The sequence below is a fragment of the Gossypium raimondii genome, chromosome 13, assembly GCF_025698545.1.
Source record: "Gossypium raimondii isolate GPD5lz chromosome 13, ASM2569854v1, whole genome shotgun sequence".
Taxonomy (NCBI): domain Eukaryota; kingdom Viridiplantae; phylum Streptophyta; class Magnoliopsida; order Malvales; family Malvaceae; genus Gossypium; species Gossypium raimondii.
The window spans coordinates 13,350,487-13,422,575 of NC_068577.1; the positions used below are offsets into that span (position 1 = coordinate 13,350,487).

Sequence of the window (72,089 nt, forward strand, 5' to 3'; positions counted from 1 at the left end):
CAAATCCACCAACATGATCAGCCGATCCGTTCCACAAAAAGTCAGATCATTTTATGAGCGATGGATGAATAGAGATCGAGATATCGGTCCCTTAGGAGAAGACAATAGCAAGTTTGTCTATCTTGTAGATTATTCTATAGGAAAGACAAAACCGCAGCCTCCTAGGATCCAGGATCAACCTTATGTACCTCCACCATTGCCACCAAAGAAAGACCTAGATAAAAAATGGCTAGCTAAGCTTTGAAGCAGCTATGTTACAAAAGAATAATAGATGGGTCTAGAAGCACAACCAATTACAGTCGTGTACTCAAGAGGAAGATAAAATTATTTCCCCCGTACAAAAAATTCCAGAAGTCCAAATGTATGAGGCAACTTCCTCTTATGAACATGAATTTCCACTATTAGAAGAATTCTCAAGGAAAGAATATCTTCATGCCCCAAAGATTCCTTCGAAATTGTAAGCAGATGCAGAAGGCCGACAAGTTAAAATTACAGTAGCGGAAGCCACTTTGAATTGGCAGACAGAAAATACATTGGCCCAAAATTCTGCATTGAAAAAGATAGACCAGAAAGTTAGTCAGATTGACACCAATGTCTCAAAATAGAAAAGTCAACTGATGCAAACTCCAAGATGATTAAGAATCTCATTAAGCTTTTCCCAAAAATGCTTAAAGAGGTTGCAACTGAACCAGCTGCTCCAGGAAAAGACTTTTTCTCTCATATTACCCAAAGAGAAAAAGAAATCCAAAAACTCAATGAACATATCAAAGCCCTGGAAGCGGGAAAAATACCATCTCCTCAACCACTGAAAAATGGTATTGAATTATTTCCCTCAGTAAGGCAACTAGATAAGCCAAGCTCATCTGGAAACGTAAAGATAGATTTTCCTCCACCGGAAGAAAAGAAGAAACCAAGCACTTATGATTTGTTTTTACAAATCAAAGCCCAAAAGGAGGAAGAAAAGAAACAAAAAGAAAAATCTCTGGGGAAAAGACCAGTAGAAAAACAGGAAGATGAACAGGAGAGTCCTCCTCCGTCTCCACCTAGACAGGTATCAAAATCCTTGATGATCCAGAAGGAAACATATCCTACTAATAATCCCTTAACAAATTTTTTGAGGGATTATAGTCGAGAAGTACTTCCAAAAATACCTGTTCTAAGTGAAACTAGAGTATCTCCAGAATCCCCAGTTGAAGTATCAGAATCTTCAGAATCCATTTCAGAATATTCAGAGACATCAACAAGCTATTCAGAAGCAGACTCAAAAGCCCCAAAAATAATGGCCACAACGCATCTAGATGTTAAAATTGATGAAATGTCAGAAGAAGAAACCCCTGAAGTTGGAGAACCTTCAAATGTAAGATCTGCATCCCATGTTTCGCAGGGAAAATGATCTTTACTATTGATGACATTCCAACAAAAAAATGGCCAGAAAGACTACAGGAATTCCATACATGGCTTGAAACCAGAAAATTGACAGAAGAAAGACATTATAACGTCCTAGTTGAATTTGTTTCACGATTCACAGGGATGCTAAAAGACTGGTGGAACTCCATTGATCAAGCAAACCAGATACAATTTTTAGTGTTAACAGATTTATCTCAAGCAATTAAGATTATCCATAATCACTTTATTAGAAATCCTGATGATCTGTTAACTCTAAAGACAAGAGAATTCTTTAAGAGAAGATGTTTCTCCTACAAGAAAAAAGATTTGTCTAAACATTTTTATGCAATGACAAAGGTTTTTTGTGCCTTTGGATTGGATCCCAGTTTGAAGCAAGCAGTTGTGGCATCTATTCCAGATCCACTCTAGGTAGCAATAAATCAGAATCTCTACAGGCAAAACAAAAATATTCTTAACTTGACCATGGGAGAAATCCAACAAGAAACGTATATTGCCTTAGAAAATCTGTGCAATAGAAGAAAGGTCTTCAAAGATTATCTCTATGGTGACAGAAGATTAAACAAAGCCTGTAATGACTCACATCTCAAGATCAAGTGTGGACATGACAAGTCATGTTATTGTCCTACTAAGAAAAAGAAGCATTTCAGAAAAATGAGAAATTTTTCTCCAAAAATTCCAAGAAAAAGATACATATGGAGATGTCTCAAGAAAAGAAAAAGTTTTCCAAAGGAATGAAATCCACTCGATGCTACATCTGTAATCAAAAGGTTCATTTTGCGAAATCATGTCTAAACAATAAGAAAGGCACCAAGATGATCCAGCAGATACAATAGAAGTCAGGAATCAGAATCACTGAAGAAGATGATATTGAATCCTTATTTTCTATTGATGATGAGCCCAATGATCAGTCAGTTTGTGCAATCCAAAGCATAGAATACAGTGATTCAGAATTTTCATCAAGTGAGATACTCTTGGTACAATCTCAGATGCCCTTCCATTCTCTTCTATCAAACTCTCAAATTCTTTCAACTTCAGAAGTTTTGGTGCCACATATTCCTGTTTCTATTTACTTGGACAAATACAGTAAGCCTATTACTTTAATTGCATTCATTGATACCGGTGCATCAGAAACCATAATGAATCTAGATGTCTTACCATCAGAATAGTGGGAACCTCACACCAGACATTTTAGTTCAGCAGCAAATAAGGTCTTTGCAACACACTTGAGGAGTAAACCCATCAAAATCCAATTCTTTCCAACATGCTCTGTTACTACTACAGTTTTGGGATCAAAACGTCCTGGAAAAGATCTTATTGTTGGCTTTGATCTCTATTCCAGAGCCAAGCAATTAAGAATCCTACCAGATGGATTAAGGTACAAACAAATGTTCAGACCTTTTGTACCTATTCCAAAGATATTTTCAATATATTCTGAAAAGATCTAGGAGATCGTAGAAGAATTGAAAGAAAAATCATGTGCAGAATCTCATTCTGAGTTCCTTCAAAAATGTAAAAATCCTTTGTGGAAAAACTCTGAAATTCTTCATCAGACTTCCTTTTAAGAAGAATGAAGATATCAATCCAACCAAAGCTAGTCATATGGGGATGAATCCTGAACACTTGAAGCTAGCTGAAAAAGAGTGCCAACAACTACAGGATGAAGGATTGATTGAAACTTCAAATTCACAGTGGGCTTGTGAAGCATTCTATGTCAACAAAAGATCAGAATAGGCCAAAGGGAAATTAAGACTGGTAATCAATTATCAGCCTCTCAATCACTTCCTACAAGATGATAAATTTCATTTGCCCAACAAAAATTCATTATTTTCAAGCCTTGCAAAAGCCCGAGTTTTCTCCAAGTTTGATCTAAAAGTGGGATTTTGGCAATTGGGAATAGATCCAGAAGACAGTTCCAAGACGGGATTTTGTATCCCAAATAAACACTTTCAATGGACAATAACGCCCTTTAGGTTAAAAACTGCTCCATCACTATTTCAGAAGGCCATGATAAAAAATTTTCAGCCTATGATGGATTAAGCTTTGATCTACATAGATGACATTCTCCTATACAGTCCAGATCAAGAAAGTCATGCAACCCTCCTTGAAAAATTCAAGCAAATTATTCTTCAATATGGGATTATATTTTCTGAAAGAAAAATGCAAGTTAACAGAGCACAAATAAAGTTCCTGGGTATGATTATCAAGGAAGGAAGGTATCAGCCTCATCCGAGTATTACAGAAGAGTTAAAGAAATTTCCACCCAAAAATCTTTCTCAGAAACAAGTCCAGCAGTTCTTGGGAATTGTAAATTATCTTAGAGACTTTGTTCCAAAAATCTCAAAATTTACAAATCCCTTAAGAAAGATGCTAAAAAGAATCCTCCTCCCTGGAAAGCCAAACAGACTTTAGCAATCAAAAGACTCAAAGAGAAGCTAGCTCATCTACCACTTTTGTAAATTCCTTCAAAAGGAAAAAGGATCTTACAGACAGACGCCAGTGACAAATATTGGGAAGCTATCTTATTTGAAGAAGCAGATGGTAAAAGATAACTATATGGATACAAAAGTGGGAGATTTACAGAGGCTGAAATCCATTATCACTCCACTTTTAAAGAAATCCTTGCAGTCAAAAGAGGTATCTCCAAATTTGAATTCCATCTACTTGGATATCATTTCCTTGTTGAAATGGATATGTCTTCCTTCCCCAAGATGCTGAAATTCAAACAAAAAGAAGTACCTCATCCCCAACTCCTTAGATAGGCTGAATGATTTTCTAAATTTTCCTTTAATGTCATTCATATAAAGGGAAAAACCAATGTTCTTACTAATATTCTCACCAGACCCCCTGAAAGATTCCCTGAAAACCTCATGATTCAACCTTCATCCTCCTCTAAGGGAAAAGGCAAAAAGAAAATCTTTCAAAATCCACCCTCACCATTTTAAATACCTTGCCAGCCAAATTCTCATCCTGATCAACCTCTAGAATTATTGAGCCTAATATTAGAAAAAAGATTTCACAAAGAAGCTATGAACATGATGCTTTCCTACCAGTTAAGCATTTTCTGAGATTTTAGAGGACTATTCTTAAAACATTTAGGACTTCACCCTGAATATCCATTTATTCATCCTCTAAAGTTCCAATTTGGTGAATTTCATGAAGAATTGAAATGGATGTTCTGGTAATTGACTCATATATTCCACATAGGAATTGAATTCTTCATCCCAGATCTCCAACATTTTCTGACTATGGCTATTCAAAATGAAATCAGTCCTGAAATGAAAAACCTGGCAACTTTTTTGAAATGGTTCTACCCTTTAGAACAATGGGCTGATATGATCACGTTTGAATTCCTAAAAAACACCAGAGTCCAATGGATCTTGATCATCTTCTATAAACCCCAATACTTTATGCAAAAAGGTCCAGCCACACAACTAGGAGCTTCCCCTAGTGCATGGATTCATAAGACTTATTTTTTAGAAGTAAGCCTGAATCGTTATGATTATAACGATCCGCAAAAGTATTTGTGTCAAATTAACAGGATTATTCCCTCAGAGATATGGCCATCAGGGAAAAATTTGGCACCATGGGATATAGAAAAGATCCACTGACGCCTTATCAGCAACAGTTGAAGGAAGCCTTAAGAGAATATCACTCCATCATACCAGATCCAAAGGAGTGGTCACAAGAGTATCCAATGTTTTGCAGTCAGATCATGGAAGACACACCAGCATGGAAAGATGTGCATGAAGACAAACCTCCTGATGACTTAGAAAAAAGAATTGAACAGCTGAAACTAAAGTGCTACAGAGCAAGAGAAGAAAAGAAAAGAAAAGCAGAAGAATTAAACATCACCTCTGACATAAGCACAGATTATGACACTGATTGAATGAGTCACCATCCCTTTAAGAATTATTGTGCTATCTAATGATAAGAGTGAGTCATTGTACTAAAAGGAAAAAGCAGATTCCTTTGTAGCGACCTAAAAAATTTGTGCACAGGTGCTAGTCGAAGTAATTATTATAAATTTGAAAATAGAATCTCGATTTTATTTTGAAAAAGGAGTCGCTATCGATCTTTTTTCTAGGTGTGATCGGACACCTAATAAATTCTCTTTTTAAAAGAAAAATTATTTTTAAACTTTTCTTAAAATGAGATAATTTTAGGTCTACGTGAAAATCCAGAGAAAATTAGAGTTCGGGAGTCGGTTACGCGCGAGGAAGGTATTAGCACCCTCGCAACGTCCAAAATTGGTATCTCGTTAAGCACGCGTTGTCTTAATTTTTAGAAATACAAGTTCAATTTAATATTTAATCATGATCCAATTGAAACACAAGAATTTTTATTTTGAAAACACGAGAATTTTGAAACACAATAACCTTTTTTCGAAAATACAAATTTTTTAAAAAAAAACGAGAATTTTAGAAGCACAAAAATTTTTTGAAACACTGAAATTTATGAAACACTGGCAATTTTTGAAAACGCAAAAATTTTTGAAAGACGGGAATTTTTTGCAAACACGGAAATTTATGAAACACGGGAATTTTTTTTGAAAACACGAAAATTTTCGAAACACGAAAATTTTTGAAAACACGATAATTTTTGAAAACACGAAAATTGTTGAAAACACGAAAAAATTTTGAAATACCGGATTTTTTGAAAACAAGAAGATTTTTGAAACACGAATTTTTTTATTTTATTTTAAAAAAAAGATATATCGTATTTAACACGAACCGGTGATATTCACTCAACACAGCGATGAAATCATCAAATTAGTGTCAAATCGACTCAACTTAATATTTAATCGTGATTCTATTAAAACACGAGAAATTTTTATTTTTTTTAAACACAAAAATTTTGATAAATTTTCGATTTTTAAAAGGGCGTATCGTGTTTAACGCAAACTGGTGATATTCACCCAACATAGCATTGAAATCAATGATTTAATGTTAAATTGATTCGTTGTCTTATTTATTAAAATTATTTAAAATAAAATAAAATAAAATAAAAATTGAATTAAATTAAATTAAATTAAAAATATAAGTACAAAAATATAAAAATGCATAAAAGTACCAATAATATTAAAACGGAATAGCATAAAAATACGAGCATTAAATTAAAAGTGAAATAAACGAAATTACAGAAAAGATCCAAAACACGAGCTTGGTCGAACGGGTTACGCAAATTGAACCCTTTTTTTTCTTCTTTTTTTTCTCTTTTTTTTCTTTTTCTTTTTGTTTTCTTTTTTTTTTTTTTCTTCTTTTCTTTTTTTTTCTTTCTCTTTGGGCCGACTGTTAGGCTCGCACACCCTCTTGGTCATCATTGGTCGCTTTGCACCTCTTGGTCTCATTGGTCGCCTGCACACTAGGGCCTGGCTATTCTTTGGGTCATTGGTTTTAATTGCTTCTTTCTTTTCTTTTTTCACGCTTCTTTCTCTTTTTTTGCTTTTTTTGAAATTTCTTTGGGTGCATTGCCTCGGGTTAGTCGGTTGGGTCGGGTCGGATCTGGGTCGGCTCAACCCGGCTGTTAAAATTTTTTTCTATTTTTTCTTTCTTTTTCTTTTTCTTTTTTCTTTCCCCCTTTCTTCTTCCTCCTTCTTCTTCTTTTTTCTTTCTTTTATTTTCCTTCTCCGTTCAGCCCTCCTCTTCCTCTGCTCTCGTCGATGGTGACCTGCCGCCCAGCAAGAACTGACGGTGGCGTGGTCTCCCCTTTTTTCTTTTTTCTTTGCTCTTTTTTTTTCTCTTTTTTTTCTTTTGCTTGCGATTTTTTTTGCTTCTTTGCTTCTTGGTTTGTTTTGCTAGGTGCTGGAACAGCGGTGACGGTGATCTCATGGTGGTGGGCACGGTGGCATGCGGTGCAGCTGCTATTTTTTTGTGTTTTTTTGCTCAAAAATTTGTTTTTTTTCTTTTTTTGCTTTGTTTTTTTTGTTTTTTTCTCTTGTTTCTCTTTGCTGCTAATTTTGGGGTTGAAAACCCCTTATATGTTGTTGAATTTTCTTCCTTCTTGCAGGTTGCAGGTGGCTAGGGAGGGCCTAGGTCGGCCGCCGCCGTTGCAGGTGCACAACTTGCACTAGCGATTGCCAGAAGGACCAAATTGCAAATGCAGTAAAAATTCTAGGGCCAAAGTGTAATTTTGGGAAATTTTAGGGTCAAATGTAATTCTAGAAAGTTCAAGGGTTAAAATGTAATTTCAAGAAAGTTTAGAGGTTGAAATGTAATTTCAAAAAAGTTAGGGGTCAAAATGTAATTTTTTTTAAAAACACGAAATTTGTCCCGGACAAAATTCAGTGATTACAGCTGCCCCTCTTTGATCATCGCTGTGAAACAGGGATAGAGCAAAGACTTAAAACCACTGAATTTTGTTCGTCTGTCCAAAATTTTCTTTTTATTTGAAAAATAGAAATCGAGAAAAGCTCGGCATGCGATCCTTTTTTTTAACTGAAATTGAAAAATACCTCGGCGTGTGACCTGAGGTTCAACTCACCTCTCACAATATGAGTTGATTTTTAAAAAATAGAAAATTTTTATTTAAAAAAATACCTCAACATGTGACCCGAGGCTCAACTCACATCTCACAATATGAGTTGATTTTTGAAAAACTGAAATTTAAAAGAAATACCTCGGCATGTGTCCGAGGCTCAACTCACTTCTCGCAATATGAGTTGATTTTTTGAAAAACAGAAATTGAAAAATACCTCAGGATGTGACCCGAGGCTCAACTCACCTCTCGCATTATGAGTTGATTTTTTTGAAAACAGAAACTGAAAAATACCTCAGGATGTGACCCGAGGCTCAACTCACCTCTCGCAATATGAGTTGATTTTTGAAAAACAGAAACTGAAAAATACCTCAGGATGTGACCCGAGGCTCAACTCACCTCTCGCAATATGAGTTGATTTTTGGAAAAATAGAAACTGAAAAATACCTCAAGATGTGATCCGAGGCTTAACTCACCTCTTGCAATATAAGTTGATTTTTAAAAAACAGAAATTTAAAAAATACCTCGGCATGTGACCCGAGGCTCAACTCACCTCTCACAATCTGAGTTGATTTCTTTGAAAAAAGAGAAATTGGAAAATACCTCGATGTGACTCGAAGCTCAACTCACCTCTCGCAATATGAGCTAATTTTTGAAAAACATAAATTGAAAAATGATTCTTGAAAGAAACAGGGTTTCAACAACATCGGGTGAAACTAAAAGCCTTCTTTTTCATTGATTTTGTGCAGCTTTCTCCCAAAATTCCTTGCTCTGCTGGGATACCTGTATATGTCATGTTTTATGTTATCATGATATACACGTGTTTATCCTAAATGCTTTTATGCCTACATGATCATGTCATGCACCCTGGGTTGTTTGTCACATGCCCCCTTTTCGTAAGGGACTGCATTCAATACCTCAATCATTGACTTTTCTCTCTATTTTTGTACTTCTCTCAAGTTTGTTGAGTGACCCACATTTTCGTATACTACATTCTTGCCCCCTTGTTGAACTTTGTTCTTGCTTCAGGGTCTTTGTATTTATCAAATTCTCATCCAGGTAATGCTCAACATTCCCTTTGTTTAGAGTATGTCATTTTACTATTTATCATTTAAACGAACCAAACATGAGAAGCTTGACAATGGCACAATAGGCATGAAAGAAATACCTCACATTCATATTCTTTTAAAAAACAACAAACAAAGAAAATTAACAAAAAGTAATTCAAATAAAGAAAGCATCATAAAGAAAGGAAAGCAATTCAATGGCCACAAATACTCTAGATATCTAAAGCATGAACTTCTCCACGTTTCTTCGTCAAGGATCTTTTCGAGCATGGCTTCCTGTGTAGAAGATTTTGAGCTTCTGAGAATGCTTCAAATATTGTAATCTCGCCATTCGACTCCCAGTTCAAGTCGTCTTGCTCTTTAAGTCTGAATTTGCTTCATTAGGACGCCCTTTCGGGTTTTCATCCTAATTTTTTTGTTTATCGAGACGCCCTTTTCGAGTTTTCATCTTGATTTTTTTCTTTTTTTTTGTTGTTTTTTTAGGCATAATATTTCTTCACAACATCTGAGTTCACTGAATTAGGTAATTCTTTCCCATCCATTTCAGTGAGAATCAGAGCCTCTCCCGAGAATGCCTTTTACAACATATGGCCCTTCCCAATTTAGTGATCATTTTCCTCGAAAGTCTTTTTGTATCGGAAGGATCTTTCTTAGTACGAGTTCCCTTTCGTGAAATTCTCTTGGCCATACCTTTTTATCATGGGCTGTGATTATTCTCTTCTGGTACATCTGTCCGTGACAAATTGCCTTCAAGTGTTTTCTTTTAATAAGGTTTAGCTGATCATATCTAGCTCGAACCCATTCTGATTCTTCTAGATTTGACTCCATCAAGACTTACAGGGATGGGATCTCTACTTCGATAGGCAAAACGGCTTCCATCCTGTAGATCAGGGAGAAAGGAGTTGCTCCCGTAGATGTCCGCACAGAGGTGCGGTATGCATACAAAGCGAATGGTAGCTTCTTGTGCCAATCTTTATATGTCTCAGTCATCTTCTCGATAATTCTCTTAATGTTTTTGTTGGCCGCTTCAACAACTCCGTTCATTTTCGAGAGGTAAGGTGAGGAATTTTGATGCTTTATCTGAAATTCCTCACACACTTCTTTCATCATTTTGTTGTTCAGATTCAAAGCATTATTTGAAATGATTCTTTCAGGCAGACCATATCGACATATGATCTCTTTTTTTAGGAACCTGCAGACTGCGGTCTTCGTCACATTAGCAAACGAAGTGGCTTCTACCCATTTTGTAAAGTAATCAATAACCACAGAAACAAATCGATGTCCATTGGAAGCCTTCGGGGAAATTAGCCCTATAACATCCATGCCTCACATAGAAAAAGGCCACGGAGAAGTCATGACATGAAGGGGTAAATGCGCTGCATGAATCTTATCACCGTAAATTTGACACTTGTGACACTTTCGCCATAGCTAATGCAATCATTTTCCATCGTTAGCCAATAATAACCGAGTCTCATAATTTGCCTAGCCATAGTGAAACCATTGGCATGCGTTTTACAAATTCCTTCATGGATCTCTTCAAGTATCTTTCTGGCTTCAATAGCGTCCATGCATCTCAGGAGCATTTGATTCATTCCTCTTTTGTATAGGATATCCCCGTCAATGACAAACCCAACAACTATTCTCCTGATTGTTCTCTTGTTATTCTCGATTACTTGCTTAGGATACCTTTGATTCTTAATATATTCCAAGATGTCATGAAACCACGGTCGTCCATCTGACTCCTTCTCAATGCTAAAACAGTGTGCAAGGACCTCATATATGCTCATTTGGAGAGGTATTATTTCAGTTTCTCTATTTGCTTTGAATATTGAAGCCAATGTGGTCAGAGCGTTAACCAACTGGTTTTATTCTCGTGGAAAGTAGTTAAAAGTCACTTCTTTGAATTCTTTGACCAATTTCGCCACGAGATCGCGATACTTGACTAATTTCGAATCTCTCATTTCCCAATCTCCGCGAATTTGATATCACTAATGCTAAGTCCCTATACACCTCTAAGATTTCTATTTTCCATTCAATAGCTGCACGAAGTCCCATGATGCAAGCTTCATATTCTGCTATATTATTGGTACAGAAGAAATTCAATCTGGCAGTGAGCGGGTAATGGTTTCCTTCCTGTGACAATAAAACTGCTCCTATCCCGTGCCCCAACGTGTTTGATGCACCATCGAAACTCATCTTCCATGATTGGTCTTTTGATGATTCACCTTCAGAAATGCACATCAAGTCTTTATCTGGGAAATCGAATCTCAACGACTCATATTCTTCCATTGCTCGACTTGCCAAGAAGTCAGCTATCGCTCTTCCCTTTATCGACTTTTGGCTCACATACACAATGTCATATTCAGACAATAGGATCTGCCATGTGCCATTCTCTCGGAGAGTGCGGGTGATTCCATCAAGTACTTTAATGGATCTAGCTTTGAAATTAACCATGTTGTATGATACAACATGTATTGTCTGAGCCTTCGAACTACCCAGACCAATGCATAACAGAATTTTTCAACTGACGGGTACTTTGCATCATATTCTGTGAACTTTTTGCTGAGGTAGTAAATCGATTTTTCTCTTTTCCTTGACTCATCATGCTGCCCCAGTACGCAACTCATTGAGTTTTCGAACACGGTCAGATACAATATTAAGGGTTTTACAGGGATCGACGGTACCAGCACCGGAGGATTAGACAGATACTGCTTTATCTTGTAGAAGGCCATTTGGCACTCCTTATTTCATTCTCCCGGATTATACTTTCGAAGGAGTCAAAAAATTAGATCATAATGGTTGGTAAGTTGAGCAATGAATCGAGCAATGTAATTCAACCTTCCTAAAAATCCTCTGACTTCTTTTTGCGTACGCGGAGGTGGCAGTTCTTGTGTGGCCTTTATCTTATCTGTATCAACCTCAATACCCTATCGCTGACAATAAAACCTAGTAGTTTTCCCGATGTAGCCCCAAACGTACATTTGGCTGGGTTAAGCTTCAACTGGAACTTTCTTAATCTTTTGAACAGCTTCTTGAGGTTCCCAACATCCTCTTCTTCTCCCCGGGATTTGGCAATCATATCATTGACATAAACTTCTATTTCTTTGTGCATCATGTCATGGAACAACATCACCATGGCTCTCTAATACGTTGCCCCAGCATTCTTCAATCTGAATGGCATCACTTTGTAACAGAACGTTCCCCACATTGTCACGAATGTGGTTTTCTCCATATCTTCGGGGGCCATCTTTATCTGATTGTAACATGAGAAACCATCCATGAAAGAAAAATGAATGTTTTGTCGTGTTATCTACCAATGTATCAATGTGTGCCAAAGGAAAATTATCTTTAGGGCTTGCTCGATTAAGATCACGATAATCAACGCACATTCGTACCTTTCTGTCTTTTTTCGGTACCGGGACTATATTAGCTACCCATTCTGGATATTTAGAGACTTGTAGGAAGCCAGCATCAATTTGTTTTTTGACTTCTTCTTTTATCTTTAACAGTATTTCAGGTCTCATCCTTCTTAACTTTTGCTGAACGGGTTTGCATTTTGGTTTCAACGGGAGCTTGTGGACCACCACATCCTCATCCAACCCTAGCATGTCCTAATAAGACCAGACAAATACATCTTTGTACTCACGGAGCAAGACGATCAAATTCTGTTTGGTGTTTTCTGAAATAGAAGTCCCAATCTTCACTTCTTGTTTCATTTCTTCATTTCCCAAGTTCATTGTCTCAACAGGTTCTTGATGGGGTAGAATCCGTTTCTCTTCTTGTTCTACCATTCTCAATAAGTTAGGAGACGGGACACAATCTTCAGTACTTTCTTCGGCTTCGAATTCTCCTAAACAAATATCTTTCTCGAAATCGATTTCAGGACTTGTAACGGGATTGTTCATGCCATGAATATCTGAGCACCTGAAAGATGAACGGGAAAGAAAACTATAGAGGAACATCAAAGTATTGGAATCAACACACACAATGTTATGAAATGTTATGAAATACACTGAGAGAAAGGATATGAAGCGATGGGGTAATTATGAAATTGATGGAAATGAAAAGACCATGACAAAATGCATCTTCATTAATGTTCATTGAAATGATAAAGAGCAAACATAAGCTCTTAAAAAAGGAATCCCATTACTTAGGAACACACAAAATAATGGAGAATTAACATTGGGCATTACTCTTGAGAGGACTTAGAAACTACAAGGAGGTCCACAGTAGTCTAATTATTCAAAACATATCCTAGAGGACAAAGGCGTATCATCTCGATTGCATCACCCTCGTTGTCAACAACATTTATGCTGATGTTCTGAAATCCCTTTTCATTCAAAGCGCTTCGTGGATTGTCTTGCCCCTCGTCTTCATTTGTTACCGCATTCACATTCCCATCAGCATGGATAGGAAGAGGATTTCCAGCCACATTACTAACGCTATCAAATCGCAGAATGCCAGCATCGATGAGATCTTGAACCCTCCTTTTAAAGGCAATGCAGTTTTCTGTAGAATGCCCCTGATTTCCAGCGTGATACATGCAATTAGCATTAGGATCATACCATTTTGGGTATGGGGGCTTCAAGGGTGCCGTATAATGTGGGGATATTAATTGCTTCTCCAACAGTTTCGGGTATAACTCTCCGTATGACACGAGAATTTGGGTGAACTGAGGTTTTTGAGAATTGGGTCTTGTTGGTCTTTGCTCATTTTTGGGTTGGTTTTGTATAGGCATGGTGTTTAGTGGGAACATGGTGAACGGTTTTTGGTTATTCATGGCGTAGAAAGGGTAAGAAGGAGGTGCTTAACAGTAAGGACCTTCGAGAGGAAAGTAGAAGTTTGAAGGTGGACGATAACGAGGTCGTGGTTGGGCTGAGCATGGATTGGAGGTACAGTGGCTCTCAGTTCCAACCATATGGGTTTCTGCCTCCTTTTTCTTTACGGGTGCTGCCTTATTTGAACTCTCGGGGCCTTCCATTCTCCCACTCTTGATGGCATCTTCTATAAACTCCCCGGATATTACAATGTCTACAAAGTCCTTCGTGGCACTTCCTACCAACTTATCGTAAAATGACGCTTTCAGATTGTTGATAAAGAGGACTGTTATCTCCGTCTTAGTTAACGAGGGTTCCACCTGAGCCGAGATATCCCTCCATCTTTGTGCATATTGCCTAAAAGTCTCTGTCGGCTTCTTTTCCATCATTTGTAAAGTTAGTCGATCAGGCACCATATCCGATACATGCTTGTATTGCTCACAAAATGCTGATGCTAAATCCTTCCATGATCAGATTCTCTCTCTACTGAGCTGATTATAACATCGAAGAGCCGAGCCAACCAGACTATCTTGAAAGCAGTGTACTAACAATTTATCATCGTTCACATAACTAGTCATCTTTCAGCAAAACATGATAAGATGCGCCTTTGGACATCTTGTTCCATCATACATCTCAAAATCTAGCGCCTTGAATTTTCGGGGTAGAACCAGATCTGGTACCAAACTGAGCTCTTTGGCACTTAAAACAGAGAAAACTTCAGCACCTTCTAATGCTTTGATCCTCTCTTTCAGGATTTTGTACTTATCTTGAGTATTATTGTCATCAATTTTCAGCCTTGCTATTTCTACAGGATCATCTAGGTCTGGAACAATTGGATATGAGGGATTAGCCCCAGGGTTCGATACAAACATTACTTGCCCTAAGTGAGTAGGTTGTACAGGATGTTGCCCCAATACTATAGATTCCCCTTGGGGATATCCTCTTTGTGTTATATGAGCATGAGGTGGAGTGAATCCTGGAGGATAGAGTGGATCCTTATTAGCTCTTGACTGGGGCTCTATGGTATTGGGGCTCTGCATAGATCCTTTTCTTTTTACCAAGGCTGACATCATCTCCATCATTTTGGCCATTTGATCCCTTTGCTCGAGTGATTCTTCTCGAGATCTCACCATCATATCTCTCCCCTCTTGTTGTGACTTGGCTAATTGCTCCTGTAACTCTCGTTGGATCCTTTCCATCCTTTCAATTCTTTCATTGAGTTCAGCATCCATATCTCTAGTTCTTAGACGTGACCTGGTACCGGACTTGTGTCGCAACTGTGGATTATACTATTTTAGCCTCAGTGAATGGTAAGGGTGATATGTACATGCAATGAATGAATGAATTAATGACCAATGGATGCTAGTCATGCGTAAATATGCAAAAAAATGGTGTTGATTTTAAGATAGCCCCATATTTTGGTGTTTCATTTATCAAAAGAGTCCATTACAAAATATTTTGCCAATGAAGATGCCCCTAGTGCCTGAGTCTCATTGTTTCCAGATCCTAGTCAAATCTTCGGGGTTATTCTAACGAGCATTCGAAGTCATCTTCCCGGAAAGATTAGAGATATATCTTTCCTTTAAAATGTCCCTTTTGTTTTCTGGGTCCTTAAAGACCAGTTTCTGACTATGACATTTTTTCTCGGTTACTTGCGTAATTGACTCCTCCATCAGAAACCCGTTTTTGGCAACCAATCTCTAATCAACACATTCCTAATAAAATGCCTATGATGCATGATGAGAAATAAAATGAAGACAAATAAACTTAGTTAGCAATCATGACAAATATAAACAAAGAAAAACTATGGAAAATCTAACAAACCGACCTATATTTTTTTTACCCCATCATGCTTTACAAAATAAACTTACCCCACATGCTCATCAGATAATCTACCCTATCCAATTTATTAAACATACCCGATTCCCTTGCAAAAATGTAAATGTAAAATAAAAGGCAAGAGGCGTTTCTCCCATGTACTTATTTTGGTGACTATCCAACGGACAGAGGTTCGGCATGGCTCTAATTGGGTGGCTCGTATGGTTCACTATATGTGGTTTTGGTTCTAGAAAGGTACTCGAATTGTCCATACTGTCACCTACTAAGGTAAGTACGGAGCCTCGATTATCTCCCGTCATGGGCTCGCGAGCTCAATTCGAGGGATTACATTTACTTATGCCTATGCGGAGGGACAAGTTAACTCACGAAAGCATAAGTCATATGTAACCCGAAAGTATTTCACTAGCCTGTGCGGAGGGACGAGTTAACTCACGAAGGCGTAATGTTTACTTCCACTTAAACGGGCGGAGCCTGGGTGGAGAGCTCATGTTATGCAAGGATGCAAGTGCACAGTGTGTGGGAAGAAACTCACAAACCTTTTTTTTATTTTTACTAAAAAACAAATTAAAAAATCGTAAAACTTAGAGCTAAAAAAAACAGAAAAATAAAACAAGTTAGAAAAATATTAATTTAAAACCGAATGTAAATGCATGACTTTTCAAAAATAAATTTCAGAGATCACGATTAAAAATTAATTTGAACAAAGAATTTTTAAAAATTTTGACAACACGCGTTTAACATCAGACTCGACTCTCAAAAAGTCCCCAGTGGAGTCGCCAGCTGTAGCGACCTAAAAAATTTGTGCACAGGCGCTAGTCGAAGTAATTATTGCAAATTTAAAAATAGAATCTCGATTTTATTTTGAAAAAGGAGTCGCCACCGATCTTTTTTCTAGGTGTGATCGGACGCCTAATAAATTCTCTTTTTAAAAGAAAATTTTATTTTTAAACTTTTCTAAAAAAGAGATAATTTTAGTTCTACGTGAAAATCCAGAGAAAATTAGAGTTCGGGAGTCGGTTACGCGCGAGGAAGGTATTAGCAACCTCGCAACGCCCAAAATTGGTATCTTGTTAAGCGCACGTTGTCTTAATTTTCAAAAATACAAGTTCAATTTAATATTTAATCGTGATCCAATTGAAACACGAGAATTTTTATTTTGAAAACACGAGAATTTTGAAACACTAACCTTTTTTTTGAAAATACAAATTTTTTTTAAAACACGAGAATTTTAGAAACACGAAAATTTTTTGAAACACGGAAATTTATGAAACACGGGCAATTTTTGAAAACACAAAAATTTTTGAAAGACGGGAATTTTTTGCAAACACGGAAATTTATGAAACACGAGAATTTTTTTTGAAAACACGAAAATTTTCGAAACACGAAAATTTTTGAAAACACGAAAATTTGTGAAACACGAGAATTTTTGAAAACACGAAAATTGTTGAAAACACGAAAAAATTTTGAAACATCGGAGTTTTTGAAAACACGAAGATTTTTGAAACACGAATTTTTTATTTAAAAAAAAGATGTATCGTATTTAACACGAACCGGTGATATTCACTCAACATAGCGATGAAATCATCGAATTAGTGTCAAATCGACTCAACTTAATATTTAATTGTGATTCTATTAAAACACGAGAATTTTTTTTTTAAACACAAAAATTTTAATAAATTTTTTATTTTTAAAAGGGCGTATCGTGTTTAACGCAAACCGGTGATATTCACCCAACATAGCGATGAAATCAACGATTTAATGTTAAATTGATTCGTTGCTTTATTTATTAAAATTATTTAAAATAAAATAAAATTATATTAAATTAAAATTGAATTATATTAAAAATATAAATACAAAAATATAAAAATGCATAAAAGTACCAATAATATTAAAATGGAATAGCATAAAAATACGAGCATTAAATTAAAAGTGAAATAAACGAAATTACCGAAAAGATCCAAAACAAGAGCTTGGTCGAACGGGTTACGTAAATTGAACCCTTTTTTTTCCTTTTTTTCTTTTTTCTTTTTGTTTTCTTTTTTCTTCTTTTTTCCTCTCTTTTTTTTTTCTCTGCTGGGCCGGCCTGTTGGGCCAGCACACCTGCTGGCTGCTGCTGGGCTGCCTGAGCACTGGGCCTGGCAGTTGCTGGGCTGCTGGGTTTTGGGCTGCTTCTTTATTTTCTTTTGCTTTTTTTGGGCTGCTGGGCTATTGCGGGTCGGGTCGGATCCGGGTCGTGTCAACCCGGCTGTTAAATTTTTTTCTTTTTCTTTTTTCTTTCCCCCTTTCTTCTTCCTTCTTCTTTTTCTTTTTTTCTTTATTTCTTCTTCCCCTTTTTCTTCCTTCTCCATTCAGCCCTCCCCTTCCTCTGCTCTCGTCGACGGTGACCTGCTGCCCAGCGACGGCCAGCGGTGGCGTGGTCTCCCCTTTCCCCCTTTTTCTTTTTCTCTTCTTTCCTCTTTTTCTTTCTCTTTTTTTTTCTTTTGCTTGCAATTTTTTTTTGCTTCTTTGCTTCTTGGTTTGTTTTGCTAGGTGTTGGGACGGCGGTGACGGTGATGTCGTGGTGGTGGGCACAATGGCGCGCGGTGGAGCTGCTGTTTTTTGTGTTTTTTCGCTCAAAATTTTGTTTTTTTTCTTCTTTTTTTTGCTTTGCTTTTTTTGTTTTTTTTTCTCTTGTTTCTTTTCGCTGCTAATTTTGGGGTTGAAAACCCCTTATATATTGTTGAATTTTCTTCCTTTTTGCAGGTTACAGGTGGCTAGGGAGGGCCTAGGTCGGCCGCCACCGTTGCAGGTGCGCAACTTGCGCTGGCGACAGCCAGAAGGACCAGATTGCAAATACAGTAAAAATTCTGGGGCCAAAGTGTAATTTTGGGAAATTTTAGGGTCAAAATATAATTCTAGAAAAGTTCAATAGTTAAAATATAATTTCAAAAAAGTTTAGGGATTAAAATATAATTTCATAAAAATTAGGAGTCAAAATACAATTTTTTTAAAAAAATACGAAATTTATCCCGGAAAAATTCAATGATTACATCCTTCTTATCTGTTCTGACATTATGTAAATTATTGTAGTTTACTTTTGAAAAAACTGTGATAAGTCATTGTACTAAAAAGAAAAAGCCGTTTCCTTCTTTATCTCTTCTGTGCTTATGTAAATTATTATACTTTGCCTTTCTTAAAATAAATAATAAATATTATCTTGACTTGGAAATTCTCAACTTTGCTTTTTTCCATTTCTCAACTTTGCTTTTTTCCATGCCTTTGAGAAATTTGTCTTCTTGCTGACAATAATTGTTATGAGCATTGCACAACTCTCTCTATTTTCCCAAAATCTGTCTACTTCCATAAAGATTTTCCCTTTCAAAAATGAAGGTGTGGATTGCTGTGTTGATTGTATCATGGGCTTATTGGATATCCATAGTTGAACCATCGTGTTGCATTGCTGTAACAGAAAATGAGCACAAGCTCAAGATTTACACAGTGAGATTCACCACTGAAAGAGCCACCAGGAACTCTTATCTGATGTTTATGAAGGATCTGTACAATGCATTGACAGAGCGTGCAGATAGAAGCGGAGACATGCCGATATTGCCTCCCCGATCTGCACAGCCTACTGATCCTCGGCAATATGTTCTGGTAGAGCTCTCAAATGGTTACCAAACTGTCACATTAGCCTTGCATGTCAGTAATGTGTATATCTTGGGTTATCGTGCAAGTGCGGGCTCCTATTTCTTTAGCGATGTCCCAGACGATGTACGTAATGCTTTGTTCCCAGGCAGTACTGGCCTACCCTTTACAGGCAGATATGGGGCACTTGAGGGTGCTGCGGGAGTAGATGACAGAAGGGAAATCCCTCTGGGAATGGATGAACTACGCCAACATATTGATAACCTGAATTACATCAACCCTAATAATAACCATGCCCCTATCGCAAGAGCCCTCATAGTTTGCATCCAGATGGTTTCCGAAGCTGCGCGAATGAGAAACATCCAGCAACAAATACTTGCAGTTGCAGAGCCTCACGCGGATGGAACTTATGGAACGTTTAATCCAGATGGCTTAATGATGGAGTACGAAACCAGCTGGGAGGACATTTCCTCGGCCATTCAATCTGCAACAGATGGAATCTTCGCAAGGGCAGTTCGTTTAGTATATGATGCTCAAGAATTGGTTTTAAGCACCCTGAGGCAAGTTATTTTCATCATTGCATTAATGCCAATGGAATGTAACCCAAGAGCTAATTTGCAGCTTTTGCGCATGCCAACCTCAACTTCTTCTTTGAGATCCAGTGGCTTGGTAGATAACAGTGACACTTGTGAAAGAGTGTTAGCACCAACCTCACATATTACTGGACAAAATGGTTTCTGCGTTGATGTATACCAGGGGAGCTACCACGATGGAAACAAAGTAATCTTATGGGAATGTGGACAGAACCAAGCCAATCAATTGTGGACATTGACATCAAATGATAACACAATTCGATCTGGCGGAAAATGCTTAACCACTTATGGATACAGCTTCAAAAATTATGTGATGATCTATGATTGTGAGACGGCTGTTCCTGATGCCACCAAATGGGAAATCCGCAGTGATGAAACCATAAGAAATCCCAGATCTGGGCTAGTTTTGACGGGAAGTAGAGATAGTTCAGGTATGATTAATTTGGTTGTGGATCATAAGTATGATGGTTCTAGGCAAACTTTCTATGCCAGCAACAATACAAAGCCAGCAGTGACCACCATTGTCGGTTACAAAGACATGTGCTTGCTAGCAAGTGGAAGTCGGGTGTGGCTGGAAGACTGCGTGAGCAACGATGCTGAACAACAATGGGCGATATATCCAGATGGGACCATCAGGCCTCAAAAGAATAGAAACGGGTGCCTCAAGTATGCAAATGATTATAGTGGGTTGGTCAACGTGGCTACGTGTGATGGATTTGTTGAGGAACGATGGGTATTTCGAAGCGATGGAACCATTTTGCATAAGATGACTGAGATGGTAATGGATGTGCTTGATCCTACTGCAACCCTTCTTGAGGTCTCGGCCAATCATTACAACAATCAACAATTTAGCCAGATTTGGTTTCAGGTGCAACCATGAAAACAAAAAAGAGCATATGCTGGTCTCTTTCCATGTATTGAATGAATAAATGCTGGGATGATCATGTACCCAACACCGTTTGCTAATAGACACTTTTTATCTTCTTCAAATAACTAGTCTATTCTAATCTAACATATCATTTCAAGCAATTAGTACTATGCGGATGCATCCCGATTACAAGAACATTAAAGTTTGCTAATCCTGACCAGATAAACGGTCTAGTTTATTGCAACAAGATTTGTCAGTTACATCAACCTTGAGGGTGCCAATCATTGTAACATCAAAGGTAGCAAGGCAATAAGCACGCAATAAATAAAAATAAAAAAATCAATAGGATTGTTTTTCCTATGGCTATTTAGCTAATAGCCTTTATCATTAATGCCAATCTCAAGAAGGGTCCTCAATGCTTGTTTTTTGATTACTTTGCCATAAAACCCTCTTCCCAACTTCATTGCTCTCTCAAATTCCACAACACCACCACTCTTCTTCAGTCCTTCTACAACAACCTTCAACAGTCTCTCATCACTTCCCATGACTTCTACCACACTATCCACAACAGTCTCCATTGCTGGAATCCGCCTGCCCCACCGTTTCATTGACCTGTCTGAACCATATACCTCAGCATACGCAGCCCAAAATGAGGCCCTTAAGTAGCCCTTCCCTTTTCCCCTCACTGCCCATCTCTTCATACCTTCCTCCAACCTATAAACTGCACCCCCTACATCTACCCCTTTCTCAAGGCCTATCTCAATCTCCCTCAACTCTTGCTTGGAACAAACAGCTTCCTCGAACTTGCATCGGCTACATCTGCAGTTAAATCCCCATGACAAAGACATTTCCACACGCTTTTCCAATGGAGAAAGTGCATCAAAATACATGAAAGTGATCTCTTCACCAGCCTTGACATCCCTAGAAGCATGAACAATAACATAGTCCCCTACATGCAAACGTCTTGCATTTGGATTGCATGAATGATTGATGAAGGAAACTAGTATCCATAACCCAACACCGTAAAAATCACTGTTTTTCCCCAGCACTTTAGCTGAAACTGCCTCTTCCACAAGAGAATTGACATCCAATATGCTTAATATCTTATCCATATCAAGCTTCTGATCATTTGAACATCCATTTTCTTCAATCTCAGGTCTGAAGATACTCATATCAGGAACTTCAAGCCCCGCTTCATTTTCACCTGTGGATAGCATATCAATCAGAAGCTGTGTTCTTTGGCATCTAGTGACAGCTTCCTTCACTTTATCTATAAAATTCTTCCACATAACAAGCTGTGCATTTTCAGCTGAATCTTGACCACCCAGTATACCCCTTTCAATTGCAATTGCCTTAGTGACTAAAACCAAAGTCCCAGTATCAATATTCTTTGTTGCAAACAAGCCACGCCCACTAATCTCAGACCTGTTAACCTTCACTGGACCGATATATTCAGCAAGTTCTAGAGGTTTTCCTCGGAACCCATTAAGGACCCAATCAGAAAGATCGAAACTTCCGGTCCTAGATTGAAACTCAAGCTTTTTACATTTCTCTAAATACCCATTAACAATATCGAGATTCCCATTACCCTGAGGATCAAAGAGGGCGGCTTTGAAGCAGTCCAAAGCATTGAAATATCTGTTCAAACAAAGCAAGATCTTACCTTTGCAAATCAATGTCTTGAAATGGGTAGCTTCAATTTGAAGTGCTTGGTCGCAGTCATTAAGAGCTTGGGTGAAATGTTGGAGCTTTGACCTTGCCTCAGCTCGGTTGGAGAAGGCAACACAGAGGGATTTGTGGAGCTTGGAGAGATGATCAGGGTCAGAATGTTGATGGGTGTTTGAAATTTGGGATTGGCAAAGGTCGATCAACTCTGAGTAAAGTTGAATGGAATCTCGCCATTCTTCTCTGAGGAGAAGCTCAGTGGCTTTTGATCTGAGCTGCTGCATTTGCTCTTCAGCGCCGGACATGGCTATATCCCCTTTTGATTGTTTGTGTGTATTGTTTTTTTTTGCTTCTGCTTGCTGGTTTTAAATTTTGAGGAGAGTAATGAATTATGTAACGGTCATATCATTTTGGGCTTTTTTTTTCCTTTATTCTCTTATCTAATTTTGAGCTTTTCTATAATGGATCTTCTTCTTTGACAACATCAACGGCTATATCAGTCCTGTTTATTTCAGTGAAATTTTTGGTCAACGGCTATATGAGTTAATTGACATGGGTTAGTAAACGTAATTAGGTTCAATTAATTTAAAATTTTCTAAATAAATCTTATTTAAATGATTTTGAGTAAAAGTTATTAAATTAAATTTGGATTCAAATCATTCAAATTTTTAGTTAAATCTTTCAAGTCACCATACAAACTTGGAAGGTCAGTGTATAAAGTTGACACAGTATATAAGTCTTATGGTTTAATTGATTGGTTATTGAAAGTTCTTTTTATTATCTTAGTTTATGACAGTAAACTTGCATTAAAAAATGAAAAGTTAATGTGCAATAACAACATTCAAATCTTAAAAGATTTGCATTATACGGGGACTTATTTACATTATAACAAAATTTTCTTCAATTTGGGAGTCAACAGAACTAGTAATAACATGAGCCTCAGCCTCAAATATTCCTCAAAACGCAATAGTTTGTATCCCTCAGCCAGGGTTCCAATCTTGAGAGTTCGACCATGAAAGCCTGGTAGCTGTAGTACCATCCAGACAGTATCATCAACATAGAGATATGTCCAATCTTGAGCAGAATCCCAAGTTACATCCAGCTTTACTTGCATAAATCTTGTCAGAACTCGGAAGTAAGGTGATTCTAGAGAAGGACCAGCTTTAACAGAATCATACTGGCTAATTAAGCGAAAAGGTGTCAACCATTGGTGGCAAATATGAAACAACGATCCTATGGAAATTTTCATGCTCACCTGTCAGGCCAACAGCAAAGTTAGACGGCCTAATTTTAGAATACATCAAGTTTAACAAGATACAAATCCAAAAAGCATCTCATAAGTATTGAATACATTTCCGAAAGGGGATTGCACCCTTCAATTTCTAAGATTATCCTTACCGGTGCTACCTGTTAAATGCTTTATAATTGACGGCCGATTACTATATCAGCGGATTATTACTTCTTCAAAAAGTACATTCCATCTCGGAGCTCTAATTTTTCTTCAGAAACTAGACCTGATAAGAAGCTTTGAAGCTGTTGGAGTGATTTATCATATGGAGGGTCGGCTACACAAAACATCTGAAAGCAACATGTTGTCTTACGTTAGCAGTTATGTGACTTGTATTCAATATAAAGTGTGGGGCATCTCAAAACATCCTACCTTTAGAGTATTATGAATTCGATCTAATGCCATGCTGCCAAAATTTGTAAGCATACCCAAGATGAATTTCTACAATGACCTAAATTCTGGTTAGAGAGCATCAGCAAGGAAAATGGCATATGGAAAACTATTCACATGCATCACATACCTCATATACAGTCATTTCTTTACGTAGTTGATCCTCAACAGAAGCCACAGATCTCTCTGCCTCCTCGTCACCAGCTAGAAGCTCCTCGCAGTTTCCAGTATTACCACTGTTTTTGCCAGCTTCAATCATGCCGTCCACTAGGGTAAATACATGGTCACTAGGATCTGTTCCTAGTGATTCAGTAAGAACACCCTGGATACAAGATTTAGTGAGGATAATAACTTTGTTAATGGACTTCATTTTCCAATCATTCCCGTATTGATTACCAAACAATGCCAAATTTCTACCTACTAGAAACTTTTAGCTCCTACTTGCGAGGGAAAATACCAAGAAATTTGTATCAACAACAAATCAAAACAATGCAGAATATGTACTTCGAACTTGAGAACTAATAACTAAAACGCTAGTAACTGAGAAGGAAGATTTCATCAACTTCCCAATAACGTTCCAAACCACAACTACAGAGGGAAATTTACCGTATTACTTATATCTTGAGAGGCAAATACATTTTTGCATTACAATAGAATAACACATTGAAGATCAAGGGGCTGCCTCAAGCTATTACGTGGCAAAAGGAAATTTCATTATTTTGAACCGGGACTATTTTTTTTATATGGAAGAACATGAATTAGTTAAACATACCTTACTTATCCAAAAGCTTATCCTCCTGTTGAGCACATCAACAGGGATCCCAGTAGCAGCAGCAAGATTCTTAGAGGTCCAACTGAAAGTGGAAAACAAACATACCATTTTCACATGAACAATAAGATGCAAAGTGTTTGTGATTGTTGAAAGTACCTCGTTTGGTCTTGAAATTGCATTATAATTGCTGCATGCACAGGAGCAACTGTAAATTGCATTGCCTTATCCTCGAATTGCAACTCCAACTACAATAGTTTCATTAATTAAAAGCATAAATGTTAGTTATGTCATATTGGTAATGCAATAAGAATAATTGATACTAAAAAGGGCATTCATTGGCATTCACAAATTACACTTTGAAAGACCTAACCTTGACTGTTCCAAGATTTTTCTTCCAAATTAGCTTTCGAGGAGTCTTGATTTGATGAAACCTTCTTGCATAATCAGAGAGCAGCTGATCAACAGATTCAGGAATGACAAGTGCCTCATCCTGAAAATTTCCAGAACATTTGTGAAAAAGTGACCACGATAATGAGAAACACTAGATTACTTCAAAAAAAGAGAAAGGATTTTGATCAGTAACATAAGCACGGGCAACAAGGAAACTACAAGTTTGTTGGACATCAACATATTCTATATCTGCTGTGCCTTCTTTGGACAAACACTGTCCTGAACAAGTTTCTCTTGCATATTTTATACAAAATCATTTATTTCCCCTTTCAGGTAGATTGTCAATTTATGAACTCTTCATAGACGTGGTCCATATGAAAATCAAAAGTGAAATGAAAAAGAAAAGAGAGAAAAATATGAAACTAAAGGTGGCATGATAAATTACATGTTAAGAAAATATATTGAAGTTATTCAACTCTCTCAATTTCTTTTGGTATAATTGATTCCCTCAGCTCTGTTTGATTGGTGGCTCTTCTTTACACATTTTGCTTTTCTCGATAGAAAGTGAAAATAAAATAAATTTGAATTGAATTTGAATATATGGGACCAATAGAAAAAAGTAAAAGCATCAATCAAATGGATCCCTAACTATCATGTATTAGCCCTTCCTTTGATCAAATAATTTCTTTGCCAAAAAGGCACTTTGGCTTTGGTAAATAATAAACTTAAAGCCGAAAGGAGAAAGAGGAATGGGAAAAAAGAATATCTAAAATGCTATTTTGAGATGTTTTGAACCTCTTCCTATCATTAACAACAACGGAAAAAGGTAAATTTTAATAATTTAACATAGAAAAGAAACAGTATCAGTGAAACGCATGCCTGGATTGGAGGCCAGAAATTTGAAGATATGATTGTAGCATCAAGATTATCCAAAGAAATCCCAGTCTCTGCAGCCACTGGATCTTGGAGTTCCAACAAATGTTAAACAGATTAGGTTAGAAGAAGGTAGAATTAGATCCAGCTATCCATATATAAAAGTTATACAAAACCAGGGAATACCTATTTGAGATGTTTTACTAATGGTTGCTTTAATGTTGGTATTTGTCCTCTTGGAATCAATCAAATCATTAAGCATGATTTCACACTTCTGCATGCTACTCTCTCCAAAATGTATCTGGAAAAAACAAGAATATACAAACAAGCAAGTTTCAGAAGAGATACTTAAGGGAGAAAAAAAGAACAGAATGAGTCTAATAACAAAATAGAGGCAACATACCTTGAGGAGTTCTAAAGTCCGTATCTCTGAGTCAATGTCATAATCTGACTTGTTCAGAAGTTTTTCAGCAAGCATAACACGATATTCATTAACAAGTTGGTCCTTTGAACCAATTATGCCGACAATCATTCCAAGTATGTCAACCTTCCTTCTATTTCGGCTACCTTTTAAAGGGTCAGCCTCAACAGGGTCGGGCTCCCAGCTGAGCAAGAAATAACTCACAGAGATGCAGGTCAATATGACAATTTTGATTGTGTAGTTTATATACATGTAAACTACCATTGTCAATAACAGCTATAGCAGTATACATACCGTTGTGCATCAATCCAAGCCTGTTTGTCATCCGTATTAAAATCATCATCAATTGCAACATTTTCTTGATTTTCTTCATCTCTATTTAATTCCTCAAGAAGGCTATCCCCACTGTTTCCAGATCCATTTGGATTACCACTACTGCCATCTGTAAGCATGGTCACAATGCACTTTATGGTGTCTTTTCTTCCCCTCAAGTAGTCCCTTATTGGTTCACCAACAGCTTCAAGAAAAACACCAGCTGGATCTATGGTCCTGAGTGCTTTGATTGTTGAAACATATTGATGCAATATGTCATTGGTTGAGGCACCCGCAGTAAGTAAGCGGAATCTTAGTGCAGAAATAAAGGATTCAACCAGCTTAGAATGCTGTCCAGTATATTCAAGACACTGTTTTAAGTCTTCAATTGCAGGAGAACTGTAGTAGTCAGAAAGAATTTAAACGATGAGGAATTTCCATGAATAGTTTCTATCGCACCACCAACTTCCATTCAAGCAATGAACACATGCACACACAAACAAAAATAAAAAAGCAGTACTACAGAATATAATTAAGTCCCATCTGTCTTCTTTTGCCCAAACTCAGAGAGAGGAGAAAGGCCGAGGGATGATAACTTTCTTGGAAAGAGAATTCTTCAAACTCACAGAGGTTCACCTAAAAAGAAGAGAGAGAGAGAGAGAGCTGCAGGAATAATGAAATTTTTGAATGGGAAAAGAGTTACCTCTCAGGGTAGTCCACAATAATCTCAAATAGTTTGGCTATCCTTAAATCTTGCAATGTTTCATAAGCAAAATACTCTAGCCGCAATTTCCATCGAATGAGTCCTTCTGACGGAGTATTTGTTCCAGAATAGCATGAAGATGGTTGTGAAGCCAGAGGTGATTTGATACCTGATGAATGTTGGTCAAAACTAATAGAATCACCAAGATAAGCAAGCAATGCGTTCAAGAATTGCAGAGGAACGACCTGTACAATATTCTCCAAATGTAAGGAACAAGCTCTCAAGTAACTTAACCATAGGGAAAAAAAAACAGCAAGTTAATAAAACCTGAAATAACATGAAACCTGGAAAGAGATACTTTAATATTTTACCAAAATTAATGGCAAGATTGGCAAGACATCCATGAATTGATTTCTTAAAGTTGCTTTCAATGAAAAGGAAAAATGTGAAGGATTTACAAACACCAAAACCAACCTGTATCCAACCCTTAATGGAAGCCAAAACAGAACTCCGGTAATCATCACCAGCCAGATTATGTACTTTAGCCTGTATGCAAACAAGGAAAGAATGTTGCTAAAATAAGGTAAATTTATTAAGCCTAAAACATGATAAGCAATGTAAGCCAGAGGTAATATTTTCTAAAGGAGAATCATTAAAGAAAACAAAAAGCACAAAGTCCAATACAAAATTGAATAAAAAAGATCAGATAACTATGTTGAGTTCAATTACATAAGGTGTGCATACATATTTTATGATAAATAACAAGCCCACCTTCAGAAGCATGAAAATAGCAGAAGCATAGGCATCTTCAGTCATTGATGTGAAACCAAGATTTCTAAGATCACGAACAACCTTCCCAATGTTCCTCACCAACTTACTGTTCTCTGAAAACTTGTCTTGGGAATAGCACTCATCAATATCCATTTCACCAGTTCTATACTTGTTCTTTTCATCCAAATCCATCTCATCTCTATCTCGATGCTCATTTTCCTCATTTAATTCTCCATCCATTATGGTACTTAACTCCTCAAGCCTTCCCTTAAAATAAAAGTGAAGCACCTCTAACAACATCAATGAAATTATCAGCTAATAATCAAATAATAAAACCCCAGTTATGCACAACGAAAGAACTGACCTTTTTTTCAATAAAAAGCTAGTAATTTCATACCGGGAAAATGTCGAGGTAGGTTGGCCATAAGTATGGAGGAAACAATTAATTGATACTTTGAGAAAAGATAGACTTTTCCCACATCAAAGTCGGGCTTTCCATCAGTCAAATTATCCATATAGGACTGTAGTGCATGAACTAACATTAACAAGCATTTCTCTTGATTTTCTTTTTCTAAACAAATCTCCTCCAAAGCATTACAAAGCACTCTTTGAATCTCATCCTCATCAATCTTCTCTAAATCTTCTTCAATTTTGCTATAATCCTCAAAATAGCGCCAAAATCTCGACGCCCCATTTTTCTCAAAGGCTTCCTATAATTTAGAAAAAAAAATGAAATCAAGAAAATTTAATTTCGAAAGAGACTGCAATGGCTTAACCGATTATTACCTCTAGTAATCTAAGGAAGTAGTCCCGAGAGAGAATATGGAGGCCGTGTTTGCAGAGAGTGTGAACATGAGAAACGAAGTCATGTTCGAGGGAGAGATCGCCGGAGCTTTTGAGGAGAGAATTAGCGGCGGTGCAGAAACCGTCGTAGCTTTGGAGGATTTCTTGGACGGAGTCGTTGTCGAGACTGGTCAAAATCCCTAGATTGCACACTGGAGAAGAAGTTAATGACTCCATTGACAAGAAAATAACACAAATCCTCTCCTTGCTTTGAAAAACCCTAACTTAGGTCTCACTACTTCAGCTTAGAATTGAACTGTGGAATTTTTTAGTTCCATTTTTTCGATTTCTTCTTTACCGCCACTGCCATGAATCGCTTTTGCTCAATTTCCACCTAAACGACGCATGACATGTGTCGTTTCACTTATTTCAAAAGCCATTTTTTGGTCTATTTTAAATTTTAGTCCCTCTATGACGTTATTTTTTTTCTAACAACTTTCTTATAGTCAACTTGTGAAAGCGGAACATGGTTAGTACCTGGATTCCTAAAATTTTTGAAATTTTTAATTATTCCCTCATGATTTTTAGAAATTTTCATTAGACCTCTTAAAGTTTTAAAATTTTAGATTAGGCCTCTTTAAAAATTTTAGAACTTCTATTAAGCCCTCAAATTTTTAAATTTTAATTAGATTTTTCAAAAATTTAAAAATTCTAATTAAGCCTTTAATTTGTTAAAATTTTAATTAAAACCTAAATTTTTTTGAAAATTAATTTAAATTCTCTCAAAACTTAATGGTAAAATCTGTCACTGTTCAAATAACATTCAATTTTGGGGCATTTTTTCAGCGGCAATAATTAATTTAGACATACTAAAAGATTATAGAAGTAGACGTGAGATTAGGTCAACTTAAAATTAAGGATGAAATCTAAATTTTATTATGATAAGAGGGACTAAAACCAGAATAACATTTTTCAACTTATTTATTTCAAAGCTAGCTTAGGGTGAGTTTGGATGGGCGATGCGTTTACTTGCGGTTAGTGTAAAAACAGCTGCAACGGGGAGATTAGATATTGTAACTGAGACAAAAAGTAAGCTAAAAGCACCACACTGTACCCTATCGCTCATTCAAACCCACCATTAGCTTAGTTGTCTCTCAAAGTCTCAAAGATCAAATGAAGGCAAATGTCCATGGACATAAAGAAACCAGAACCCGAACCGGAATTAAGATCTTGTTGACGTCACTATCGGCTATGGTGGCGGAAACTTCCACCTTTCCCATAGACTTAACCAAGACAAGGCTCCAGCTTCACGGCGAGTCTCAACCTCTCTCCTCCTCCACGCGCCGTCCCACCAATTCGTTCCGTGTCGCCGCCGGTATCGTCCGTGACCAAGGCGTTTCAGGGCTGTATAAAGGTCTCTCCCCGGCTATTAGTAGGCATCTGTTCTACACTCCCATTCGGATCGTCGGTTACGAGAATTTAAGGAATTTGGTGAGCGCCGATGGCTCTCTTTCTCTGTCTTCTAAAGCGCTTGTAGGTGGCATTTCCGGCGCTATTGCTCAGGTTTGCCTTCAAATACTGAATCAAAATCATGGAGATTAATTTGCTTTCTTGAAATTGCCAAAAAAATGAATTGGGATTATTACTTTTTCTTAAATACGTAAAAGGTTCCAGTAGCTCTGTTATGCTGAAATTTTAGATTTAATCCCACTACTTATAATAAATCGATGACATGAAAATTTTTTCTGATATTTGATCTCACCGTTATGGTGACTTAAAAATTCAGTCCATTATATTCAACCAGTAAAAAAATTATATTTCAGCCTAATGTTTTAGGTTGCTTTTTGAGAACAATTTATTTCATAGCAATTAACAGTGTTAGCCATCCAGCTATTGCTTATGCACTTACATTTTTGACAAGATTGATTATTATAAGTATTGATTTGGAATGTAATAGTATTAGTAGTACAGTTTGTGGCAAGTCCAGCTGATCTTGTTAAGGTGAGGATGCAAGCGGATGGCCGTTTGATAAACAAGGGTCTTCAACCACGATACAAAGGACTCTTTGATGCTTTTAACAAAATTGTAGCCATGGAAGGTCTTGGAGGTCTTTGGAAAGGGGTTTTGCCAAATGTTCAGAGGGCGTTCTTAGTGAACATGGGTGAACTAGCCTGTTATGATCATGCAAAACGTTTTGTTATAAATAATCAGATATCTGATGATAACATCTATGCACACACATTGGCATCGATCATGTCAGGTCTCTCTGCTACAATGCTGAGTTGTCCGGCTGATGTTGTGAAGACAAGAATGATGAATCAAGCGGCTAGTAAGGAAGGGAATGTTATGTACAAGAGCTCATATGATTGTTTGGTGAAGACGGTGAAAATCGAAGGTTTAACAGCATTGTGGAAAGGTTTCTTTCCTACATGGGCAAGGCTTGGTCCTTGGCAATTCTTTTTCTGGGTATCTTACGAGAAGTTCCGACAAATTTCGGGGCTTTCTTCCTTCTGACTAATGGACCTGATCAGGCTTCAGATGCCAACATACTTACGGGATAGTTTCAGATGTTATTACCGGTTTCTTGTTCCAAGGGGCAATAACTTGAATACCAGCATTGGGCAGAAGATGTTCTGCTTTGATGGTCTGCTTCCTATGTAGTGTTTTTTTATGGCATTTTTCCCATATAAGGTTAACCTTGTTGTGATTTGCAGTCCCTTGGCGGTAAATGCGAGATCGGTTGTGCTTCTTGTGCATGTTGTGGCCTGTTCAAGTTTGTAAGTACGGTATGTAGGACGAATAAAAAATGGTATTTTCGATGAATTGATTCAAAACTTTACATGAAACTATAAGATCATATAAGAAAAAAACTAATTTTACATCTGTATAAGCTAATCAATCCTCTTAAGTATAATGTTTATGCTGAGAAGTATGAAATGCAGGTCTATTATTTTATGTATAACATATATATACATGATGGTATGAGTTAGTTTTATATTAATTTTTTTATTCAATTCTACTGCCAAACTCTACACCAGTAGAGCAATAAGACGATAAGAATTAGATCTTAGGCTAAATGGGCCTAACCTTTTCAAGGTTGCTTGAATAAGGATTAACACGTTCCAAAACCTTCAAATAAGGATCTAATGTTCTCAATTTTGTTGAAATAAGGGTTTATCACATGGATTACCCAAATTTGAAAAAAAAAAACAAATTATACGTAAGCCAAATTTAGCATACACAGATATAGATACTTAAAAGCTAATATAAAATCCCATATTTATTCATCAGCCCTAAAAGAATTTTCTAAGTTTCATAGTTAAACCCTAAAGAGAATTTGAAAGTAAAAAAGATACTAAAAGATTTCCTTACCGTTATCCTAACTCAAAATTGTAGAATAATTTTGAAAATTTTGAAACTTGAAAACTTAAGATGAGCAAACAAAATCAAATGCAAAAATCAAAATCAAAAGATTTAGAAACCTCCATGTAGATGATATCGATGTGGTTTTCTTTTAAACCAACAAAAATTTCCACAATAGATAATAATGGCAATTTATAAAGCAAAAGGAAACAATTTGTCCATGAAATATCATGGGTTATTCAATTCAACAAAGCTAATATTATGGTCTTCAATTACAAATCCCCCCCCCCCGAACAAAAAAAAAAAAAAGAGACTGCGAGGGACTTGATAGTAGAATTTACATGAGACAGTTCTGGTGCTTAACTTTATGATGAAATTCTTCCCTCATTCTCCTGATCTCCACTTTTCTCCCCAATCTCTCTTTCTTCTTGTCTTGTTGGTGGGCGATCCAACTGTGGCCTTTATCCATGGCTTACCAAAACACAAAGGCGTGAATGCCATTGTGAAGCAAGTGCTCAATTTCACCAATTTTGCTCCTCTTACTTTAAGGTTCCAGAGATTGGGCTAAGGGACAAATTGTAGTAAAAATCACTAATGAATGCTTCCAGATGCAAAGGCAACTGGATAATCTAAGACTATTTTTGAGAAATTTGGATTCTGGACAATTTTTGGGTAGATTAAGGTTTCTTCCAAACTTGGGTTTTAGACTCAAATAAAATACAATTTCCTTTTTTAATTAAAAATAGTTTTATTTATCTTATACAAATTCCATCTAGTTTAAATCAATACATTTCATCATTAAAAAATACAAGTTTTTTCAACACCACAAATGTATCTGGGTATACATTACAAATGCCCAATTAAGGGTGAGTTTGGATGGGCGGTGCGTTTACCTGCGGTTACGGTTAGTGTAAAAATAGCGGTGGCGGTGAGATTGGATACTGTAGCGTGAGACAAAAAGTAAGCTAAACGCACCGCACCGCACTCAATCGCCCATCCAAACCCACCCTAAGATTCGAAAATATTAAGCCATTATTTGAATGTTTTGAAACGATTAACCCTTATTTAAGTAACTCTCAAAAGATTAGGCATTTATATAAGCATTTAGCTTAATAAGTCTCGATCAACAATAATTTCTTGAAAAATTTTAGGTGAGATTTATTAATTATAATTTATGTTTAAAAATATTAAATTAATTATAGAAGGAATCCAATTACATCGATATATAACTTACGCTATTTTACACTTTTTATACTTTTTGCACAATTAATATTTTAACAATCTAATGAAATATTTCATGCTCAATTCATATAGATCATGCATGTCAAGTTTGACATAAATTAAAAATTTTAACTATTCATTTTATGAAAAAAATTTAACCGTTAAATATATTTTAATATAGACAATGTTTTATATCAATATATTAGAGATATTGGATCGGTTCAAAATTTATATGCATAACAAGTACAAATACCTTATAAATTCAATTGTTGGGTTGTTAAAATATTAATCGTATAAAAATTATAAAAGTATGTAAAACCACTCTAAATTTTACACGAATATAAGCGATTCCTCCCCAATAATTATTATTTAAAAATTCACTAAGATGAAATTGAGTAAAGACAAAAATTTTGTAGCTTAATTATTAGATTAAAAAGAAATTCCTTCTCACTCATGAAAATACACTAGAATAGGTTTATCTTTTGAATGAGTTTTAAATGAAAAAAATATTTTTAATTAAATATGTTTTTGCTATCTTCATTTTTTCTATTCAATAAATTTTTTATTATTTTAATTATTTATAAAACTATTTTAATTTATTATTATATTACATTGTAAATTTTCATTATATTCTAATATAACAATATCTTAAATGTAATGTATTTTTAAAGTTAATATATGTAATGTTATTTTAATAAAATTCATCTATTATAATTATATTTTCGTTTTTGCCTCTCTTATTTATTTATTTTAAACAATTTTATGAAAATATATATTAAATATTTTATACTTACTTTTAATTCGATTATATATAGATTTATAATACTTAATTTTTTACTTGTAGTAAACTACCAAAATAATCACTTTTATTTGTCTCATATTACATTTTAGTCACTTATGTTTGAAATGTTACGTTTTAGTCACTGAGCCGTTAATTTCCGTTAATGGTCTAATGGAAAGCTGGCGTAGTACGTTAAATCATCATTTCAAATGATAATTTTAGGTTAAATTATACAATTGGTCCATATATTTTTTCGTTTTGGGCAATTTAATTTTTTTATATTCTTTTAACTTTTTCTTCTTCTTTTTTCCTTTATTTTCCATTCTCTTTTGCTTCTTCAGTTTTCTTGTCTTCTCCATTTCTCTTAACATAGCTTTTTCTATATTTTCCATTTGTTAAAATATCCATGCATATAGGTTAAACTCTTTAGTTTGACATTTTTTGTTTCTTGCTTTTGGGGATCACATGAAGGAAGGGAGTTCAAGGGGCACAACCAGGTCTAGTTCTTGACTAGATGCAGAGGGTAAGAATTGTGGTTGATGTGGTAAGGGGCTTTGAATATTTGCACGAGAAGGTTCAACCTTTGATTATCCACAAAGATATCAAATCTAGCAATGTCCTTTTTGAAGACTTCAAAGCGAAGATTGCAGATTTTAACCTCTCAGACTAGGCTCTAGACATGGCTGCTCATCTTCATTCTACTTGTGTTTTGGGAACCTTCGGCTATCATGCACCTGAGTACACTATCTTAAGCTGCTTTATATCATTGTTCATTTCTTTTCCGAACCAACCAGTCGTTGCCAATTATTGACATAAATAATTGAAGGGAGGAAAACAATAAGAGAAGCAGAAGAGAATGGAAAATAAAGAAGAAAAAAAGGAAAGTTAAAATAACATAAAAGAAAAAAATTAAATTGCTCAAAATGAAAAAAATATAAGGACCAATTGTATAATTTAACCTAAAATTTTCGTTTGAAATGATGATTTGATGTGCCACGTCAGCTTATCGTTACACCGTTAATGGCAATTAAGGCTCGATGACTAAAATGTTACAACAAGATAATGTAAGTGGCTAAAACGCAAAATTTCAAACATAAGCGACTAAAATGTAATCTGAGACAAACAAAAGTGATTATTTTTGTAGTTTATCTTTGATTTTATAGTACTTCAATAAAATAATAATTAAAATTTTAGTATTTTGTTACTAAACGTGGAGAAAATATATCTTAAGAAAACAATTAGAAGATTCATACTAAAAAGTAACAGGTATAATTATCTTTCTTACTCAAATAAATCTTAAAGAGGATTTATGTGATGTTTTTAAACCATAGGGATTTGTGGGTATTTTCATAATATAGGGAAAAAAGTTTAGGCTGAATTACTTCTTTCCCCTCAAACTATACCAAAAAATTAATTTGGCCCTTTTTCGGGTTTTTTATATTTAGCCCCATATTTTATTATCCGTCAAATTGGATGATAAAGTTAATGAAGTTGTGAATAGGATAATATATTATGCGGCAATTCACATGTATTTATTGTTATTACTTTATTTTATATATCATGACATTAAATAGTAAAATAAAATAAATTTTAAAAGCTTTAAAATTAATTATAGAGTAAAAACTTAATCAGAAGCAAAAGTTAATTAAAATTACTGTGGAATCATCTACAACTTAATACAGTTCATACGTTAATCAGAGTAAATTATAATAATCATTCAATATAATTTTAATATAACATCATTTTATATTTATATATTGTATATAAAATTAATTAAATTTATTCAATATAAAATTAATTGATGTATGTGTTATTCTAAATGTGTATGATTGAATCAAAATTAAAATTTCATGTATATATTTGAACCACAACAAAATTTTTATATGTATAATTATACTAAATTAAAATTCATGTATTAAATTATACATTAAATTAAAGTTCATATATAATTTTGAAATTTATTAAAAGATGTTTTAGAGTAGACCGGAAGCAATTGAAAAGCAAGAAAGCCTTATAAAATCTTTTACAAAATTTTTAAGAGTTTGAAATTTTGAATCAATTGTAAAATATCATGTGTTAAGTTGAAGTTATTGTGAGTAAAGCCAAAATTATCCCAGGTAAAAATGAAAACATTATACTTGGATTATAATTATTTTCTTTAATTAATTTAATTATTAAAAGATAATTAATAAAATTTTATATTACCACTAACTAAAAATAAAATAATTAAGAGATAATTTTAAAGCATTATTTTAGTTCTAGTTAATTAATTTAATAAGAGATAAATGAAAGAATTTAAATTCTTGTAAAACTGTCAATTGAAACACTTAAATTCTATAAGAATTCTTTTTATTCAAGTCATTGTCCCTATAAAAAGGGTCACCCAAGCTGCCTACAAGATTTCTACAGAATTCTTTGAAGAAGACAAAGAACTTAAAGGAATTTTGACAAATACCATACACGTTTTGAAGAAAAGTCGCTTCTTTATCTAGTTCAATCATTTTTGAAGAAAGTCAGCCGCCTTTTGATTCAAATCAGTCGAAGAAAGGAAGTCCAAATCTATTTTAAGAGCAAGTCGCCACAACACTTAAAGCAATTCATATCCATCTAAGACCAAATCTAAATGACCCCTAGATCGAAATCAAACCAAGGAGAAGAATGAAATGATATTTCTTTGTAAAGAAATCGAGAGATTGTAACTTTCTTTTCGAATTTATCAATAAATTTGACTCTAAATTTTCAAGTCAACTTTTGACTCGAAATTTGTGTGTAAATAACATAAATGCCACATCTGCCTTTGGCATCCACATCAAGGAGTTAATGGTGACGATAATTTTTTCATCCAATGAGGGCTAAATAAAGCGAAAAAAAAATCAAATTAACCTTTTTATGGGTTAATATATGATTTGGTATTGAGTTTGACACTTTTTTCTATTGTAGTTTATGTTTTTTTTGTCCAATATGGTATTTATATATTGCAAAAGATATACATTTTGGTACCCACATGTAACGGCGTTAATTTCTTAATGTTTAATTCGATTTTATGAAAGTTAATTGTTAATGTTATTAGGTTTAGGTTTTTCATAATTTTGTTAATAGAATAAATTTATTGTTAATTGTGCATTTGTTTAATTTGTCAAATATAGTCTTATGGATGTAATTTTTTTGGATTTTAGAGTTGATTTGATGAGAGTTAATGTAATGTCCTAAAAATCAAAGTTGTTGATTTGTAAAATTTTAATGTAGTAACTAGTTTGGTTTAGTGGTTAAGTGACTTGTGCTCTTTGGGTATAGGTTTGAGTCTTGGTTGGAGCAGGTATGATTATTATTTTTTGTTTGTTAATAACCTTGTGAGTTGTTTTGTTAGTAGAATTTGGGTTTGATTTGAACTCTAATTAAGCTGTTAAGTAAGGATTAGTTAGTAGGGTTGCTGGGATTGAGTTGGTTAATATATAGATTTAATTATTATTTTGTTTTGTTTTAATTCTTATCTCCAAAAGAAAAATTCTCTTTCCTCTCTCACGTCTCACGTTCTTCCCATTTTTTCCTCTCTACCGTTCTTGTTTCTTCTTTTTTTGTGTTTTAGTTATTTTCTATTTTGTTCATTCTTTTTCCTTGTTGACTCCTATTTGGTCAAGAAACTATATTTTATTCTTTGGGGCTGCAAAGTTAATTTGTGTTGAGGTGTGATTCTTGCTATCGGTTGTGTAAGTGTTTTTGGAATTATTGTTTTCGATATCAAGTGTTTGTTTAATTATTATTTTAGTTAGTTTGTAGTTTGGGGAAAGTTTTGGGGTTGTGAGTGGATAGTTGTTGTTGTTTAATTGAGAAATCTTTTTGGACATTAGGTGAAGATTTTGGGAATAACGGTCTTCTGGCGAGTTAGTATCTGTGAAGGCTATTGTATTCGTTTCGGGTAAGTAATCGTTGTTACGTGTGAGTTAATTGTTGAATTTGGGTTAATGATGTAAGTTATGGCGAAGAAAGGTTTAGTTTTGGGTAGATTATTATTGATTTGAGTGCTTAATTGTCAATTTTAGGTACTGAAAATCTTGAGGTTGCCTTCGTATCAAAATCAAACCAGGTGTGTAATGCAAAACGCAAAAAAGAAAAAAAATAGAAGAAGCCGAAAAAGTAATTTGTCGACACCACACTATCGTGTGCCAGGCCGTGTGATAGGTCGTGTACTAGGCCGTGTGTGACACACGGTCTAGGCTATTTGGGCCATGTGGACCACACGAGCGTGTGCGAGACCGTGTGGGCCACACGAGCTCGCCGTCTAAGCCGTGTGGGCCCAAAATATTAATTTTTTTCCTAGGGCCATATACATCGTTCTGATTTGTTGTAGGCCTTCCTTGGGGTTGGTATATGATCAAATAAACTGTAAAATATGAAATAGTAAAATATGAAATTCGGTCATCTATTAGTATAAATTTTTATATATGTTCGTATATTTGAGATGTCCTATGATAAGTAAACCTTGTAATAGGCTTTGAGTAACCCGAAAAATGCTATGCATGCATTGTATCTATTATGTTATACATGTATAACTGTATCATGTCTTATTTCCGTTTTGATCTGTATTTGCGTTTGGGATGGGTTATATTATGTGGAGGAAGTATTTATGTGAATGGTGATAACTCACCTATTACACTAGCAGCTCAGCTGCAAATATTTTGAAATGTGTCATATCAACATTAAGTGGTGTGTAGGGTTGGATGGGTGATTCATACCCAATATGGTGTGTTGGGATGGTCGGAGATGGTGTGTAGCAGATAGGGGTAGGAAATATGTCTGTATTTGTACTGCTTTGTTATGATTTTGTTTCTGTTAAATCGATCTGATATAAATTAACTGTTTAAGTCATTTGTTATACACTGAGTTTCGAAAACTCATATTTTGTTTGACTGATATTTTTAGGTAATCCTCAGACTTAGGCGGGTCAATGTCACGGAAGCTTAGTTACAATAAATTTATTTCTTTTTTATTTATTTAAATTTAGATTAAAACATTTTTTAGTATTTGGACTATTTCGGATTGTTTTGGTTTTGGGATTTTGTTTTCAATTTCTGCATGATACTGTTAAAAATGTTTTATCGAAAATGTCAGTTTCCTACAAAACAACTGATTTTTAGAAAGTAAACTTGGTTTTTCCAAAACATAACGATCTAAGAATTTTCGTTGGCAAGTAGTCATTTTTAGAAAATGTATGCAAACATCATTTTCAACTAAAAAGTTAAGTTAGATGTGTTTTCTATTAAACCAAGATTTTAAGTAATAAAAGTTTACAACATTTTCCAAAATTTATGAAAACGAGATTTACAACCGTTTTACATAACATCTCCAAATTTGGCCATAACATCTAGGCCGGGTTTGAGGTGTTACATTTAGTGGTATCAGAGTCATGTTGCAAAATTCGGGCTGTGAAATTTTGGGTTCAAAATTTTGTGAAGACTGGTTTTTGGGAAAAGTTTATTTCTGCATTTATTTGAAAAAAAATCATTTTGTGAAATACCGAGTCTCCGGTATCGATTCTGTAAGTAATTTTGACTTAAACAAATTTTAGTTTAGAAAATTTCTGAAATGATTAGAATTGTACTGTGATAATTAGAGACGACTCTATAAATTCTTCCGATAATTTTTTGAGCATAAAATATCCGTTAATAAATACTAGAAGTGATATATAAAAATTTGTAATGTAGATAATATATACGATGAGTACTCGTGGATCACGTGGACGCGGTACCTGTAGGTGCGGTGGGAGCTAAAGAGGGGCTCGAGTTGATTCGTCCTTGATGGGCAATATGTCTAATTTGGATACAAGTGAAATGTCGGGTTCACATACTGCTAAGACTAGGTCACAAAGTCGCTTGGCTCAGGACGACGCATTGTCCCAACCAATGCTGAGGATTTTGGACAGGGTTGTTGGACCCCATTCTGGTTATGGGAGTCGTGGTTGATAACTGAACGACTCTGCTTTAACGGAGCTGAATTGTTTAGAGGTGTCACTGGAGTCACCCCGATAGTGGCCGAATATTGGTTGAATGCCACATAGAGGATTATGAATGATATCGACTGCACCTTTGAGCTAAAATTGAAGGGTGCAATATCTCTGCTTCATGATGAGGCATATTAATGGTAGTTGACGATTGATGGGGGTATTTAACGGGATCAGATTACGTGAGATTATTTTAAAAGCACCTTTTAGAGTAAATATGTGGAGGTGAGTTATGTGGATGCTCGTAGACATGAGTTTACGAGCCTTACTCAGGGGGATAAGACTGTGGCTGAGTATGAGGCTGAATTTCTAAGACTGAGAAGATATGTTCGTGGAGCAAACTTAAGATTCTAATAGCTTCACAGAGGAGCAGACTTTTGCTGTATTGGTGGACAAGCGAGAATTACTAAGGAGGTTAAGCGCGTTGAGCGCGAAAATAAGGACCGTGAGAGAGGTAAGAATAAGAAGGATTCAGAGCCCTTTAGTTTCTTTCAACGGCCTAAGAAACGAGCTAGATCTGATAGGCTTCCGAGGGTTGAGGTTCTAGTTGCTCCTACTGTGGTTCAGTCGTGTAGAAATTATGGTAGATGCCATCTGGGCGAATGTTAGAGGGGGTTAGGAGCTTGTCCGTGACATAGGTCGATGGAGCACCATATCAGGGATTGTCCATAATGATTTCATTAGGTGCAAGCTCCAGCTCCAGGTTTAATTCAGCCTTAGTGGGCAGTTCAGCAGCCGCCTAAGGGCCGTGGTCCTATCAGGGGTGGTAACAATACGGGTAGAGGTCAGAGAGCATCAGGCAGAGATGTTAATCAGAATGAGGCTAGGCAGCCTGCACTGGTATATATGGCTAGATGTCGTAAGGATAGAGATACCGGAGATGTTATCTTCGGTACATTCTTCATTCATATTGCTCCGTATTTTTCTTTGATAGACATAGGATCAACACACTTTTATATAGCTAGTTCTATCTCTATGAACTTGGGTATCTCTGTTGAGAGCACTTCTGGAGAGATTATTATGTTTAGTCCACTGGGTCAATCAGTTCGGGTTAATAGGCTTTATAGGAATCTACCGCTAAATATACAAGGGGTTGTGTTTTCGGCTAATTTGATTGAACTGCCATTTGGGGAATTTGATTTAATTCTAGGAATCGAGTGACTTGTAGAACATCGAGTTAGCCAGGACTGTGCTATAAAAAGGGTGGTTTTGAGATCTGATGGTGATGTGGAAGTGGTTATGATCAGCGAGTGTCGAGATTACCTTTCCAATGTGATCTTTGCTCTTATGTTCGAAAAGTTAGTTCGAAAAATGTGTGAAGTATTTTTGGCTTTTGTGCATGATTCAGCTTCTGTGGATTTATCTGTTGGGGACATTTGAATAGTTAAGGAGTTTTCAGATGTCTTTCTTAAGGAGTTACCGAGTTTACCTTCAGATCGAGAGGTCAAGTTTGGATCGAGATTCTACCGAGTACAACTCCAATGTCCATTGCTCTTTACCACATATCACCAAAATAACTTATGGAATTAAAGGCTCAGCTTCAAGAACTCCTCGATCGAGGGCTTATTTGTCCTAACGTGTCTTCATGGGGGGCACCAATTCTATTTTTAAAGAAAAAATATAGGACTATGAGGGTGTGTATAGATTACCATCAACTGAATAAATTGACGATAAAGAATAAGTGTCCATTTTCGAAGATCGATGACTTATTCGATCAATTTCGTGGGGTTTCTGTATTTACCAAGATAGATTTTCGTACTAGATATCATCGACTTAAGGTTAAAGAGGTCAATGTTCATAAGACTACTTTTAGGATTCGTTATGGGTACTACGAGTTCCTAGTCATGCTTTTTGGTTTGACGAATGCTCTGGTTGCATTCATGGATCTTATGAAATGAGTTTTTCAACCATACTCGGATCAGTTCGTCGTGGTATTCATCGACAACATTCTGGTATACTCTAAGAGTAAGGATGAGCATGATAAGCATCTTAGAGTAGTTCTTCAAATATTCCGTGAGAAAGAACTCTACGCTAAGTTGAGTAAGTGTGAGTTTTGGCTTAAAGAAGTTACTTTCCTGGGCCATGTGGTTTCTATTGAGGGGATCCAAGTTTATTCTAAATAAATCGAGGTTGTGCTTGAGTGGAAACAACCTAGGAATGTTTCTGAGGTCCGCAACTTCCTTGGGATAGCGAGTTACTATCGAAGGTTTATTGATGAGTTTTCATTTATTGTAGCTTCTCTCACTAAGCTGTTGAGTAAGAACGCACCATTTATCTGGACTGATGAGAAGTAATCAAGTTTTGAGAAGCTCAAATCTATTTTGACTCAGGCTCTTATTCTGATACAGCATAAATTCAAGAAGGAATTTGTGGTTTACAGTGATGCATCTCATGTTGGATTAGGTTGTGTTCTGATGCAAGATGGTAAGATAGTGGCTTATGTGTTTCGACAGTTTAAGTCACACGAAGGCAACTATCCCACGTAGAATCTTGAATTGGCTGTAGTTGTCTTCGCCTTAAATATTTGGAGGCACTATCTGTATAGTAAGAGGTGTATCATTTATATCGATCACAAGAACCTCAAGTATCTCTTTACTCAGAAGAAGTTAAACCTTAGACAATGTAGATGGATTGAGTACCATCTTGGTAAGACCAATGTCGTGGCTGATGCTTTTAGTCAGAGAGCAATGTTTGATTTAAGGGTGATGTTTGCTCCCCTAAGTCTGTTTGATTATGGAAGTCTGTTAATCGAGTTGCAAGTTAAGCCGACTTGGATTGATTAGATTCAGGTTAAATAGTTGAGGGATGTCTCTTTGGTTCTACAATTCCTTCAGGTTGAAGATGGTATTAGTTCTTATTTTGGGATGAACAGTGATGGGATTCTGTGTTTTCGAGGACAGGTTTATGTGCCTAACGATTTTAATTTGAGGCGATCCATTCTACGGGAGCGTATAGTATCCCTTATACTATGTATCCCGGTGGAAATAAGATGTATCGTGATCTGCGTGAGTTATACTGGTGGCTAGGTTTGAAACGGAATGTAATGAATTTCTTTTCTTGGTGTTTGACGTACCAGCAAGTTAAAGCTAAGTATTAATTACCTTTTGGTTTGTTTCAACCCGTTAAGATTCTCCTATAGAAATAGGAACGAGTGACTATGGATTTCGTTACTGGGTTTCCTTTAACACCCACTAAGAAGGATTCTGTGTAGGTCATCGTGGATCGTTTGACCAAGTCTACCAATTTCATTCTTGTCAGGATGGACTATTCCCTTCAGAAATTAATTAAGTTATATGTTTCCGAGATCGTCAGACTTTATGGAGTTTTGGTCTCGACTATTTCTGATAGGGATCCTTGTTTCACTTCTCAATTTTGGAGGAAGCTTCATGAGGTTTTGGGTTCTAGATTGGGCTTCAGTACTACATTCCATCCTTAGATAGATGGTTAATCTGAGAGGGTGATTTAGATACTGGAAGATATGTTTTGGAGTTGTGTGATTGACTTTCGAGGTAGTTGGGAGGAGTTTCTACCGTTAGTCGAGTTCACTTATAATAATAGTTTCCAGTCTAGTATTCAAATAGCACTTTACGAGGCTCTGTATGGTCGTAAGTGTCGTACTTTATTGTGTTGAACTAAGTTGGGCGAGCGACAGATTTTGGGTCTTGAGTTGGTTTCTGAAACCGAGGATAAAGTTAGAATGATTCGGGATCCTCTTAAGGCAGCTTCTGATAGACAGAATTCATATTCAGATCTGAAGAATTGGGATATCAATTATTCTATGGGTGATTATTTCTTCCTTAAGGCACTATTATGAAAGGTCTTTCGGTTTGGACATAAAGGTAAGTTGAGCCCTAAGTTTATTGGGCCGTATCAAGTTCTGAAACGTGTGGGACCTATCACTTATCAGTTAGATCTATCTCTGAAGTTGGATCATATTCACGGGGTGTTTCATGTTTCGATGTTGAGGTGGTATCAGTCTGACCCATCCCATATTGTTCCTATAGAGTGGATTGGGGTTAAACCATATTTAACTTTTGAGGAAGAGCCGGTTCAGATTTTGGATCGAGATGTCAAGGTCTTAAAGAAGAAGTCTATACCATTAGTGATGATTCTGTGGTGAAATCATGGCACTGAGGAAGCCATGTGGGAACCTGAGGATTCGATTCAGCAATAATATCCACATATGTTTGAGTTAGGTAAATTTTGAGGTCGGAATTTCTTTTAGGGGGAGAGTTGTAACGCCCCAAAAATTTAAGTTGTTGATTTGTAAAATTCTGATGTAGTAATCGGTTTGGTTTAATGGTTAAGCGACTTGTGCTCTTTGGGCATGGGTTCGAGTCTCAGTTGGAGCAGCTAGGATTATTATTATTTGTTTGTTAATAACCTTGTGAGTTGTTTTGTTAGTAGAATTTGGGTTTGAGTTGAACTCTAATTAAACTGTTAAGTAAGGATTAATTAGTAGGTTGTTGGGATTGGGTTGGTTAATATATAGATTTAATTATTATTTTAATTCTTATCCCCCCAAAAAAAAAATTCTTTCCTTTTTCACATCTCACGTTCTTCCCATTGTTCCCTCTCTACCGTTATTGTTTCTTGTTTCTTTGTTTTTGTTATTTTCTATTTTGTTCATTCTTTTTCCTTGTTGACTCTTTTTTGGTCATGAAACCATATTTTATTCTTTGGGGCTACAAAGTTAACCTATGTTGGGGTGTGATTCTTGCTATCGGTTACTTCTGTAAGTGTTTTAGAATTTTTTTGGGTATAAGTGTTTATTTAACTATTATTGTAGTTAGTTTGTAGTTGGGGGAAAGTTTTGGGGTTGTGAGTGGATATTTCTTGTTGTTTAATTGAGAAATCTTTTTGGATATTAGGTGGAGATTTTGGGAATAACGGTCCTCCAGCGAGTTAGTATCTATGAAGGCTACTATTTTTGTTTCGGGTAAGCAATCGTTGTTATGTGTGAGTTAATTATTGAATTTGGGTTAATGATGGAAGTTATAGCGGAGAAAGGTTTAGTTTTGGGAAGATTATTATTGATTTGAGTGTTTAAATTTTTATTTTAGATACTGGAAATCTTGGGGTTACCTTCGTATCAAAATCAAACCAGGTGTGTAACGTAAAACGCAAAAAAAAATAGTGATCGGTAAAAGCTGAAAAAGAAATATGTCGAATGTCACACGGTCGTGTGGTAAGCTGTGTACTGAATCGAGCGTGACACACGATCTAGGCTATTTGGGCCATGTGGACCACACGGGCGTGTCTGAGGCCATGTGAGCCCAAAATACTAAATTTTTCCCTAGGGCCATACACATCGTTCTGATCAGTTGTAGGCCTTTTGTGGGGTCGGTATGTGATCAAATAAACTGTAAAATATGAAATTCGGTCATCTGTTAGTATAAATTTTTATATATGTTTGTATATTTGAGACGTCATATGATAAGTAAACCTTGTAATAGGCTCTGAGTAACTTGAAAAATGCTATGCATGCTTTGTATCTGTTATGTTATGCATGTATAGTTGTATCATGTTTGATTTCCATTCTGATCTGTATTTGCGTCTGGGATGTGTTATATTATGTGGAGGAGGTATTTCTGTGAATGGTGGTAACTCGCCTATTACACTAGCAGCTCAGCTGCAAATATTCTAAAAAGTGTCATGCCGACACTAAATGGTGTGGTTGGTTGGGTGTTTCATATCCCATATGTTTGTATCGGTACTGCTCTGTTATGATTTTGTTTCTGTTAAATAGGTCTGATATAAATTAATTGTTTAAGTTATTTGTTACACACTGAATCTCGAAAATTCATATTTTGTTTGACTGATATTTTCAGGTAATCCTCAGGCGGGTCAGTGCCACGAAAGCTCGGTTAAAATAAATTCATTTCACTTTAATTTATTTAAATTTGGATTAAAGCGTTTTGTAATATTTGGATTATTTCGAACTATATTGGTTTTGGGATTTTGTTTTCAATTTCTACATGATACTGTTAAAAACGTTTTATCGAAAATGTCTGTTTCCTGCAAAACAAATAATTTCGAGAAAATTAACTTGATTTTTCCAAAACATAACGATCTAAGAATTTCCGCTGCAAAGCATCCATTTTTAGAAAATGTATGCAAACATCGTTTTTAACTAAAAAGTTAATTTAGATTTGTTTTCTATTAAACTGAGGTTTTAAGTAATAAAATTTTACGATATTTTCTCAAATTTACGAAAACGGGATTTACAACCGTTTTATGTAACATCTCCAGTTTTGGCCATAACGTCTAGGCCAAGTTTGAGGTGTTAAAATTAAGTGCTAATATTATTAGTTGATTATGATTTTTCATCAAATCAACTTTATAACTCAAATTAAACACTAAAAAGTTGGCATGGTTACCTTCTTGTATTAAAATGTATAACTTTTGTCAAATACAATCATATTTGAAAAAGATGTGAAACTCAAATACCAATTTATATTATTATATATTTTTATCACTCACGGATAAAAAATCATTCTGCCAAACATATTATTTTGCAATATATTTTCAAGAAAAATGTGTATAATTAGTTCAATTGTGAGTCTTATCTATGAATTTAATTATCTATCGCATAAATTGTGGGAAAATATCTTTAAAAGGAGAAAACATTTTCTAGGATTTTTCTTATAAAAATATTAACAAAATTCGAATTATTCTGCCTAACACTATATAATATGAAGAAAACGTCGGTTATATTCTAAAATTTTAAAAGAAAAAAATCTAAACATAAATTATAAAATCAACATGCATAATATATATATATATATATAATATATATATATACAGTTTCTGTTTGGTGTAAAAAATTCCTTAAATTTTTGTTTTTGTCAAAATTCCTTAAAACTTTTGGGCCCACGAAAATTAATTTCATGAAATTTACGGACGACTTGTCAATATTTGGCAGTAAAACCCACCTTTTTCGTGCAATTTACCCATATCTATATTATTATTTAGGATTAATATTTTGCCCTTTTAACTTGTTTAAAAGTTCTATTTAGTATTTGAATATTTTTTCACTTTGTTACTATTTAAACTTGTATTCCGTCACTGAAGTTGATACCTTCACGCTAACACCGTTAGTTTGTGCTAATGTGGCGTTGATGACCAATCCGATAGTGGTACATGGCAGCCCATTATAATAACACGTGGTAGACATAAATTTAAAAAGTAAAAATCTTTTAAAAAATATAATTTTTTTAGACAAGTTCATGTACCAACTAGTTACTTTTGGACAAGTTCAGGAGGCAAACTACATATTAACCCTTAAAAGATTAATGTTGTTAACAAATTGGGGGCAATGTGTGTGACAAATTCCAAATTCAGGCACCAACTAGGTATTTTTAGATAAGTTCAGAGGGTAAACTACATATTAACCTTATTATTTAAGCCCTTGATTTGGTTGGTATCACGAGTCAATTGGATACCAACTCAATTAAGAAAATTACGAAAACATTAATCCATTTTTAAAATTAGTTATATTATTTGAGGATACTTTAATTTTTTTTATAGAAAGGGTAAACTACACCCAATATCACTAGGGGAGAAACTAGAATTTTTTTTAGGGAGGCCGAAATTAAATTGTAATTTTTACAATAGCAAAAATACAAATTCACCATTTTAATAATCTATATCTTTATAATTCTTAAATGATTAAATCAAATTTTTATATTTTAGGGGGCCAAAGTGCAATTTTACCTTTACTGATTTAAAAATTTAAAAATTTTAAATGGCCTAAATGGAAAATTTTGCATTTTAGTGGGGGCCGGGGCCCCTGCTAGCTAGAGGTGCTCATGGGCCGGGCCGGGCCGGGTTCATACAAAAATTTCGACCAGGTCTCAGGCAGGCCCACCCACCAAATATGGGCCTAAGATTTTGCCCAGGTGCCCGAAAAAAATCATAAGCCTGGCCTGCCCGCCCATTTTTATTTTAAAATTTTAAAAATTAAAAAAGTATTTTTAAAATATTTTAAAATTAAAAAATTAAAAAAGTATTTTAAAATATTTTAAAATTTAAAAAATTTAAAAGTATTTTAAAATATTTTAAAATTTAAAAAATTTAAAAAGTATGTAAAAATATTTTAAAATTAAAAAATAAATATATTTATTATATCGGGCCGGTAGGGCAGCCCGGTAAAAAGTGGTGCTCGAGGTCCGACCCGCTTTCTAAACAGGCCTCGTTTTTTGCCCAAGCCCATATTTGGACCTATATTTTTACCCAAACCTCCCATATTTGGTGGTAGGTCGGAGTAGGCCAGCAGCCTACCATGAGCACCTCTTCACCCCTCCTAGTTTCGCCTTGAAAATCACTAAACTATTAGTAAGTTTACATTTTAGTCACTCAACTTCAAAAAGTTACAAAATGGTCATTGAATAATTTGAAAGTTTCCATTTAAGTCACTGAACTATTTAAAAGTTTTCATTTAAGTCATTGAGTTGTTAAGGTTTTTTTTTTTTAAGTCTAGCTAGGTATTGGAATTATTCTGTAAATATGTATGGTAGTTTTTGTGTATATCTCTTTCCTTTTAATTAGAAGATTAGATACTAAAGTTTAGGAGATAATTTTTGGTTTCTATCTTTATATTTTACCGTGCATATATGTTCTTGATTTTGGGCGGAATGAGAAACAGAGAAAATTCCTACAATTCTTGTGATTTTTTTCATGATATCAGAGCAGGTTTGAACGTGTAAAGTTTTGCTAATGGCTAGTGGGAAAGGTGATTCCAATCACAAATCCAGTGAAGGGACGGTTGTGCAGAAAATGATTTCTCCGTACGATATAACCTCGCTTGATAATCCTGAACTTACAATCACTCAAGTACAATTGAAAGGGGAAAACTATGAAGAATGGGCTCGCTCTTTCCGAACGGCGTTGCGTGCTAGGAAGAAGTTTGGATGTATTAACGGATCGATTAAAAAACTAGATGATACATCAGATGACATTGAAGAGTGGTGGACCATTAACCCGTTGTTAGTTTCGTGGATTCGGAATACCATTGAACCAACTCTTTGATCCACCATATCTCATGTCGAGGTGGCTAAGGATTTGTGGGATGATATCCGAGAGAGATTTTCAATGGCCAATGGTCTAAGAATCCAACAAGTCAGATCTGATCTTGCAGAATGCAAGTAAAAAGGATTGACTATTGTCAATTATTTTGGAAAATTGAAGCTGATATGGGATGAATTGACGATTTTTGATCAATTGTCGACTTGTAAATGCGGGAATTGTACTTGTCAACTATCAGCCGAGTTGGAAAAGCGACTTGAAGAGGAAAAGGTTCACCACTTCCTGATGGGATTGGATGGGACATATAGCACGGCTAGATCCAACATCTTGGCTAACGATCCGTTGCCATCCTTGAGCAAGGCCTATTCGATGGTTATTCAGGAAGAACGAGTGAATACCATATCTCGTGAGTTGGAAGATCTCCCCGATGTGATGGCTATGGCGGTGCAAAGTCGAGGCCGTGGAGAAAGTAAGGAGAAAGGGGGGTTTGTTCCCATTACAAACAACCCGGACATGATATTGATAATTGTTTTGCTATTATTGGGTATCCTGAATGGTGGGGAGATCGACCCCGAGGAACTGTGAAGGGTGGAAGTCGTGGCAAGAATTTGGGCCAGCGTCAATCAAACGGTCGGGGACGAGGGGGCAGCGAGCTAATGCTGTCCAGACCCACACAGGGGGAGTATCGTCCTCAAATGTTAGCACTGATGAGACGGAAGCAAACACTTTTCCTGGGCTTAGCAATGAACAGTGGCAAGTTTTGCTCCAAGCCTGAAAGGGTATGAGATCAACTACGACTGAGAAGATGACAGGTAAGAAATTATCTTGGATTATTGATATAGGAGCGTCAAATCATATGACGGGTAATCTGAAATTTTTACATAATATTCATGAAATTCCTAGTTGTCCTATTGGGTTACCGGATGTGAGTGAATCTGTGGCTACTTTGGAAGGATCTGTTGCTCTTGGAGGAGATTTATTGTTGCAAAATGTTCTATTTATGCCGAATTTGACATGCAATCTTATCTCTATGTCACAACTTATGGAACATGATTCTTGCTTTATCCAGTTCACTGAAAAATTATGTGTTATATAGGACCGTGCCTCGAGGATGCTGATTGGAGCAGGTGAACAAAGGGATGGACTCTACTACTTTCGGGAAATTCCAAGGATCAAGGCAATGTGGGTGACTGCCGGCAACTCGTTAGAAATGTGGCATAAGCGGTTAGGTCATCCATCTATGCAAATTACTAAACTTGTTTTGAAGGTAGATAAATGTAGTAGGGATGTGATTTGAATAAATGTTGTGATGTGTGCCTTCGAGCAAAACAAACTAGAGAAGTGTTTCTTGTAAGTGAACATCATGCAGTTGACATTTTTGAATTGATACATTGTGATTTATGGGGTCCTTATAACACTTTGTCTACTTGTGGTGCATCATATTTTCTGACATTAGTTGATGATTTTTCAAGGAGTGTGTGGATTTTCTTGATCAACAATAAATCTAAAGTACCTTCAGTATTCAAAAATTTCTTCACTATGATCAATCGACAATTTAATAAACAAGTAAAGATGGTACGAAGTGACAACGAGAAAGAATTTACTTGCATGGAGAATTATTTTATGGAACATGGTATTATTTTCCAATCTTCATGTACCGGCACTCCATAACAAAATGGGAGAGTCGAAAGAAAGCATAGGCACATTTTAAATGTTGCGCGTGCTCTTAGATTTCAAGGATCGCTTCCTATCAAGTTCTGGGGTGAGTACATTTTGACTGCCGGTTACCTAATTAATCGAACTCCCTATTCGGGTTTAAATGGAAAGATGCCATATGAGGCTCTCTATGGTCGACAACCAGATTTTGGTCACCTAAGAATTTTTGGGTCTTTGTGTTACGCTCACTGTAAGACTAGGGATAAGTTTGCCAGCCGAAGTAGAAAATGTGTGTTCATGGGTTATCCTTATGGGAAGAAAGATTGGCATTTATATGACTTAGAAAAAATGGAATTCTTTGTTTCTAGAGATGTTGTTTTCTTTGAAGATCAATTTCCTTTTGCTACAGCTTTTGCAAATCAGTCCATGATCGACACAATTGCACTCCCTTAAAGTGAAGGACTTGACGACGCATGGAATGAGGTAGCGGTTTCAAATGATAGCCAATCTACTGACGTAGATGAGCAGCAGGCTGAAAATGATAATGAAAGTAGCGAAACTGATACTCAAAGTGGTGAGGAAGAGTTGGGATGTGGACGACGTTTAAAGCATCATCAGTTCAGTTGCGGGACTTTGTCATACACACCATTCAGAGAAAAAGTCCATCCCTGAAATTCTCCCCTCCACGAGATTCGCAAGGTAAGCCCTATCCTATAGCGCATTATGTGAACTGTGATAAATTTTCTGTGCAACATCAGAATTTTCTTGCAGCCATTACCGCAGAACGAGAGCCAAAATCTTATTCTGAAGCTACTAGAAGTAAAGAATGGCGTGATGCCATGTCTAGTGAAATCGAGGCTTTAGAAAAGCAAGGAACTTGGGAGATTGAGGATCTTCCGAAAGGGAAAAAGGCACTCGGATGCAAATGGGTATATAAAATAAAACATCACTCTGATGGCTCCGTTGAATGATTCAAAGCTTATCTTGTGATTCTTGGTAATCATCAAGTGGTTGGAGTTGACTACACCGACACATTTGCACCAGTTGCAAAGATGGTTACTGTTCGAGTTTTTCTTGCTATTGCAGCAGCCAAGCAATGGGAATTACATCAAATGGATGTGCATAATGCTTTTCTACAGGGGGATCTTCAGGAGAAAGTTTATATGACGATACCACCCAGATTTCGAGTAACACAACCGAGAAAAGTGTGTAAGCTTCAGAAATCTCTTTATGGGCTCAAGCAAGTGCCAAGATGCTGGTTTGCCAAGCTTTCGACAGCCTTAAAAGATTATGGATTCAAACAATCACATTCGGATTACTCTCTTTTTACCTTGCAACGAGATACATCTCAAGTCAATGTTCTCGTTTATGTTGATGATTTGATTATCTTAGGTAATAATCATGAAGCTATTAAGTCTTTTAAATCTTATCTCAGTGATTGTTTTCATATGAAGGATTTGGGACCCTTAAAATATTTTCTTGGGGTGAAAGTTGCGCGTTCTCCAAAGGGGATTGTTTTGAATCAACGTAAATACATTCTTGACATCATCTTGGAAGTTGGACTTTTAGGAGCCAAACCAGCAAGTATTCCTATTGAGCAGAATCATAAGTTAGCTATTGCTACAAGTTCTTTTTTAAATGATCCGGAACCGTATCGTCGTTTGGTTGGACGACTTATTTATTTATGCTTCACAAGATCGGAGCTTGCATAAAGTGTTCATATTTTATTTCAATTCATGCAACAACCATGCATTGATCATTGGAATGCAGCGCTTTCAGTTGTTCGTTTCTTGAAAGGAACTCTGAGTCAATGAGTGTTTTTGAGTAGCGAAAGTGATCTGCGGTTGTACGGTTGGTGTGATGCGGATTGAGCTGGTTGTCCGTTGACAAGACGATCACTCACAGGATGGTTGATTTTCTTGGGCACTTCTCCGGTATCTTGGAAGACAAAGAAATAACACACGGTGTCTCGATCCTCCGCCGAAGCCGAATATCGATCCATGGCTGTGACCACATGTGAGCTCAAGTGGTTAAAGGGATTATTAGGTAGTCTTGGAGTCTCTCATCCGCACTCAATAATGCTTGTTTGTGATAGTCAAGCTGCTCTTCATATATCTCACAATCCGGTCTTTCATGAGCGCACCAAACATATCGAGGTGGATTGTCATTTTGTTCGGGATGAAATTCTCCAAGGCAATGTGAAACCTACCTATGTTCCAACAACGTCACAGCCTGCGGATATATTTACCAAGGCTCTTGATCAAGCATCATTTCGTTCTCTCCTTTGCAAGTTGGGCATCCATGATCTTCATGCTCCAACTTGAGGGGGGTATTGGAATTATTCTGTAAATATGTATGGTAGTTTTTGTGTATATCTCTTTCCTTTTAATTAGGAGATTAGATGCTAAAGTTTAGGAGATAATTTTGGTTTCTATCTTTATATTTTACCGTGTATATATGTTCTTGATTTTGGGTGGAATGAGAAACAAAGAAAATTCCCACAATTCTTGTGATTTTTTTTACTAGCGAGTTCCAGTCAACGAACTAAAATTTGGTACGGTGTATCGATACCCATTAAAAATAAAAGAACATACCTCAAACTAAGTCAATCTAACAGTCAATGTTAGAGATAAGAGAAGGAAGCTGTTTGGATTTTAGTTCATAGATTCGTGATGTTCAAAGTTGCTTCATGAAAAAAAAATTAAATTGTAGAAGATAATAGAAATGAAAGCTTTCTATTGGTGCAGGTAGTGCAAACAAAGAAGACCATATAGCAACGATTTTAATAGCTCAACGACTTAAATAAAACTTTTGAATACTTCAATAACCAATTTATAACTTTTTTTTTAAGTTGAACAACCAAAATGGAAACTTTTTTAATAAATGACCTTGGATGTAGTTCACCCTAAAAAATGCATATGGCAGAATTTGAACTTGTACCATTTGCATTAATAAAACTTTATTTTTACCACTCAATTAAAGCTTTATTTTATATATTTTAATTTTATTACGCATATTTTATTACCTCCATCAATTGTATATTTATATTATTATTTAAGCTCCTGATTGAGTTGGTGTCACGAGTCAACCGTGCACCAACTCGGTTGGGAAAATTACAAAAATATTCTTTCGTATTTAAAATAAGTAATATTATTCAAGTGTACTTTAATCTTTTTATTAAAAAATGCATATAGAAGGATTTGAACCCACACCAATTGCATTGGTAAAACTTTAAATTTACCACTCAACCAAAACTTTATTTTAAAACTTTTAAACATTTAATTTTATTATGCATTTTAATCTTTTTTTTATTTTAACACCATACATATTTCATGTGTTATTATTAATTAGTTTCAAACCATACATTTCATTATTTATTGTATGTTACTTTTAAACACAAATTTACATTCTAAATACATGGTTTTCATATGCGCACGCATGTTATAGAGTTTCTAGTATTAATAATATTGTTAATTGAATTGGTATCATGAATTAACTCGACACCAAATCATGGTTGATGACAACACATTGATCAATAATTGTATTCATTTAATATTTTTAATTTGATTTATTTATGTGCTTAAAATTCGTTTTACTCACAATTTAATCTTTTTTTTCATTTTAGCAACATACATATTTCATGTGCTATTATTAATTAGTTTTAGACCATAAGTTTCATTATTTATTGTATTTTATTTTTAACACATATTTGTGTTCTAAATATGTGGTTTCACACATATACACAATTGATAGATATTCTTATAAATAATATTATTGATTGAGTTGGTGTCGTAAATTAACTTAAAACAAACTAAGGATTGATGACAACACCATGATAAACAATTATATTCATTAAGTATTCTAAATCTAACGTATTTATATTTTTAAATTTTGTTTTACTCACAATTTAATATTTTATTTTAGTAACGTATATATTTCATGTGTTATTGTTAATTATTTCAACTAATATGTTTTATTATTTATTATATTTTATTTTTAAACATATTTCTATATTCTAAATATATAATTTCTAAATACATACACATATAATAGAATTTCTACTTCTATTAAAAGCTTTTATTTTCTTTTTAAAAAAATCCATTTCACTGCAGGAGGGAATTAGACAGACTGCACAAGAATTGATTGTGTTCATTAAGGCCTACCTATCTGAGCTGAAGGCCATCAACCAAGTTAAAACACAAGTTTGTTCGTAGAAAAAGGAGGGTTGGGTGCCGCCAGATTCAGACAATGTGAAAGTTAACTTTGATGTTGTCTTTAATCTTGTTACAAAGAACTCAGTTTCAGGGGTTATAATTAGGAATTTTGAGGGATCGATTATGGCTGCATGTATCTATCTGCATTCTGGGGTTGCTGATGCCTTCATTGCTGAAGCACGGATGTGTGAGCAGGCCATTAATTTTGCGATGGAGCTAGGGTTCAAGAAAACAAAAATAGAAGGGGATTCTTTGACAGTAATTAGGGGGTTTTGAAAGAGTTACCTTCCATTTTGCTTGTAGAAAGGCTAACGGTGTTGCGCATGCTTTGGCTGTTGAAGGGCGTCGATCAGACGGGCCGAGATATTGGGTGGAGGAAGCCCTACAGGTGGTGGAAAAGGTGGTTGAGATAGATCGTCAGTGCTGGTTTTCTTGGAGTTAAATGGCGTTGAATAGCTTTTGGGGTGGGAGTCTCTCATCATCTTTTTAACTCTTAGTGATTCTCAAAGCTTTGCTCTCCTTTCAGTTTTGTTGGAATATGTGGGTGATGTCGTCCTAAGGTGGTGCCGAAGGAGAGGCATTTATGGGTTTTCATCGGAGTTGAGGGAAGAAGAAGAGGTACAGCTAGGTTTTGCGTGTTTTTTTTTTTTTACTATTTCTCTGTCGATTGGTTTGCTGGTTTTTTTCACTTTAATCTGTTGGTTTTATTTTTCCTTTTGCTTGTTTCTAGTCATTTATTTTGGTAGTGGGTTGTGGGGGCCTGAGACTTGAGGGGAATGGAACATTTATGACACATTTTACTCTTAGTTCAAGGGACAGGATTGTTATCGGTGTAAGAGAAAGAAATGACCACTAGTGGTGCATTGGTTGTGCACATGGAGATATTATTTGCTGGTTCCAGGTTTGTAGTATTTACCCAGAAAAAGTTGTCTCCCAAATAGGCTTGTTGGCAGGTTTTTCTAGTAGAGTTTGATTTTAGCATGGAATATAAGTCGGGAAGTGTCAACACTGTGGCTGATGCATTTAGCCGAAAGATGAAGTTTGCAATATTCAACCACCCTGATAGCTCCCTTTTGGAACGCATTCGAGAGGGATTGTCCCATGATCTCACAGCAAAAAATTTGATGAGCCAACCAAGGAGGGGAAAACGAGGAGATTTTGGCTTGAAGGAGAGTTATTGTACACTTAGGGGCATTGCCTTTATGTGCCTTAATACGGGAAATTATGCAAAAAAGTCATGAATGAGTGTCATAACTCGAGATCAGTTGGCCATCCAAGTGTGCACCACAGTTTAGCCATTTTGGAGGATCATTACTATTAGCCTCACATGGGTGATGATGTGGAGACCTACATGGGAACTTGTTTAGCATGCCAACAAGACTAGGTAGAGTTAAAGACTCTAGTCAAATTGCTAGAACCTTTGCCCATTCCAGAACGACCATGGGAGAACGTATCCATGGACCTTATTGTGGGTTTGCAAGCATTTTTGTTGTGGTGGACAATTTTTCCAAATTTGGAACATTTATTCTAGCAACCAAGGAGTGCCCTACTGAGGAGGTAGCTCGTTTGTTCCTTAGACATGTGGTGAAATATTAGGAAGTGCCACCATTTATCATTAGCGATCGAGATGGGCAGTTGACGGGCCTGTTCTAAACAGAGTTGTTAAAGCTGATAGGCTAAGACTTGAATATTTACACTAGCATGCTTTTATAAACTGATGGGCAAACCGAATGAGTGAATGCATTATTGGAGACATACCTTCGACACTATATGAGTGCCACCTAGAAGGACTGGCCAAAGTTGTTGGATGTGGCCCAATTTTCTTACAATTTGTAGTAAAGTGGGGCCACAAATTAAAGTCCATTTGAGATAGTGACGGGCCAACAACCACTCACACCCAAAGCTGTTGCGACTCGTTATGGAGGACCAAATCTAATAGCTTATAGATTTGCAAAGGAGTGGCAAGAGTAGAATGACTTGGCTAGAGATTGCCTACACAAGGCAAGTAAGCGCAATAAGATGTGGAATTTCAGGTTGGCAATTCTATTCTTGCAAAATTACATTTGATTTTCCGTCACAATGGTTTGCACAAGGGGCTTGTGCGACGATATGAAGGACCTTTTCGAGTGGTGAAAAGAATAGGCAAGGTGGGTTAGAAACTTGAGTTGCTATAAAAAATCAAGCTCCATTCAGTGTTCCATGTTAGTATGCTTAAGCCATTCTATGAGGATCAAGAGGATTCAGATCGAGACAAGTTCGAACGAGTGCCAATAGGGGTAAAGGTCTCCTATGATTGGAACGTGTGACCAGATGGAAGTATTATTGACCGAGGCATGAGTACTTAGTACAATGGAAGGGACTTCTCGATAGTGAAGTAAGTTTGGAACCTACTGAGGCCTTATGGCAGTTCCAAGCCAAGATAAACCAGTTTAATTTAGAGGACACAATGAGGGTGTCGCTATAACATGTGGGGGAGAATGTCATGGGTTGCACATGGGAGCCCGCAACCATGACACGCTTGAGTGATCCATCATATTCAAAGTAGGTCATTTGCCCTTCACGGATTGACCTGTTGCTTGGAGAGATTGAAGGCCCATCTGCAAAGCATGGAAAATATGGAATCTAATCTTCTAAGATATGTAATCTTAGATATGATATGTAATCTTAGAAGATATGATTCCTTGAGTCTTAGAGATTTGATTTTGTAGATAGCTTTTAATATTAGTTTTTGATGTACAAGTAATAAAAATTAAGTTGAATATAAGACAACCAGATAAAAAGCTTTATCAAGACAAAGCCTTTTTAAAATAAATAAAGAAGACAACTTTTAATAAATAAAGTTCAAATGAAGGACAGTGAATTTGTTGACCAATATTAAACAAAGCTTTAATAGCTAATAAACTTAAAATCCGAGTTGGGAAAATCTGAATAAAGAAAAAATGAATTAATTATCCAAATTTCCACTGTTTTATTCATAAAGCAAAAGCAGCAACATGACAATAATGTTGTAATATAGTTTTAATATTCTATATTATCAAAATATCGTAATTAAGTGGGACTATATTGACATTTTCTAACAGAGATTGCCGGTGGGTCAATGTGTAATACTGCTTGCATTAATTGATTTGAGGGGATGGATGAGAGAACATATATGATAATGACAATATATGCATACCTTTAAATATTCCATTAATGCACCTTATGATACTTAAAGTCCCTCCAGTAGATTGTTTCATCCCAAGTCACCATAAATTTTAAGCACATGCACTTTTTTTATGGAAACTCTTTTTTTTTTTCCCTTTATTTTGAAAATTGATATGAATAGTATTACAAAATTGAGAAAAAAAGGTTAAAAGGCATCTAGTACAACGGTACAAATAAGTCCAAAGCTAATTATACAATAGAGATTCAAGATGGTTGCTTATCCCAAAACTAGGTCATATCCATCGAATATGGCAAAGGTGAATTGTTGGCAGCAAAGTTTCAAGATATCAAATTCTACGTAAAATGGTGCTAGCCTCCAATATCAAAAGCTCTTGTTAAAATTGTAAACGGAAAAATATATAAGATTTTTTTTATGTAATTTATCACCTTTTTACTTAAATTTATTATTAAAATTGAGTAATTGTTTAATAAATTAATGGAACATGTGAAAATATGAAATTAGGACCTAGAAATTATTAAAATGTGATTTTATGCTTTATTATATAGTTTTTATGCAATAAATGACTTATTTTATATTAATTTGAATATATTATATTTTTAAGACATAAAGTGGGCCATGCATGATTAAATTAAATAATAAAATATAAAATTATATTTAATAATTCATTTTAAAATATTTCATTAATAATTTGAGTTTTAATTAATTAATTAAATTGGATAAATTTAATTCTTTGGTCCTCTAACTTGTTGATTTATTTTGGACAGGTCTGATAGCTTTGCTAGATTACAAAACCGTCCAAATTGGAGACCAAGTCAACCCAAAATTTGGCTGCACATAGCTGTCTATTTAAACCATTCTTTGGTTTAATTGCACAAGGTCCTTGAAGAGTTGAAGAAATTAGAGATTTACCTGAAGATTTGCACTTGACCGAGTCTCAGTCCTGAGTTGTTGTGGCACTCAAATTGACCAAAAATCAAGGAAACTTCAGCTTAACTTGGTTAATTTATGGCCTGCCACCCATGGAAGATTCTTCAAAAGATGAAAACTCCTATTTTTAGTAAACTATCCCCCTTTCCTCACCTATAAATAAGACCCTCTATCTCTCAATCATCTCTCAAGCATCATTCTCTCTTTTCTCCAAACTCTCTTAGCTCTTTTCATTCCCACTTCTAGCATCACCTCTTCACAGAGATTTTAGAAATTAAGCCTCTTAAAGAACCCTTGGTCGGCCACCTTGGAGAGCCATCAGCAAAGGAGCAAAGAAAAAGAACGAAGGAGTCTCGTCAGAGCCATCAGTAAATGAGCAAAGCAAAGGAGCTTTGATTAAATAATATTTATTTGATTCATGCTTATAATGTTTGTGCCTCAGTCGATCATGTTTTCAATCAAAATCAAGTCTGTATTTCATTCATACGTGATTGAAATGCACCTGAATTAGCTGAGCGATCCTGACCAGACGATGGCTAATGGACACATAATAGAAATGTGCATGCTCAATTTAGATCCTGGCCCGATTAAATTGTAGGTTGCATAACAACTCTGACCAAGCTCTGTTATCTGCATAATTTTTAGATTTGTGTGATTAAATTGTTTCAAACCTGACACGTTCCTATTACCTTACACGAATGCTAATAAACCCTTAGTAAATAAGGATCAGTAAAATGCATATTTACTAAGTAAAGGATTCCAAAAGGACCTAATGTGGTTTCCAAACTCATGAAAGATCGAGTTGCCATGGAATGTTTTTCCGAATATTATTAAGCATGTTGATAGTAAATTGAGTTTAATTAAAGTAATTGTCCTAGTTTATTTATGTTATAATTGTTGCAAATTGTGTTTAATTTTACTAAAATCTATTTCATTCATATTGTTTGCATACTTAGGATAATTTGCATTAGGGATCATTGCATTTAGTTTAATATATTTTAATCACCACTTCTCAATTATATTGTGTTTTTATTTACCAAATTGTTAATATAATTTTACAAATTAAGTGACTTAGCACAAATACAATCCCTGTGGAGACGATAACTCGATACTTACTTATTACTTGATAACGACTGTGTACACTTGCACAAACCTACGCATTACAAAAACTAACATGGATAATGATAATATAAAATGATCACAAAGCAATAAGTAAAGAAAAATACAACACACAGATTTTATGTGGAAACCCTTTCGAGAAAAAACCATGGGCAGAGGAGGAGAAATTCACTAACGTTGAAAATTGAATGATACAAGAGGAGTTTCGACTACATCTATTTAAAGATTGAAAAACCTTATTCTAATCAATGTCAAATAGAAACATAATAGTTTTATACGGATTCTACTTGTGCTGCCCTCAACCTTAAACCTTACACAGATCCTTTAGCTTTACCACTATATTATTTCTTTAACAAGGATTCGGGTCACACAAATTTAGCAATCTCCACCTTGACATGAATTCTCAACGAACAAGTTCTTCATCACTGGTGTCCACGAAACAAACTAAAAATACGATAAAGGCAAGTGCACCTATCAATAAATAATACAGCTATGGTGAGCAAAGATATCGTTCCCACGAGGATTAAAAGTACTAGTAATTACTGTATTCCTATTATCTAATCGATAAATTGAAGTGATTGGATTAAACTAAAATTAACTAAATCAATTAACTAAGAACTCAGCAAAGAACAAGTCAGGAAAATAATCGAATAATAACCAAGAAGCGAAACAATACCCAGGAAAGAATCTACCTAGATTGCATCTATCATTATCAATCTGAATTAAACAATTTATTCACTTAATAACTTGATTTGTAAAAATCCCTAAATTATGCTAATATCTCTCTTCAAGACTAAGAGCAACTGACTCCAGGTTGATTAATTTAAATTTCTTTCTAATTAAAACCCCTATTATCGCATTTGATTAATTTATGGATTCCCTTATTAGATTTGACTCTAATCCGGTAGATTTATGTCATCTTATTTCTAGGATTGCATGTAACTCCTCTCAATTATGCTAGATCTACTATTAAACAGGGTCTATTCCTCCTCTGAATTAATCATATCGAACATGAATTAATAATCCAGAAATATTAAATCAAGAATTAAACACACATAACTGAGAACAATATTCAAGTGTTTATTGCGTAAAACAGAAATCAAAAGACATAATTCATCATAGGGTTCATCTCCCCTAGGTATTTAGAAAATTAGTTCATAATCGAAAATAAAAACATCTCAAAGTTAGTATAACCACAAGAAATAAAGAAAATCATAAAAACTTCAAAGAAATTAAAAGGAGATCTTCAATCTTCGTAGAAATCTACTTCAGAGTCGACTTCAATGGTGTTTTTCGAGTTGTTTTCTTTAATGTTCTCTGATAGCTCACTTTCTTCTTCTTATATTTGGTAATTATAAGTCTTAAAATGCTCGAAAAACCTAAAAATTGCATTTTTCCGCGTGTCCGGAGTGCGAATCGCGAAATCCACATGATTTGGCACATGGCCGTGTGGTCCAGCCCGTGTGGCTCTTGAAATCTGCTCTAATTGTCCAATTTTTGCTCATTTTTCTCCCAAATGCTCTTCTAAGTATAGAAACATGAATTTAATGGATTAGCAGCATAAAATTCATCATTTTTCATTGATTAATAACCTAAAAACGCATTAAGAACGAGATTAAAATGTATTACTTTTGACACTTATTAAATATCCCCACACTTAAGCGTTTGCTTGTCCTCAAGCAAAATCCTCAACCCACAATAAAGTTATCCTTTCTCAATTTTCATTTTCATCAATGATGTCTCAAAATAATTCGCAAACAATCATGCATTGGCAATTCAACTAAAAGGGGACTAAAAATTCAAACAATACAAACCGAAATTTTTAAAGCGCACAGAAAAAGAATGTATCTCCCTTTATCCAAATAATTACTTTAAATTCAAAATAAAAAAGAATTGACATCCTCACTAAAGATTCACTCAAAGCACTCAGTGTTTAAGGTTCAAATATTAATCTTCAATAATCAAACGAGGAATGTCATTAACATAGTTTTGCTTGAAAATCAAATCTCCACCACTATAAATTGAGATAACGCACCAATAAGAGGTCTTTAAAAGGTTGTAAAGGGGCTTAGGTTAAGGGTATGAAAGACCAAAAAAGTTAGTTATAATCGAGATCGAGTTAATAAGTTATCAAACTAGAAAAATAAACAGTTGCCGAGTTAACATAAATAACATCAACAAGACTAATCAAGAATAAAAATGAGCTTTTCAACATAATATGCAACTAACGATTCAAGCTCACAAAGATATATGCGTTTTTTTTAACTAAGAACAAGAAAAAAACATCAATTCAAGAAAAATGAAACATAGTTAGGCAACTAACCAAATCAAATCTCGACAAAAAGGGAGTCAATAAAACGAGAAAATTTCACAAAAAAACATATGGGTTATGCGTTAACATTAATGGGTTAATCGAAGAAAAATGTGTTAGGATCAATGGGGTTCACTAAGGGTTTAGAGGTTGATAGGGATAAAGCCTAAATGCCTCTATCATCTTAGTATATCAAATCAATGGTGTGGTTTCGACATGCATAATCGAAGCAAGTTCTAGAATAACAAAGCAAGTTGACACATTCATAACCAATAATAAAATGAGCATGAAAGAAAATATATGCTCTATAGGCACAAAAACTCACAAAAAATTATGGTTTTGATGTCAATCTTGCAAGTTCAGAATTTCAAGATAATTCTTTAGTTCAGGGGGACAACCTAAAATATGATTTTTAAAAAATAGCTTATCATGCTCGACTCTCTCATGTCTTAAAAATTGAATAAACTAATGCACAAATATCCACAAATAAATCCAAAACAACATTAATAAAAACTCCAAATTTTAAAACAATTCACTTTAATAGGGTATGAGAAAATTACTTAAACATAACAAATAATTTAGGGATTTTATCACAAATATAAACAATCTCCCTACACTTAAGATGTACATTGCCCTCAATGTACAAACATATATAAGCACAGAATAAGCGCAATATCAAAAGAGAGGGAGAGAATTGAAACTACCTTGAATATAGATGAAATTGCCAGAATAAAGAAAACTGGAATTGTGAGCAAAGCTAAATGTAGTGCATTTGTCTAAGCAACTAATAAGAAGATAAATACAAATAAATAAGAAGATTTAGAGGTTACAAACTCAAATAAAAACAACTATCAAAATAAGAAAAATAAAATAGAGTTCAAAAGAGAACAAAACTAGATAAGTCTACCAAATAAAAATAAAACATCCGAAAAAAAATAGAAGTTCAACTGTAAATAAAATAAATAAAACAAATAAATCAAAAGTAGATCAGTGATCATCATCATGAGAAGCGTCAGGATCGTGAGGCACATTTTCAGTTGGAGAAATATGAAGATGCTGACAGATCTGCTGCAAGGTCGTATCAATGCTGTCAAACTGCTCAAAGCATCGCTACTTGAAATGGGTGAACTGTTCAGAAAGATCCTCAAGTGCAATAGTAGAAGCAGTGGTAGGGTGACTCAAAGGTGGAGAACGAGGTGGATCCTCATGGTGAAAAGGATCATCATCAGGAAAGTCCTCATGCTCATCTTGAGGGTCGAAATGAGATAACGAGAACGATCCACTTTGTATTGTTGCTTGATGATCCTCATATGACTCATAATCGATAATCCCTGCGGGGTCATCTGTCCAACAAGTTTAAATGAAGATGATTGCTCTGGAGAATCAAGGAGGCCAGAATGTTATGCAAGACGAGTCACATAATGGCCCAAATAGATAAAACCCTTCCTATTATGATCAAACTGATGGCGAAACGATAGGTCAATGAAGTAGGCAAGATCAAAGGTGTGTTGCATCACCATGTTCCAAAGAAAATAAGCATCAAATGTACCAAAGACTCCGGTGCTCTCCCTCTTAATAGTTAACATGTGTGCCAAGATAGCATAAATATATCGCAATACTAGAGGTAGGGAATTTGCCTTCGATCGAATTGGGTCATATGGTGTCGTACTAGTAGTAAGCTTTGTCTAGCATAAAGATGATGAATGATGGATGTGCTGGTATAAGGTGAGGAACCCCTCGACACTCATGAACATAGAGTCCTGAGGTAGCTCCAAAGTTTGAGATGCTTAGATAACGCATCATACCACTGAGTCAGAAAGAAATAGTGCATGGCTCATCATGTCTCGACATCACATGCTGCAAAACAAATGTCGAGCAAAACTCTTGTGTAAGCTCCAAGTACGTGGGCTCAACAATAGAGAAAAATCTGTCCCAATGAGCTGTCTGTATCAGGGCGCGCACTCTGCTGACTAGATGTACTGTCTGTAATGCCTCCCAGTCGATGCAACACGCTAAACACAAGGGTCTTTGTCTAAGAAGGTGATATAGGTCCTCGTGAGGGCCCAGTGGAAACCGTAGGCAAGGATGGTGAGCGTCAGAGGTGGGGCTCGACAAAGAGGTTGTGCCCAGAGTCTTCGCTTTTTCAAAGTGGGGACAATGAATTTGGATTTGTTGCGTGTATTCATCATGTTGTACCTGAATGAAAATATAACAACTGAATATCATAGAAACGATAAAGTACGCACCACCAATTAATCAAGCAGAAAAGCAGATAGATCGACAGATAATTAAAAATACATCGAGAACAACCCTCACATGACAGACATCAAATCTTAATAAGATGATAACGAAAATCTACTCCTAATACGATATACAACCAAAACTAATCATGTAAAAAACTATGTAATTAATCTACTAACATTAACACTAACACAGGGATAAAAAAACAATAATGATAAGAAAAATAGTAATAAATTTAATCTAATACTACTACTAATAAACTAATAATAAGAATAATAAAATACAGTAAAATAATAGTAATCCTAAAAAATACTAAGAATACTAATGTTAATAATAAAAATAATATTAATAACAATAATAATAAATAATAAATAATAATAAAAGCAAAAACAATATAATAATAAATGAATAAAAAAAGAAAGAGGTAAACGGTGGATGGAGGGATGGTCGATAGTGGTGGAAACGGTGGACATAGGGTTGGTCGGCGTGGCATGGGGGTCCGACGACGGTGAGATGGGTGGCAATGGTAACCTGCGGGGTAAGGAGAGTGAGGCTATGCGGATCGATGATGGGAAGGGACGGGGAAAAAGGAAGGGGTGTGGCGGCTCAAAGGGAGAGAGGGGAAAGAGTTGTGTGTATATGTGTGGTCGGTGGTAGATCGAAAAGAGTAGAAGTTCGAGCTACTGGTGTGACGAAAGTGATGGTGGTTGGACCAACAACAAAAAGGGATGGAGGAGAGGCGGGGGGTGTTGGTCTCGATGAGGATGAAATGGGGAAAAAGGAGAAAAGGGAAGGGTTGTGCACAGCGGTGTGACGGGGAAAAAGATCAGCGAGAGGGAGGTCAGTGAGGGTGAAAAGGGACGACGGCAGCTAAAGTTTTTGTTGAAAGGGGTTGGGAAGGAAAAAGTCAAAATAAAAAAATAATTAGGGTTTTTGGATTAAAAAGGAGGACATGGTTTTGTAAAGGCCCGTGTTGGGCCATACGGCTGTGTCACATACCCGTGTGTGCACTCTCAGCCCGTGTGTCAATTAAAAATCAAATAGAAATGAAGCCCAGTCTCGACATGGCTTGTGACACACCCATGTGTTAGACACAACCATGTGCCAGGCCATGTGCGATCATCTTTCGCTTCTCCTATTCCCGTGTGCGAGGCCATACAGGGCACATTGCCTCACACAACTGTGTCTCTAGCCTGTGTAACTCAGTGTTTGAAATAGAATTGAAAAAATTAGCTCTAGTATGCACACGGCCTTGGACACACCCGTGTGTCCAGGTCGTGTGACTCACACAACCGTGTCTTCAAACCGTGTAAGTCTCTATTAACGTGTGTCGTAATTTTTTTTAAAAAAATTAGCTCCAGTATGCAAACGGCCTAGGACACGCCTATGTGTCCAGGCCGTGTGTCACATACGGCTGTGTCACCAGGCCGTGTGTGCCACTCCCAGCCATGTGATCCACTTTTTCTTAACAAATTAAACATGCTACAATTAAGGGAATTAACAAAATTGAAACACTCGGGTTGCCTCCTGAGAAGCGCTTACTTAAAGTTGAAGCTCGACTTTCACTTTTTGCTCACGTGGATTCAGATTTTGGAGTCGAAGCTCCTCTCTTTCGATATTAATATCACCTGCAATATAAGATTTGAGTTTATGATCGTTTACCTTAAATGTGTTGTATTTAGGATGTGTTACCTCTAATGTACTGTAGGGAAAAACAGTTTTTACCACATAAGGACCTAACCATCTCGATTTTAGCTTTCCCAGAAACAATTTGAGCCTTGAATTATATAAAAGTACTTGATCTCCCACTGTGAATTGCTTGGGCTGCTTTAAATGAGCGTCGTGGGGTTTCTTCATTGCTTCTTTGTATAATTTCGAGCTCTCGTAAGCATTTGCTCCCCATTCGTTTAACTCATTTAGTTGCAACAGTCTTTTATCACCTGCAAGTTAAGGATCGAAATTCAAAAATTTATTACCCAAAATGCTTTATGTTCACGTTCTAGTGGTAAGTGACAGCTCCCATAAACAAGTTTGTATGGGGATGTTCCTATGGGTGTTTTATACACAATTCTATAAGTCCATAAAGCGTCATCTAGTTTTAAAGCCCAATCCTTCCTATTTGTCTCTACAGTATTTTCTAGGATGCGTTTTAATTCTCTATTTGACACTTCAACTTGCCCACTAATTTGAGGATGATACGAGGTAGCTGTTCTATGATGTACACCGTATTTCTTAGTTTCTGAAGAAACCTAACGACCACCCTAGCATCATTAGTTGGTAAAGTTTGAGCTTCAACCCATTTCGATACATAATCGACTGCTACTAGTATGTATTTATTACCATAAGGGCTAGGGAATGGTCCCATGAATCAATACCCCAAATGTCAAAAATTTAACTAGAAAACATGTAGGTTTGAGGCATTTCATCATGTTTAGAAATATTATCTATTTTCTGGCATCTATCACAAGAAGTAACATATCTATTAGCATATTTGAACAGTGTGGGCCAATAAAAACCTAATTCAAGTGCTTTATGTGCTGTCTTAATCCCACTGTAATGTCCTCCTGTCGATCTTGAATGATAATGGTCCAGAATTTCATTGGCTTCTGGTTTCAAAACACACATTCGAAAAACCTAATTTGCACACACACGAAAGAGAAAAGGATCCTTCCAAAAATAGTTTTTTACATCAACAAAGAATTGATTCTTTTGATGATGATTCAATCCTTTTTGTAGGATGTTAGCAACCAAATAATTTGCGATATCTGTAAACCAAACACCTTCAAAATTGGTTACCGCAAAAAGTCGTTCTTTAGGAAATGAGTCATTTATCTCCTTCTCATTAAGCTGCTCAAGATAGGGATTCTCGAGTATCGAGAGGTGGTCTGCTGTAAGAATTTTAGCCTATTTCTTATCTTTAATTTCCAAGTTGAATTCTTGCAGTAATAGAATCCACATTATAAGTCGGGGTTTTGCATCTAGTTTAGACAAGAGGTAGTGAAGAGCGGAGTGGTCAGTGTACACAATAACTTAGTATTAAATAAGGTTTAAATTGATCGAATGCAAAAACAACAGCTAGCAATTCTTTTTCGATAGTGGTGTAATTCTCTTGTGCGTCTGTCAAAGTCTTGCTAGCATAATAAATCGGCTGAAAATGCTTGTCTCTTTGCTGTCCAAGAACTACACCTACTGCAAAATCACTCGCATTCCACATTAGTTCAAAAGGTAAATTCCAATCAGGTGCAACCATAATCGGGGAATTAATTAAATTTTCCTTAAGAACATTAAACGACTTTAAACATTCTTGACTGAAATTGAATGACACATATTTTTCTAGCAAATTAATTAAAGGCTTAGCTATTTTAGAAAAATATTTGATAAATCTTCTATAGAACCCAACATGTTCTAAGAAACTCCTAATAACCTTAACTGAATTAGGGGGAGACAATTTTTCAATAATTTCAATTTTCGCTTTATCAACCTCGATCCCTTTACTAGAAATTTTATAGCCCAAAACAATCTTTTCTTGAACCATGAAGTGACATTTTTCCCAATTAAGCAGAGGTTCATTTCCTCACATCTCATCAAAACTTGTTTTAAATTATTAAGAAAAATATGAAAAGAATTACCGAATACTAAGAAGTCGTCCATAAATACCTCCATAATGTCTTTTACTAGTTCATCAAAGATGGCTAGCATGCAACGCTGAAAAGTAGTAGGAGTATTACATAATCCAAAAGACATTCTTCGGTAAGCAAACATACCATATAGACATGTAAATGTCATTTTCTCTTGATCCTCGGGAGCTATTGGAATTTGGAAGTAGCCAGAAAGGCCATTTATGAAACAATAATACATGTAACCAGATAATCTCTCCAACATTTGATCCACAAACTGTAGAGGAAAGTGGTATTTCCTTTTAGCATCATTGAACTTCCTATAATCGATACAAACTTTCCATCCTATGATTGTTCTTGTTGGAATCAACTCATTCTTCTCAGTAGCCACAACAGTCATTCCTCCTTTCTTAGGAACAACCTGCACAGAACTCACCCAAGTATTATCAGAAATAGGATAAATAACTCCAGCATCTAAAAGTTTAATTACCTTAGCTTTAACAGCTTTATTTTTAGATTTAACCTCTTTTGATCATACACACATGGCTTATACTCAGCTTCCATTAAAATTTTATGGGTGCAAAAAGAAGGACTGATTCCTCTAATTTCCAAAATTTTCTAGGCTTAGCTCTTTTGTGTTCCTTTAACACTTGCAGTAATTTATATTTCTCATTCGACTTTAAATTTAAAGCAATAATCACTGACAATGTAGTATTTTTCCCAAGGAATGCATACTCCAAATGGTTTGGCAATTACTTCAGTTCCAATTTGGGAGGTTCTTAAATGGGCTTCAATTTCAGTTCTTTACTTAACTCAATGGCTTCCTAATTTTTCTACCTCAGTGGACTTAATAGTATCTAGATCAATTTCCATCTAATTTATCACAACATTATCTCCATCGACCCCCTCTCCTTGAACAAGACACAGTTCCAACATGTCTTTATGAATAATTTCCTGCAAAGGATCTTGAAAAGAGTGATTAATAAAATCTATAATATAATAGGAATCATCTTGATCTTTAGAAAATCACATGGCATCCTAAATTTGAAAAGTGATCTCATCATCACCCATCCTAAGCACAAGTTTACCATTACCCACATCAATAATAGCTTTAGCAGTGGCTAAAAAGGGTAGACCTAAAATTAAAGGCACCTCAATGTCCTCATCCATGTCAAGTATAACAAAATCAACAGGGAATATGAACTTATCTACTTTCATAAGTACATATTCAATAATACCCTTAGGATATTTAACAAATCTATCAACTAATTGAACACTCATCCTAGTGGGTTTTGGTTCCCCAAGATCAAGTTGCTTGAACATTTTAGAAGGCATCAAATTACTACTAGCACCCAAATCAGACAATGCTTTTTCAATGTCTAAACTACCAATAAAACAAGGAATAGTAAAACTTCCTGAGTTTTTCAGCTTGGTGGGTAGTTTATTTTGGAGAATGTCTGAACACTCCTCATTAAGTTACACAGTGGATAGTTCTTCAAACTTACTTTTAATTCTTAAAAGCTCCTTTAAAAGGTTTGCATATGTAGGCCTCTGCGAAAGAGCTTCAACAAAAGGTAAGTTAATATGTAATTGTTTAAGAAGTTCAAGAAATTTACCAAATTGTTCATCCATACGGTCTTTCTTTAACTTTGCTGGGTATGGTATTGGTGGTTTGTATTCTTGAAGTACTGATGTTTAAATTTTTTTGGTTTTTACCACCCTATCATCTTTCTTATCAGTTTCTTGTTTCAGCTTCTTTTCAGGTTCAGACAACTCCTTCCTATTCCTCATTGTAATTGCCTTAACATGCTCTTTTGGATTTGGTTTAGTGTTACTAGGTAAGTTACCTTGCTGTCTTTCTAAAACCAGTTTAGCTAGCTGCCCAATCTTATTTTCGCGCCCATGAATTGATGCTTGTTGATTTTTCAAAGTTGTCTTAGTGTTTTGAAATCAAATTTCTGACATCAAAATAAATTTGGTTAACATCTCTTCAAGGTTCAGTTTCTTTTTTTGCTGATAAGGTTGTTGAAAACCCAGAGGGGGTTGTGACTTTTTATTTCCTTGACCACCCCATGAGAAATTTGGATGGTTCCTCCAACCTGCATGATACGTACTACTATAAGGATTATTCTAAGATCTAAAGTTATTACCCATAAAGTCAACTTCTTCACGCTCCATGTTAGACTTGAAGGGTGAATATTTTGAATTAACCATCCTCGCTCCATTCGCATCGCACTGCATCACCAGATTCACCTGTTTAGACAAATTTAAACCATCAATTTTCTTACCAAGAGCTTCAACCTGATTAGCTAGCATAGAAACTGCATCAATATCAAAAAATCTGGCTAGCTTGATAGGTTTTACTCTCGTAACTTTCCACTGATAATTATTCAGTGCCATCTACTCATTAAATTCTTAAGCTGCCTCAGGTGTTTTGCTAATTAAAGTTCCGCCAGCTGCTGCATCAATCATCTGTCTAGTTGGGGGGGTTCAAACCATTGTAAAAAGTTTGAAGTTAGAGCCACAAAAGTAATCTATGGTGAGGACACCTTCTAAAAAAATCCTTGAATCTCTCCCATGTATCCTAAAGAGTCTTAATATCAAACTGAACAAAGGAAGAGATGTCATTCCTCAACTTAGCTGTTTTAGTTGGAGGAAAATATTTAAAAAAATTTCAGTCATCTATGCCCAACTAGTGATAGAACCTCATGGTAAAGAGTTTAATCACTGTTTTACCTTGCTCCTCAATGAGAATGGGAACAACCATAAGTGTATGGCATCATCAATAACACCATTAATCTTGAAAGTATTGTAAATCTCTAGAAAGTTAGCCAAATGAGCATACGGATTTTCATCTTGCAAACCATCAAACTGAACATATTTTGCACCATTTTGAATTGTGCTCGACTTGACTTTAAAGTTGTTTGCATTAACAGTCGGCCTAACAATACTCGATTCAGCCCCAATCAGAGTGGGCTTAGCATAATTATACATAGTATGAGGGGTAGGACCTGCAGGAGGTAGCTGATTATTTTGATTATCACCCATCTCCACAATAATGTTATTTTCCTCGTGATCGTCTACTGTACTCTACTAATTTTGCACTGCTTCTCTAAGCTCTCTACTATTTCTGCGAGCAGTTCTTTCAATCTCACTATAAAAAGTTATTGGTTCCAACAGGTTTCCTCTAGTCATAAACTAAAGCAACTTGTCAAAATCAAATAAATGAAAATATAAAAATATAAAATTAAATTGAACAAATAAAAATAAAAGTAAAATAAAAAATGGCAAAATTAATAGAAATAAATTTTCCCTAATATTTAAGTCCCTGACAACGGCACCAAAAACTTGGTGTCCATAAAATCAACTAAAAATACGACAGAGGCAAGTG

At 35.5% G+C, this 72,089-nt stretch overlaps 5 protein-coding genes and 1 non-coding gene across 6 annotated transcripts; 3 read left to right on the forward strand and 3 right to left on the reverse strand.

Moving 5' to 3' along the window:
* Positions 1 to 9,782: 9,782 nt before the first annotated feature.
* Positions 9,783 to 12,027, reverse strand: LOC105781384 (uncharacterized). Its single transcript, XM_012605926.1, has 5 exons — positions 11,867 to 12,027; positions 10,959 to 11,439; positions 10,414 to 10,807; positions 10,149 to 10,258; positions 9,783 to 10,028 (listed from the first exon to the last, which is right to left on the reverse strand). The coding sequence occupies exons 1-5, from the start codon at positions 12,025 to 12,027 to the stop codon at positions 9,783 to 9,785; spliced, it is 1,392 nt and encodes a 463-aa protein (XP_012461380.1).
* A 5,977-nt stretch (positions 12,028 to 18,004) lies between these two features.
* On the forward strand, positions 18,005 to 20,814 carry LOC105781386 (abrin-a). Its single transcript, XM_012605928.2, has 3 exons — positions 18,005 to 18,020; positions 18,347 to 18,441; positions 19,053 to 20,814. The coding sequence occupies exon 3, from the start codon at positions 19,124 to 19,126 to the stop codon at positions 20,699 to 20,701; it is 1,578 nt and encodes a 525-aa protein (XP_012461382.2). The 5' UTR covers positions 18,005 to 18,020; positions 18,347 to 18,441; positions 19,053 to 19,123; the 3' UTR covers positions 20,702 to 20,814.
* Positions 20,815 to 20,892: 78 nt separating this feature from the next.
* On the reverse strand, positions 20,893 to 22,781 carry LOC105782887 (methyltransferase FGSG_00040). The gene has a single exon (XM_012607958.2). The coding sequence runs from the start codon at positions 22,657 to 22,659 to the stop codon at positions 21,061 to 21,063; it is 1,599 nt and encodes a 532-aa protein (XP_012463412.1). The 5' UTR covers positions 22,660 to 22,781; the 3' UTR covers positions 20,893 to 21,060.
* Positions 22,782 to 23,181: 400 nt separating this feature from the next.
* Positions 23,182 to 29,427, reverse strand: LOC105783419 (anaphase-promoting complex subunit 2). Its single transcript, XM_052626665.1, has 16 exons — positions 29,061 to 29,427; positions 28,672 to 28,984; positions 28,275 to 28,564; positions 27,978 to 28,049; positions 27,504 to 27,748; positions 26,783 to 27,199; positions 26,471 to 26,672; positions 26,254 to 26,368; positions 26,074 to 26,156; positions 25,175 to 25,294; positions 24,961 to 25,049; positions 24,805 to 24,886; positions 24,163 to 24,354; positions 24,015 to 24,083; positions 23,753 to 23,932; positions 23,182 to 23,609 (listed from the first exon to the last, which is right to left on the reverse strand). Exons 1-15 carry the CDS (start codon positions 29,292 to 29,294, stop codon positions 23,810 to 23,812), a joined length of 2,646 nt encoding a protein of 881 aa, XP_052482625.1. The 5' UTR covers positions 29,295 to 29,427; the 3' UTR covers positions 23,182 to 23,609; positions 23,753 to 23,809.
* A 695-nt stretch (positions 29,428 to 30,122) lies between these two features.
* On the forward strand, positions 30,123 to 31,941 carry LOC105783848 (mitochondrial uncoupling protein 3). Its single transcript, XM_012609528.2, has 2 exons — positions 30,123 to 30,620; positions 31,029 to 31,941. Exons 1-2 carry the CDS (start codon positions 30,231 to 30,233, stop codon positions 31,569 to 31,571), a joined length of 933 nt encoding a protein of 310 aa, XP_012464982.1. The 5' UTR covers positions 30,123 to 30,230; the 3' UTR covers positions 31,572 to 31,941.
* Positions 31,942 to 71,229: 39,288 nt separating this feature from the next.
* Positions 71,230 to 71,336, forward strand: LOC128036290 (small nucleolar RNA R71). Its single transcript, XR_008193088.1, has one exon. It is a non-coding gene; the product is annotated as a small nucleolar RNA R71 (small nucleolar RNA).
* The last annotated feature ends 753 nt before the right edge of the window (positions 71,337 to 72,089 follow it).

Coding starts and splice junctions, on each gene's coding strand:
- LOC105781384 (XM_012605926.1), bottom strand. CDS start 12,027: ATGATTGCCAAATCCCGGGGAGAAGAAGAGGATGTTGGGAACCTCAAG. Junction 10,808..10,958: donor GGAAAATAGAAATCTTAGAG/GTGTATAGGGAC, acceptor GAATAAAACCAG/TTGGTTAACGCTCTGACCAC. Junction 10,259..10,413: donor TAGGCAAATTATGAGACTCG/GTTATTATTGGC, acceptor TGGATGTTATAG/GGCTAATTTCCCCGAAGGCT.
- LOC105781386 (XM_012605928.2), top strand. CDS start 19,124: ATGTTTATGAAGGATCTGTACAATGCATTGACAGAGCGTGCAGATAGA.
- LOC105782887 (XM_012607958.2), bottom strand. CDS start 22,659: ATGTCCGGCGCTGAAGAGCAAATGCAGCAGCTCAGATCAAAAGCCACT.
- LOC105783419 (XM_052626665.1), bottom strand. CDS start 29,294: ATGGAGTCATTAACTTCTTCTCCAGTGTGCAATCTAGGGATTTTGACC. Junction 24,355..24,804: donor TAAGCTTTTGGATAAGTAAG/GTATGTTTAACT, acceptor TCTTGTATCCAG/GGTGTTCTTACTGAATCACT. Junction 24,084..24,162: donor AAGAAATGACTGTATATGAG/GTATGTGATGCA, acceptor AGGTCATTGTAG/AAATTCATCTTGGGTATGCT.
- LOC105783848 (XM_012609528.2), top strand. CDS start 30,231: ATGAAGGCAAATGTCCATGGACATAAAGAAACCAGAACCCGAACCGGA. Junction 30,621..31,028: donor TTTCCGGCGCTATTGCTCAG/GTTTGCCTTCAA, acceptor TTAGTAGTACAG/TTTGTGGCAAGTCCAGCTGA.